General features: G+C 56.6%; 5 protein-coding genes across 6 annotated transcripts in view; all 5 read right to left on the bottom strand.

The window, feature by feature from the left end:
• Positions 1-12235, bottom strand: part of PLXNA3 (plexin A3) — a 14947-nt gene extending 2712 nt beyond the window's left edge. Inside the window, exons 1-31 of the mRNA XM_049644502.1 lie at positions 11615-12235; positions 10681-11220; positions 10014-10196; positions 9057-9185; positions 8886-8986; positions 8403-8526; positions 8149-8305; positions 7970-8069; positions 7682-7796; positions 7315-7515; positions 7082-7178; positions 6751-6941; positions 6526-6671; positions 6334-6454; positions 6091-6227; positions 5812-5982; positions 5433-5526; positions 5110-5349; positions 4891-5034; positions 4587-4821; positions 4355-4497; positions 4019-4275; positions 3828-3894; positions 3588-3734; positions 3344-3503; positions 3086-3189; positions 2815-2911; positions 2339-2529; positions 1914-2083; positions 1214-1426; positions 925-1075 (exon numbers count right to left, since the gene is read on the bottom strand). Of these exons, the coding sequence (XP_049500459.1) occupies positions 925-1075; positions 1214-1426; positions 1914-2083; positions 2339-2529; positions 2815-2911; positions 3086-3189; positions 3344-3503; positions 3588-3734; positions 3828-3894; positions 4019-4275; positions 4355-4497; positions 4587-4821; positions 4891-5034; positions 5110-5349; positions 5433-5526; positions 5812-5982; positions 6091-6227; positions 6334-6454; positions 6526-6671; positions 6751-6941; positions 7082-7178; positions 7315-7515; positions 7682-7796; positions 7970-8069; positions 8149-8305; positions 8403-8526; positions 8886-8986; positions 9057-9185; positions 10014-10196; positions 10681-11220; positions 11615-12211 (5523 nt within the window). The 5' untranslated portion in view covers positions 12212-12235. The remainder of the gene's footprint in view (positions 1-924; positions 1076-1213; positions 1427-1913; positions 2084-2338; positions 2530-2814; positions 2912-3085; positions 3190-3343; positions 3504-3587; positions 3735-3827; positions 3895-4018; positions 4276-4354; positions 4498-4586; positions 4822-4890; positions 5035-5109; positions 5350-5432; positions 5527-5811; positions 5983-6090; positions 6228-6333; positions 6455-6525; positions 6672-6750; positions 6942-7081; positions 7179-7314; positions 7516-7681; positions 7797-7969; positions 8070-8148; positions 8306-8402; positions 8527-8885; positions 8987-9056; positions 9186-10013; positions 10197-10680; positions 11221-11614) is intronic.
• A 12755-nt stretch (positions 12236-24990) lies between these two features.
• FAM50A (family with sequence similarity 50 member A) lies at positions 24991-31680 on the bottom strand. Of its 2 annotated transcripts, XM_049644498.1 has the most exons (13): positions 31461-31670; positions 30156-30240; positions 29957-30056; positions 29626-29771; positions 27108-27184; positions 26929-26995; positions 26726-26787; positions 26338-26414; positions 25901-25955; positions 25663-25711; positions 25493-25563; positions 25300-25410; positions 24991-25169 (listed from the first exon to the last, which is right to left on the bottom strand). In XM_049644498.1, exons 1-13 carry the CDS (start codon positions 31569-31571, stop codon positions 25161-25163), a joined length of 1020 nt encoding a protein of 339 aa, XP_049500455.1. In that variant the 5' UTR covers positions 31572-31670; the 3' UTR covers positions 24991-25160. The 2 variants fall into 2 exon arrangements, with proteins under 2 accessions (XP_049500455.1, XP_049500457.1); XM_049644500.1 differs by lacking the exons at positions 24991-25169; positions 25300-25410; positions 25663-25711 and having other exon boundaries at positions 25530-25610; positions 31461-31680.
• A 725-nt stretch (positions 31681-32405) lies between these two features.
• On the bottom strand, positions 32406-38613 carry GDI1 (GDP dissociation inhibitor 1). Its single transcript, XM_049644497.1, has 11 exons — positions 38292-38613; positions 36956-37063; positions 36717-36816; positions 36436-36570; positions 35775-35973; positions 35376-35507; positions 34689-34788; positions 34127-34298; positions 33684-33828; positions 33494-33548; positions 32406-33411 (listed from the first exon to the last, which is right to left on the bottom strand). The coding sequence occupies exons 1-11, from the start codon at positions 38334-38336 to the stop codon at positions 33259-33261; spliced, it is 1344 nt and encodes a 447-aa protein (XP_049500454.1). The 5' UTR covers positions 38337-38613; the 3' UTR covers positions 32406-33258.
• A 442-nt stretch (positions 38614-39055) lies between these two features.
• On the bottom strand, positions 39056-47039 carry ATP6AP1 (ATPase H+ transporting accessory protein 1). The gene is made up of 10 exons (XM_049644496.1): positions 46835-47039; positions 46471-46597; positions 44009-44083; positions 43537-43730; positions 42972-43012; positions 41810-41895; positions 41133-41371; positions 40459-40506; positions 40135-40366; positions 39056-39912 (listed from the first exon to the last, which is right to left on the bottom strand). Exons 1-10 carry the CDS (start codon positions 46981-46983, stop codon positions 39703-39705), a joined length of 1401 nt encoding a protein of 466 aa, XP_049500453.1. The 5' UTR covers positions 46984-47039; the 3' UTR covers positions 39056-39702.
• Positions 47040-55754: 8715 nt separating this feature from the next.
• The window catches only part of TAFAZZIN (tafazzin, phospholipid-lysophospholipid transacylase), an 11740-nt gene continuing 847 nt past the window's right edge, over positions 55755-66647 (bottom strand). The window contains exons 3-10 of the mRNA XM_049644495.1: positions 65677-65722; positions 65346-65431; positions 57915-57995; positions 57803-57844; positions 57516-57578; positions 57269-57321; positions 56770-56847; positions 55755-56616 (exon numbers count right to left, since the gene is read on the bottom strand). Of these exons, the coding sequence (XP_049500452.1) occupies positions 56515-56616; positions 56770-56847; positions 57269-57321; positions 57516-57578; positions 57803-57844; positions 57915-57995; positions 65346-65431; positions 65677-65722 (551 nt within the window). The 3' untranslated portion in view covers positions 55755-56514. The remainder of the gene's footprint in view (positions 56617-56769; positions 56848-57268; positions 57322-57515; positions 57579-57802; positions 57845-57914; positions 57996-65345; positions 65432-65676; positions 65723-66647) is intronic.

Here is a 66647-nt window from a genome sequence, read left to right as displayed (position 1 = left end):
CCTGATACCTACCTCCATCCTGCACCTGACTTCCTTGTCCCCTCTTGACCCCCATCTCAACCTGCACCCAACTTCCCCGTCCCCTCCTGACCCGCATCCAACCCTGTCTTTGCCGGTATCCAGGATCTCCTTGCCAAATGCGGCAACCTTCTAGGGCTTCATCGCCCTTGACTATCAGTAGCACCCCAGGAAGCCAATCATACCCTTCTCCCTCCTGACCACCCCCTTCCTGCCCCAGGTAGGTGTGTGTGTGTGTGTGTGTGTGTGTGTGTGTGTGTGTGTCCTGTTCCAGGAGGCCACCCTGCAGTCTTGGGGTCCCTCCCTCCGCTCCTCAGTCTCTGCTGCTGGCTCCCTGTCTTCTCTGCCACCTCTGAGTGTCCCAGGACCCCAGGACTCAGTGCGTGGGCCACTTGTACCCCTACACTGGCTCTCGGCTGCCCTTGGTGAGCTCATCCAGGCTCAGAGCTTTCTGGGCCATGTCCTGGCTGACGGGTTCTTACTTCCAGCAATAATACAATCTCAGATCCACACCTCTATGTTCCCTGTCTACTGAAGTGTGGGGTCACCAATCCCATGGGCCAGATAAGGTGCTGGCCCTGCCTACCTTCTGGCCCCACCCTAGCCCCTCAGCCCACCCCTTCCCTGGACCTTTACTTTTGCCCGAGCAGAATTTTGTTCTCTGGCCAGTGGCTTCTCTCCTAGCCCCCTCAAATCCCAGCATCTCTGGAAAGCATCACCTGTGCTAGCCTGGGGGCTGAATAGGGGAGGCGCTGCGAGCGATCTAAGAGATGGGCTCCGTGCCCCCTCTGTCCCCTCCACCACCCTCTAGTGCCCTTCACCCTCACGGGGCCCCCCCCCCCCGTGTTTGCCACTGACCGCACCATCAGGGCCTAACGACTAGGGGCCCGCGAGACTGGCACGCACCTCCTGGCGGTACTTGGTGACATAGAAATAGAGTTCACTGAGCGCACTTAAGATGTTGAAGTCACTGGCATGCAGACGGGACTGCTCCACCAGGTAGGCGTCCATGTCCTGGTCGCTGATGGATGCCATCTTTGCAATGTCCCGGTAGTACCTGTTGGGACCCTGAGTAGGTCACAAAGGCAGGTGCCACCAAAGCCCCTGCCCTGGCAGTCAGGCCAGTCTCTGGGGACTTTTTCCCCAAGCTGACCCGGCATGGGGCTGCCAGGCCTTGCTTCCCCTCCCAGCCCACCTCTCCACCCAGCTCTTGTAGTTGGGGATGTCCTTGGCGTAGAGCAGCTTGTTGGACGGCGAGTCCTTGCCCAGGCGATGTTCAGACGTGGAGCAGGAGTCCATGAAAGTCTGGGCCACCACTGACAGGCAGGCGTCCGTGATGCTGTTCTTGTGGATGTCGAACACGAACTGGGGGTTCTTGATCACGTTTACCCAGAAGCGCAGAGGCAGGCTGGACAGAGGGACAGGCACCTGAAGCCCATCCCGTCAGTGCTCCCTTCTACACTTCCTGCCTGGCCTGTGCACATCTTGCCCACAAGCAGCAAGTGTGACATATTTAGAGTTGGTGGCCTTTTCTTTAAGTTTCTGCCAGACTTCAAGCAGTTAGAAATGAGAGCAAACAGCCTTCCGTCCTCGCTGCATCTCGCCCCCCGCCACGGCCACCACATGGGCCTGGCCGTCAGCACCTCTGCTCTGTGCCGGCCCCACTCCCGGCCTCCCACATGGCCCAGCGGGGCCCGTATCCGGAATCAACCGAACTCCCCTTCTGTGCTTGAGGGGCGACTGAGGCAGGCCCTCTCCTGCCTGGATGGCCACTCCAGCCCCCGTCAGTCACCCACCCCCCTGGTCTCTGAGTGCCGGCACAGCCACAGGTGTCCTCCCTTCCTCTGTCCGCCCATCCCCAGGGGGGCCAGCAGTGGCCCAGCCCAAGGCAGTACCAGTTGCTCTTCCAGGTATGGCGCACGTCAGGGTCGCTGATCTGGCGCCGGTCGGCCTGTTCATCCAGGAAATCGAACATGTACTTGATGGCCAGGGGCAGGGCTGAACCTCGGTGAGCCGTGCTGAACACGGTCTCGAAGAGGTCATCCACAAACTTCTGCAGCGTGCCCTGCAGGGGTCAGCAAGAGCACAGGTCAGGTTGGGATGGCCCCACAGCAGAACAGGGGGACAGAGGGGCAAGGAGCTTCCCTGCAGGGACAGTGCCCCAGACGGGCCCCGCCCCAGCCTCAGGCCTTGAGCAAGGCGCACCAGATTTGAAGAACCCCGCGGCCTACCCCCAGGGCAGGCCGGACCAACCGCAGGGCCAAGGCTGGGCTAGAAGATGTCTGGGCTGAGGCCGGGGTGGCTCAGGGCAGGCCCACACCTTGGTGGCCAGGAGTCGAGTCAGGTAGATCTCTGAGACCATCTTGCTGCCGCGGTCCCCCTCGCGGTGGTCAGCATGGTCGTGGTTCTTCACCAGGTGCCACAGCTTGGTGCCAGTCTCCTGGTCAGGCGTGATCATGGGTGCCCGAGAACGGAGGCTGTCGGGGCTGCTGGCTGTGCGCAGCAAGCTCTCTGGGGCAGGGGACAGGCATGCCCTTTAGGCCAGTGGGGCCATGCCAGTCATCACCACGGCTCTTGCTCCCCTCTGTTCCAGGAGCCCAGCAGGCTAAGGGGGCTGCCTACTCTTACCGGCCCACCCCACCTCCAGGCTCTATGAAAGTGGACGTCTCCCAAGGGCAAGGCCCAGGGCGACCACCAGATGCATGGTGGCCACTCAGAGAGGGGGCTCCCCAGGATGGCTGACACAGCCTCAGAGGGCACAAGGCCAATCAAGGCCATCACCCTGGAGGCACCTACCGTAGCGGCTGAGCGAGCGGGTGAAGGTAAAGGAGCTGGCCATGTTATAGGCACACACTTGTTTGGGCACCAGTGCCACCAAGGAGCCATCTGTCACCTGGAAACCACAGAGACAGAGGGGGGCAGCACAGGAGGCTGGGGAGCCAACGGGCCTGAGCCACCACCCACCCAGACCCTGCAGTGTGCACGTCGGAGGTACCCGAGGCTCCCCGAGGAGGGACTGTGTCCTCGGGGCAGGGCCATGGCCCCCGGGTGGCTCCCAGCCCCTCACCTGATAGTGGGCCAATGAGTTGACCCTCTTCCAGTCACACTCAATCTTCGTGGTGACGTCTTCATCCTGGAGGATGATTCGGGCCATACGGCCCTGGCGCCATTCTGTAGGCCACAGACAGCCCTTGAGGTCCTGCCCAGAGTACCCCGGGCCCCGGGGCCCACCTCCCTCAGCGGACAGAGCCCAAGCAGGGAGCGGGAATGGCAGTCAATGTAATGTGGCCACAGGGTGGGGGCCGGGAGGAAGGGGCAAGGTCACCTAGGTCCATGTCTTCGGCTTTGGGGCGCTGCGAGTACGGGACGCCCTTGTACACAGCATCCAGCAGCTTATCTTTGGCTTGGGTGACACTGTCGCAGTTCAGAACCTTCACTGGGACCTGAGTGCTGCCCTCGCTCTCCGGGAACACGCAGTGCAGGGTCTGCAGGTGAGGGGAACCACAGGCTGGACCCGGACGAGGTGTGCCGTCATACCTGAGGCCCTGCCCACCCGACCGCCAACCCACCAGCGTCTTGTAGTCGATCTGCTGCCGGATGAGCTTGTCTTCGCTCAGGGAGTAGCGGGCCTCGCCCGTGATGGCATCGATGGGGCCCTTCTCCATCTGCTGCTTGATGGCGCAGTAGAGCAGAAACAGCGGCTCCCCAGCACACTCCTGCAGCCAGGGGCGGGCACACGTACGCTGCCCGCCCGCCCGCCAGCCGCTTCCCCGGGTCGCCCCGCCCACCCGCCCACCTGCCCAGCACACCTTCAGAAACTTGTGCAGCAGGAACGTGAACCAGTTGGTAAGCATCTTCTCAGCCACCGACTCGGTCCTAGGGCAAAAGGGGCGCTGGGCCAGACTGGAGAGGGGGCCCACCCACCTTGCTCCCCAGGCAGGAGCGGGCCTGGTGGGAGTGGGGCCGGCAGGAGGCGGGGCCGGGGCCCTGCAGCACCTACCTGCGCAGAAGCAGCTTGGGGTGGTTCTTGCTCTCCAGGTTCTTCTCTATGAGGTCCGCCAGCAGCTGCTTGAGCAGCCCTGTGGCGTAATCGAGGCGGCTGTGCAGGACCACCATGGTGAGCGAGGCCACGGTACCACGGTCGCGCATGGAAAAGCTGCTCTGGGCCTCCAGCGTGTGGATGAAGGTGAGCACGAAGGCGCGGCTGTGCAGCAGCTGTCCAAAGAGGCGCAGGGCCTTCTCGACGTTGGGGGGGGTCTGGGAGGGACAGGGTGTCTCAGAGAGTGGGGGAGGCGTGGCAGGGGATGAGGGCCAGGCAGGCGAGCTGGGGACTCACATCCAGCTCCTTGAGCACCGGATGGGCCTCAATGCCCGGGAAGAGCACGCGAACGGCATAGGTCCGGTAGTCCAGGAAAGGGATCTGCACCCCGTCCATGTGGTTGGTCAGCTCATTGATATCCGTCTGCAGCTCAGCAAAGGCTGGGGAGGGCGGGGAGGAAGAATGAGCGCAGCGGGAGGGGAGAGGCTCCCAGCCCACCCGCCCTGCACCACACCACCGTCCCAGGCACCTTCCTTGCATTCCAGAGCCACGCGGGACTCCAAGTTGTCCATCTGTAGCTGAAGCCGCTTGAGCGTGCGGTCTGCATCCTGAGTCTTGCGCTTATAGGCGACCAGCACAGCGGTGATGGCCAGCAGCAAGAGCCCGCCGCCCACCGCCAGGCCCACCATGGCCGGCAGAGTCAGCGCCCGCTCGGCCGTGATGTGCAGGGTGCCCAGCCAGAACTCCAGGCCACCTACCAGTACCTGCAGGGACAACCCCACTGTGAGCTGACCCCCACGCCCACCCGGTGGCCTCCCCCACCTCCCACGCACCATGACAGGCTGCCGGCCCGTCTGGCTAGGTGAGTCGCACAGGAGCTGCGTGTCGGAGACAGTGAGCGCACACGGCTGGCCCCCGATCAGCACCGTGTAGTTGAGGCGGGAGCTGCCAGCTGCTGCGGGGATCAGATTCTTGCCCTGTGGGTGGAGGGCGTGGTCAGCCAGGGCTCCCCACCTCCCGACCTCTCCTGGTCCACTGTGCCCCACTCGCACCTTCAACACTACGTGGGAGCCAGGCTTGACATCCAGGACACCGGAGGGCCCCAGTGGCTCGAAGCTGGGATCAGGGTAGTAGGTGAAGGAGGACCGGTTGAGGGAGCGGGCTGTCTGCACATGATCCAGCAGGAAGCCAAACTCATCAGGGTGTTCACCCTGGGCCTGTGGCTGGGGCCGTCCCAGGAAGATGCCGGGGGCCTTACACAGCATGGCGGTATCGTTGATCACCTGGCATGTCTGCAGGGACAAGGGAGGGCAGCCCGGCACATGAAGCCACAGGTGGCAGGGTTAGGGGCAGGGCGAGGACCGCTGGCACTCACGTTGGTGGTCTCGATGCCTCGGTACTTGGCCCGGACCCGGGGCTCCTGGACGGTCAGTAGGTGGGTCCCACTCACAGTGATGGCAGTGCTTCCACTGGGGGCAGTGGGAGAGGGGCCTCAGGCTCCCTCCGCCACTGCTCCCAGCCTGGCCTCCAGAGAGTTATCACGGCTGCCATGGAGCCCGTGGCCTCCCCCACCCCAGGCCACTGGGTGAATGCCAGGTGCCATGTTGTTGGGAGGACCCTGCCCCCCTCTGCCAATGAGGGCTCAGGCTTGGAGGACGCGTAACTTGATGCCCTGGGCCCCAGTCACCAAGCGAGGCCCCGGGACAGGAGCTCAGGGACACAGTCCCCGACCCACACTCCTCCTCAGGTCTTACTTGATGATGCTCCAGGTGGGCTCAAGGCGAGTGACCGTAGGGTCCTGGGTGTAGGTGTAGAAGACGCCGGGACTAGAAATGTTGGCATGGTCGATGGCCAGAGTGATGGGGGCCTGGCTGGGGCCCAGGGTGGACACGGGCGAGATACACACGATTGTCTCGGCGTCTCTCCTGTTGGTAAGTGGGGCGCTGAGAGCAGGTAGCCCGGGGCCATGACTCACCCTGCCCTTGTGGCCCCCTACCCAGTGCCCAGGCCAGAGCTGACGGGGCCCCGCCCACCTCACGAACTGGCACTCGCCATCTCTCACAGTCACTGTGACCCTGCTGCCGGCATCCAGAGAGCTCCCGGAGATGGTGAGCCGTGTGCCCCCGGAAGCTGGGCCCCGACCGGGACTTACGCGGTCAAACGCTGGCGTCTGTGGGAGAAGCGGCCCTGAGGAGAGGGAGGAGGTGGCCCGGTGCAGGTGGGGGGGGAGGGGCCTCAGGTGGGAGGGGAGGGGGAAGGACGGGCAGCCCACACACCACGAAACTGTAGAGCTGTTCGGACTGTGTGCGGAAGTCAGCGGAACAGTCGCCCACACAGAGCTCCGCGGGCCCCGGCGGTGGGCTGGGCACCAGCGACTCCCCCATCTCACACACGATCCTACGGGTGAGAGAAGGTCAGGGCTGGGGGCAGACAGCCCAGGGCTCGGGCGCCCGCACGGCCGCACTCACCTCTCGGCGCTGATGTACTCGGAGGGGATAGGGTTGCAGCGCACACCTGCGACCCGCAGGCCCACGTCCCGGTAGCTGAGGCCCAGGTTCTCACCCACGATGGTGACCCGAGTGCCTCCCTCCTTGGGCCCCATGAGCGGGTGGATCTGCAGAGCAGGACAATAGGCGAGGGTGAGCCCAGACTCGTGGGTACCTGGCAGACGGAAGGAGACCGGGGAGGCTGACCTGGGCGATGCGAGGGTGGCTGCAGCGGGCACCCTTCTGGCTCGGGTGCATCCAGTTGGTCTTGGGGGCCGGGCAGTGGGCCCGCAGCTGGCACCTGTGCTCCGAGACGCACCAGCCGCAGTTGAAGCGAGGGTCAGCCTTGAGGCAGAGGCCGCAGCTGGGCCGCCGTGCCCAGCACTTGTACAAGAGAGCTGCGGGCAGAGGGCACCGCTGGGGGCGGCCGCGGGGCGCCAGGGGCACCGAGGACCCCGATGCGGGGTCCCCCTGCCGCACCTGGCCCCAGTTCGCGCCCACCGTGCCCCAGGCCCTTCAGCCCCATGCTGCCCCGCACCTCGGAAGGTGGCAGGCTTGTCGATGGCGAAATCGCCATCCCAGACCACGGAGAAGTCCAGCTCGGTGTCACCGTACTCGTCGCCTTCGTAGGAGTACTGGGAGAGAGGGACCCGCGTCACCCCAGAGCAGAGGTGCTCAGAAGGTCCCCCGCCAGAGGCACGTCAGGCTCTCCGAGCAGCGAGCTGGGCGCAGACCCGCACGGCCAGCACGCCCCGCGGGAGGGGGCCTCACCGACGCGTTCTGGCACTGCACGCTGCTGCTGTTGAAGCGCACGGCCGGCACCCGTTGCTGCCGCCCCTGCACCCGGACCACGCACTCGTAGTTCTTCTGGCCCGACTGCGGCTGCGGCAGGTTCTTGGCCCGCAGGGTAAGGGGCTGCATGACACCGACTGGGATCAAGAGGTCCCCGCCGGGCAGGATCTCAGGGCAACCCTGCGGGGAGACCACCCGTCAGCCACACACCCACCGCTGCCATCTGGGCCCAGCTGGGCTGGCCCCAAACTGAAGAGGCTCCGGGATAGCAATGAGAACAAAGGCAGAAAAGCCAGAGGCCAGCCCACGTGGAGCCCAGCCCCCTCGCGCACGGCACCCGCCTCACCTCAGGGCTGTGGACCCTGCCCTCCTGGAAGGAGCACTCTTGGGGGTGGCTGGTGCACACGTGGCGGTACTTACACCAGTGGCAGGGGTATGGGCTGCCGACGCAGGACATGCACCTGCGGGGAGAGGCTTCGCGAATAACGCAGAAGACCAGGCCGCGCTCTCACCACTCGCCCACGGGGCACACGGGAAGCCCCAGGGAGGAGGGGCCGGGGCCCACCTGAGGCCCACACAACACAGCAGGGGACGGAGGGGTGTGGGGACAGAGGTCAGAGATGCCAGTACTCACGACCGGAGTACGCTGCAGTTGTAGAAGACGAAGTCGACCCCGGTGAACTTCACGCCAGTCTCCTTGGACAGCAGCTGCAGCCGCACAGTGTGCGTGGCCCCTGTGGCGAGCCCAGGGGTGGCCGTGAGCGGGCCCGGGACGCAGAGTGTCCCCATCCCGGAAAGCCCCAGCCTACTGACCGTGCCCCCTGGTGAGAGCCCGCAGCTCCCGGAGGGAGGGCGACAGGCACTGCAGCTCCCCGGAGGGCAGCAGGACGGCTTGACTCTCCGCCACCTCCTCAAAGGTACAGCTCACGCCGACGCTGAGGTCCGGCACGTTGCGCATGGCCACGGTCAGCTGGGGAAGGCGGAGGGGTCAGAGCGGGAGGCGTCCCCCCCCACCACCGACACACACACACGCGGGCCCACGCACCCCCACCCATCACAGCACTTACCTGCACCCCGGATGACGTCACTGAAACGTTGTTGGGCCGGACCCGCACCTGGACACACTTGCTCAGCTCCTCGGCGAAGCCATGGGGGGCGGAAGCACCCGGACAGGCTCCTTCACGGCAGCATCTGCGTGGGGTTAGGCCAGAGCCCGTTATACAGCTGTCCCGAGGGCCCTGGCCGGGCGGCGGGAGGGTACACATACGTCCGCAGGGAAGAGGGGATGGCCAGCCCAGCCCACAGTGCCAGGCAAGAGCATGCTTTGGCCTCGTCCCCTGGGCCCTGAGGGCTGTCACTCGGGATGGGGGCTCCGCTCATTAGCTGAAGTAGGAGGGGACGGAGGCAGAGGCCACAAGGGTATGACTGGGAGAAATGGGTACGTGGGCAAGGGCACGCCCTGCCCACCCCAATCAGCGGGCATCGCCGGCTCCTCCCAGGAGCAGGACCCCTGCAGACCCTTCCTCCCCACCCGGCCCTGTGGCCCTCACCTGTGCTGCAACACACACCAACCGCAGTGCGGGTCCCCCGAGCCGAGGCAGGCCGCGCAGCTCGTGTACTGCTCGCACGTCTCCACCGGGAGCTGGCTCACCTGGGGACGGCGGCGTCAGTACCCGCCCTGCCCCCACCCCGCCACCCGCTGCCGCCTGCCATGAGCCTACCTGCTTCTCACTCAGGAGGTAGATGTGCCGGTGGTCAGGGCTGAAGAGCAGGTCTCGAAGGATGGGGCTGCCATCCACCACGGGCACCGTCTCGTACAGGTGGGCATACTGGGAGCCGTCAACCCGGACCTGGGCCGTGAGACACGCTGGCCTGATGCCACAGGGTGCCACACACACCCAGAACATCCACTTGTCAAGCCAGGGACTTTCCAGGTCGTGGCCAAGCTGAAGCCAGGGCCTGGTGGGGCTCAGCTCTCAACCTGCCCACTCCCGAGATGGCCATAGGCAGGGGGAGAGCTTTCTGGAGGATGACAGACACCATTCCGGAATGAGCTCATGCTGACAGTTACACCCTCTGCAAACTTACTAAAACCACGGACTGTACGCTTTAAGTGGGAGAAGTGTATGCTTTGCGGGCGATGCCTCCGTGAAGTGATTAGAGATACAAACAAGGGCGCAGGAGGGGGAGCAGACCAGGCCCCCCAGAAGTCACTGGCTCCCTTCACAAACCCTCCCCAGCCAACCCCAGAACTCCTGGGGACAACTCCGTATTTGCCGGGTGAGCTGGACGAGCTCGTGGCGGCTCTCCTGACCGCTGTCCCTTCGGAGTGAGCACACTGGCGCTCCCAGAGTGCGTCTCCCCCTTTCATGCTACCCCGTCTCGGAACGGAAACAGCCCTAGTGCCCATGAGGGGACAAGAGGGCAAAAGGGGTTACATTCACATTTTTCTCCTTCGTTCAACTGAGGACCCAGCATGATGGCTCAGCCAGGGCCCCTGCACTCCCAGCAGAGAGGCCTCGAGACCTATCTGGTCCGTGTCACGGGAAGCCAGCAACTGAGGCCACAGTGGGCACTGGTGTTGGAGAGGGCGGGTGGCTGAGGAGCCGCCTGTGGAGCGTGGCCAGGTTCCTGGGGCCCAGCCCGGGAAGTCCCCCCTCCCCCGGCCCTCGCCCTACCTTCTTTAGACTGCCGGTACGAGTGCCAATGAAGACCACAGAGTGCCGGCGGTAGGTGTAGGCGGCCACACTGGCCATACCGTCGCTGCTGTCAGCCAGCAGGGGCAGCCCCTCGATCACGTGTAGGCCACCCAGTGGCTGGTTCAACACCAGCCCGCAGAAGTTTCCGTTTATCTGCATGGGCTGGTGAAACAGGATGGGTGCGGTGAGAATCCGAGCTTCGGGGCGCCAGCTGGACAGAGGGCAGAGACCCCATATTCCGGACGGGAACTGGATCTGGAACCGGCTCCCCCCACCAGCCAAGACCAGCGGCTTGCCCTAGGAGCCCACAGGAAGCCAGCGGCTCAGGAGGAGGAGGAGGAGGAGCGGGGGAGGGGGGGTGAGGCTGAGGCAGCGGGTGGCCCCCGGACACACCACACACCTCCGAGGCCTGCGGGACGGACGGCACAGGGCCGCCCAGGAGCAGGAGCGCGGAGCACCCGGAAGCCGGCAGCTCGTGAACAGAGAGCACCCGTCAACAGTGAGAAGGCGGCCGGGGAAGAAAGGGGAGCCGCAGAGGGCGGGGGCAACGAGGGCGGGAATCCCTGACAGGAAGACACGGCGTTCCAGGGTAGGGTGCGGGCACTGAGGCCGGGGCCCTGCGGCGCAGGCGCGGGCGCGAGCTCACAGTGTTGATGCAGGGCAGCTCCTTGTTCAGCAGCCAGGGCAGGGCCAGCGTGCCCTCCCCCCGGTAGCAGGACTGGATGCGGCGCCGGATGTGGGCGTTGATGTTGCTGAGGGTGAAGAGGCAGAGGACGGTCTGCCGCGGCGGGCTGGCCCGGTTCTTCTGGCCCTGAGAGAAGACCGTGAAGAGGACGTCCTCGTCGGGCGGCACGCCCAGGGCCTGGGCCAGCAGCAGGCCAGGCTTGGCCAGGTGGGCGCTCTGCACCAGGCGGTACTCCACGCCTCGCCAGGAGCAGCCGATGGGGAACTCCACGTACGAGTAGAACTCCGAGTCCCCAGCGCACATGCGCACGATCTTGGACGTGAAGAATTTCTCGCCCGCCGTGTCGAGCAGTGTCTGCTGGGTGTCCAGCTGCAGCGTCAGGAAGTACACGAAGGAGGCGCTCACAAAGCCGTAGATGTAGTAGATGTCAAAGGCGGGGTACAGGGACAGCGTGTCTGAGGGGATCTTGATCTGCGAGGAGACGAATTCGTCCTGGTACACCTGTGGAGGGGGTTCAGGAGAGAGCATGGGACGAGGCCCGTGTCCTTTGCCAACCTCCCAGACCCTGGCCTCTCGGCCCCCACAACCCCACTCCCGGCCCTGCTCCCAGGACACGATCGCCCCTGGGGCCTCCCTCATGATCCCACTCTGCCTGCAGAGTCATAGGAGCGCAGCTCGGAAAGGCCGCCGAGGGCGGGCTGAGCAGCACCCTCCTGGGCCCCAGCCTGGCCTCCCGGCCTCAGCGGCTGGCCTCCTCCTGGATCAGGGCTCTTCTGGTGGCAGAGCCAGGACAGGGTGCAGGAAGGAGGGAGACGAGAGGGGTAAGAAGAGGCAGCAGGGGAGGAGGGCCCGGCAGCCCGTCTGACAAGGTGAACAGGCGAGCGGGCTCACCCACCAGACTGAACATGTCAGCCCCGTCCTCGTCGCTGATGAGCTTGCGCGAGCTGAGGGTGGGGAAGTACTCAGACTTGCCGTCCACGGCCGTGCCCACGAACAGCTTGCTGGGCCCCCGAGCCTGCTCCACAATGACGCCGGCCATGGAGTCAGGCTCCTGGGCTCCCGACAGGTAGTGCTCCTTGCGGTGGTGCGGCTCACCCAGCTTGAAGAGGTCGTCCAGGCGCAAGAACTGGCAGATGCCTTGCCAGATGCTGCCACAGGCCACCAGGCGGCGGGCCGCATAGTCTATGAGCAGCAGCTTGTTCACGTTGTCGACAGGTGCTAGGCGGTGGGCACACACTCGCATGCTGGGAGGTGGGTAGCAGCGAGCATTGTCCTCAACAGGCCCCGTGACGTGCGCCCGGAGCTCAGTCAGATTGGGGGCCAGCTTGAAGACGCGGTTCACCGCACCCACGAACACCTCCCCGGTCACCCGGTGCACAGCCAGGTGGGTGAGCGTCGTGTCTGTCACCAAGAAGGAAGGGAAGGGCCTGCCGCTGCCCAGGGCCCCCCCCACGGCAAGGAGGACCAGCAGGAGGAGGCAGACAGCAGGCATGGCCGGCAGCTGCGCCCGAGGACAGGCCTGGGGAGAAGAAGCAAGCGCAAATCAGAGGCCCAGGCCCAAGCTGCCTGCCTTCCTTCTGCCCCACTGGCCTAGGGCCTCCAGCGGACCGAGCACCATGCCACAGAGGGTGGAGGCCACTCCTCCACCAGCGGACCACAGAGTCCCAGATGGTGCCAGTGGCTGGGAGACAAGGAGGGCCTCCACCAGGGCGCATGAGTGAGCAGCGAGCACAGGCAGGCTTGAGGGCCATCAATCATCCCCCACCCCCGCTGGAAAGGAGCCAGGAGGCCTCCCCACAACCGGGCCACACCCAAGGGGGCAGCAGAGCCAGATGCTGAAAAAGGAAGGGTGGGAGGCCCTCCCAGAATGAGACCCCAAACACCAGATCCTGGAGCTTAGGGTGGCCAGCCACACGCAAGAGCCACTACAGGCAAGTCCCAGGCCACAGAGACGCCCCACGCCCAAGTTGGGGGAAGGGGAAAGGCGGAGAGTGAACAATCCTAAGTGTGCGTGTGGGGGGAGGGGACACCACTCCAGAGTGGCATTGCCACCAGGAGACCCAGGTCAGAGGTCTGAGGCATCCAGATCTGAGACTGGACCCGGTGCCATCACACCCGGAGTCCTGGCCCCAGCTGCCTCCTCGCCCCAAGGGCCTCCCCTAGCTGGCTGTCCAGGAGCCTGCTGTCTGGCCTACCCACCGCAACACAAAGCCGAGTTGTGCCTGCCCCCACAGCCACGCGCCAAGACAGACATAAGTCAGGCTGTGCTCAGGCACAGCCAGACAGATGGCCCAGGGAGCCCTGTGCAGCTCTCCCTCCAAATCCAGAGGTTAGCTGGGGAACAGGAGGTGTCGGGGGGGGGGGTGCAAGGAGCCCTATGGAAAGGAAGCAATGTCCCTAAATCCAGCGAGGCCCTGGGGAGATGGGGTGGGGGCCAAGTGCCCAGCTTGGCTAGGTCTTCACCCCCAGGCCACACCCAGCTTTCTGGCCAGCTCTAGGCAGCAAAGACAGCAGAGCAGTGTCATGGCACCCAGTGGAGCAGGGCTCAGAGCTACCCTCTCTGTGCCCAAGCCCCAAGGGAAACACAAGGTACCCAGCTCGGGGGGCGGGGGTACAGGGGACCAAACTAAGAATGCATAGGAGATAGAAAAGAAAAAATGCATTTGATAGAACAAGGAACAGGCCCTTCTTGAAACTGAAGAGTTTCAGCTCAGACTGATCATCTCTCTGGGGCTCTTTTGTCAGGTCTGCATCCTGGACCCCTAATGCAACAGCCAGAGAAGAAAGGGAGGCGGAAGAGATGGGGGTGCCATATCCCACCCTCACCTCCTCCACAACCGGCAGGAATACAGGCCTAGGAATGGAGATGGGGGCAGGGGAGAGGTCAGGAGGGAGACCTGGAGAGGCAGGATGCGCCACCCAAGCCCCCACCCCAACCTCCACCTGTAAGTGGGAGCCTCAGGCATCACAGGCACACCCAGCTGTCTGCCCGAGGAGAGAGACAGCCCTACACAGAGATATGGCTCCAGGGTCCCACTCCCCGATGCCCCCCACCGTGCTGCTGGCCTGGCTCGCCCAGCCCCCACAGGGGGCACTCCTCAACGGACCCACGAGGACCCCGGTGGATGCAGGCGCCTCAGCAATCCTTGGACGGGCCGCTCCTCAGCCACAAAGGGTCCACATAGGGCAGGGGAGCTGGGTTCAGGCTGGCCGTCTTTGCAGGCGCTGGGCACGAAGGACCACTCAGGCCGGCGTCCAAGATGCAAGAGCAGAGGTAGGGCCCGACCCCCTCGAGGCCGAACCCAACCTCCGAGCTGCCCGAATCCCGGGCCACCGAGCAGTCCGTCCCCTCACGGGCGGCGGGGTATGGAGGCCACCTACCTACCTGTCCCTCCGCTGCCGCTGGCTCCGGGTGGCCGCCTGCCAGCCACGTGGACGCGCCCCCGAGCCCCACACCGGCCCCACTCGCGCGTCCCCGCCGCCGCGCCCCGCGCGCGCCCCCGCCGCCGCCCACACACTGGGCAGGCCCGCGGCCGCCGGGGCCTTTTAAACCCGGACCGTACCACCGCGCCGGGCAGGGGCGCTCAGGGAGGGCCGGGCGGCCGGGCGCGCGGGCGAGGGCCTCTCCTACCCCGGGGCCGGGGGGAGCCCAGCGCGCAGCCGGGGACCCCAGGAACCGCCTGGGTGTCCGCCCAGCGAGCCGACCCCCCCTCGCACAATGGCCGCGTCCGCGGCGCGTGCCTCTCCCTCTACTCCCCGCCCGCCGCCTGGGGCAACCCTGGGACCAGCGCGCGCCCGCGCCACACCCCCTCGGGCCCGGCGCGCCGCTGCGCCGGCGCGCACAGACCCCGCCCCGCCCAGGCGCTCCGAGGCGCGCCCCTCGCCACCTGCTGCCGGTGCGCCGGTGGCCGTGTGTCGACCTGCCAGGCGCGCACCAGCCGACGTCCGCGCGGTCCTTGCTCGGGACACCCTCCCCCTCAGGATCCATAGCCCGGAGGGCCCACAGCTAATACCGTGCAAGTGCCCAGCACGAGGACGGGAGGCTGTCAGCCATCTACACCCGGCCCCTTACCCAGCCCGCCACCGCCACCGCGGCCCGGAATCTGGAGGTTTCATTCCCTTGCTTTCTTTTTCCTTTTCTTTGTAAACAGCTTTATTAAGATAGAATGCGCCTATCACGTAAATCACCCATTTAAGGTGTAACACTCGGTGAGTTGTAGTATATTCACAAACTTGTGCAACCACCCCGTCAAATTATAGGACATTTCATCACCCCCAAAGGAAACCCCCATACTCATAAATAGTCCCCCCACCCAGTCCCCCCCTTCCCCAGCGGGCAACCACTGATCTACTTTCTGACTATGGATTTGCCTGTTCCGGACATTTCATATGAACGGACTCATCCAATATGCATGCGTCTTTCAGGTCTGGGTTCTCTCACTTTACCGTAACGTTTTCAAGGTTCATCCGTGTTGTAGCATGGATCAGGACTTCGTCTCCTTTTAGGGCTAAACAATATTCCATTACATGGATATATCACATTTCTCCATTCATCAATTGATGAGCATCTGGGCTTTTTATATCTTTTGGCTGTTGTGAATAATGCTGTTAAGAACATTCGTGTACAAGTTTTTTGTATGAACACATTTTCCTTTCCCCTCCACCTAGGAGTGGGATTTCTGGGTCACATGATAACTATTTTTAACATTTTGAGAAAAATGGCCAAAGAGCTTTCCAAAGTAGCTGCACCATTTTACATTCCCATCAGCAGTGTATGAGGGTTCCAATTTCTCCACATTCTGACAAACCCTTATTATCTGATTGTTTCTAGCCATCCCAGTGGGTGTGAAATGGTATCTTGTTTTGATTTGCATTTCCCTGATGACGAATGATGTTGAGCATCTTTTCATGAGTTCCTTGGTCATTTGCATGTCTTCTGTGATATACAAAGCAATCTGAAACATCTATTCAAGCTCTGCCCATTTTTTAAATGTTTTGTTTATTCTTGAGAGAGAGACAGAGCATGAGCAGGAGAGGAGCAGAGCAAGAGAGGGACACAGAATCTAAAGCAGGCTGGGCTCTGAGCTGTCTGCACAGAGCCTGATGTGGGGCTCGAACTCACAGGCCATGAGACCATGACCTGAGCCAAAGTCGGACGCTCAACCGACTGAGCCACCCAGGCGCCCCTAAGCTCTGCCCATTTTTAATTGAGTTTTTGCTTTGTTGTTGTCAAGTTGTAGGAGTTCTTTATATATTCTGGATATTAATCCCTTATATATGATTTGCAAATATTTTCTTTCATTCTGTGGTTTCTCTTTTCACTTTCTTGATAGAGTCCTCAGATGCACAAAAGTTTTAGATTTTGATGACAACTAATTTATCCTTCCTTTGCTGCTTGTCTTTTGTTGTTCTAAGGAACTATTCCTTAATCCAAGGTCACAAAAACTTACCCCTATGTTTTGTTCTAAGAGTTTTATAGTTTTTGCTCTTAAGTTTAGGTCTCTGATCCATTTTGGGGTTAGTTTTTGTATGTAATGTGAGGTTGTGGTCCCATTTCATTTTCTTCCATGTGACTGCTATTCATTTGTTGAAGAGGCTGTTCTTTCCCCCATTGAATGGTCTTGGCACCCTCATCAAAAATCAGTTGACAATAGATATATGGGTTTATTCCTGGACTCTTTCATTTCTATTCCACTGATCTATATGTCTATCTTTATACCAATATCACAGTGTTGATCACTGTAGTTTTGTAGTAAGTTTTGAAACTGGGAATTGTGAGTCCTCTGAATTTGTTCTTTTCCAAGAGTGTTTTGCCTGATACTCAATGTCCCTTGCATTTCCTTATGATTTTAGGGTAAGCTTGTCAGTTTCTGCAAAAAAAAAAAAAAAAAGCCAATGGGAGTTCGGTAGAGATGAAATTGACTCTGTCAGTAAACTTAGGGGGTGTTGCCATCTTAATAAGATTAAGTCTTTCCATCCATGAACATGGGATGTTGATCAATTTTATGTTTTTTAATTTCCGTTGGCTAGGCTATGGTCCCCAGTTATTTAATCAAACACTCATCTAGGTGTTGCTGTGGAGGTATTTTGTATATGTGGTCAATGTCTACAATTAGTCAACCTTAAGTACAGATGGCCCTCCATGATTTGTGTGGGTCTGGTCCACTCAATTGAAAGCCTTAAAAGCAAAAATTAAGGTTTCCTGGAGAAGTAGAAATCCTGCCTCAAGACTGTAACATAGAAATCCTGCCTGAGTCTCCAGCCTGCCAAATTGCCAGCCCCCACAATTGCATGAGCTAATTCCTCAAAATAAATCCTCTGTGTGTGTGTCCTGTTATGTTTCTCTGGAGAACTCTGACTGAACAGATGTTTTTCTGTTTATTTAGGTCCTTTTTAATATCTTTTGACGATATTTTGTAGCTTTCAGTGTACAAGCCTTGTACTTCTTTTGTTAAATTTATTCCTAAGTGTTTTATTCTTTCTGATCCTATTTGTAAATGGAATTCTTTTCTTAGTTTCAGTTTGGATTGTTTATTGCTAGGGTATATAGAAATACAATTGGTTTTCGTAATGACCTTTTGTCCTGAAACCTTGCTGACCTCGTTTATTACCTCTAATATGTTTTTAGGGGATCTCTTAGGCTTTTGCATATACAAGATTACGTCATCTGAAAATATAGTTTGACTTCTTCCCTTCTAACCTGGATGTCTTTTATTTTATTTTGTTGCCTAATTGCCATGGCTAAACCTTCCTGTCAAATGTTGGCTAGAAGTGGTTGATTTCCTTCTAACTTTATAATTTGCAATTGTTTTGGACTTACAGAAAAATTGTAAGAACAGCACAGAGAGCCCTCATGTGCCCTTAACCCAGACTCACCCATAGTTCATATTTTGCCCCATTTGCTTTCTCACTCACCCTCTCCGTCACCCCCACCTCTCTGATGTATGCACGTGTGTGTATATGTGTATACATATATATATATATATAGTGTAAAACATTTATTTTATGTAAAAAATTGATATTTTTCTGAACTATTCAATGTCATGTGCATACACCTTGCCCCTTTACCGCTAAATGTTTCAGCCTGCACTCCATAACCACAGTATAGTTATGATAGAATTATTTTAGCGACTTACATAACCACAGTACAACATGTCAACATCAGAAATGTTCACGTTGTTTTTTCTGATGCAGGGTCCAGCCTAGGACTGCACATTGCATTTGGTTGTCACTTCTCTTCAGTCCCCTTTCATTTGGAACATTCCTGTGCTTGCCTTGGCGTTTCATGACATGGACACTTTTGAGGAATGCAGGCCAGGTATTTGGTAGAATGTCCTTCAGTTTGGGTTTGTCTGATGTTTTCTCATGGTGAGATCCAGGCTGTGTCGTGTTGGGAAGACACCCACGCTCTCTCCCTGTGAGGCTAGGCCGTCTCTCTGTGTGTCTTTGCCTTGTCCCTTCCCTGTGACGTTCACTGTGAGCACTTTGTGAGTTCGAGCCCCACGTCGGGCTCTGTGCTGACAGCTTGGAGCCTGGGGCCGGCTTTGGATCCTGTGTCTCCTTCTCTCTCTGTTGCTCCCCCGCTTTCTCTCTCTCAAAAATAAATAAAGATTAAAAAAAAAAAACTAGTTTGTAGCTGAGCCCCTCGCTGGCTCAGTCAGTGGAGCGTGTGACTCTTGGTCTTGGGGTTCTGCGTTTGTGCCCCACGTTGGGTGTAGAGTGTACTTAACAAAAAAGTACTTTGTAGGAAGATACTTTAAAACTAGGTAAATATTCCGTTCCTCATCAAAACGTCACCCAATCATTGATAATCCTTGCCTGCATCATTGATTATTCTGACAGCTGAGAGAGGGGTTTTCTTCCTCAGTGACCCCTACTACATTTATTCGATGGCCTTCTGCCATCAGGAAGAGCTCCTCTGTTTATCTGTGTATTCATCATCAGTATGGGCTTGTGGACCGTCATTTTATTCAGTGGACTATAACCCATTATTGTTCATTATTCATGTTGATGCTCAAATTGTGTCAGATTTGGCCCCTTCAAGCTGACGACTCTGCCCTTCTGACATGTCCCCATCATTGTTAAAAAATTTTTTTAATGTTTATTTTTGAGAGAGAGAGAGACAGAGTGTGAGCGGGGGAGGGGCAGAGAGAGAGGGAGACACAGAATCCGAAGCAGGCTCCAGGCTCTGAGCTGTCAGCGCAGAGCCCGACGTGAGGCCCGAGCCCAAGAGCAGTGAGATCATGATCTGAGCTGAAATCAGACGCTTAACTGACTGAGCCACCCAGGCGTCCCGCCCCATAATTCTTTAGGTCCTTTATTACTTTTGGCACAAGAATTTCCACATGCTTCTTGTACTTTTGCTCACCCCAACCCTGGAATCAGCCATTCTTCCAAGGAGAATAATATTTAGAAACCAAGAAATGGGGCTGAGGTGTGCTCATCGCTACTGCGGTATCATGCTCTTAGGCACTCTCAGTGGGCAGAGCTAGGATATCTGCCCCGATAGATGGATACATAGATAGATAGACGGAGAGATAGATAGACAGACAGATTTATATATACAAATCCGGAGGACACACTACTGATACCTTCCCTTCCAATTCCACAATAAAAGTTCTTAGCCTTTCCCCAATCCATATTTATGTCTCCCTTCTCCAGTAGTGGGAGACAGAGACCTAGCTCCCAACATCGTCAATATGTTGACTCGTTTGCGTGATCCTCCTGTACATAGGCAGCACCCATAGCCCCAGGACAGACAAACCTACTGAGTGGGGTTTGGGATTTATTTGCAGGATTTTGTTGTTTGTGTCTTCCGTCGGCACTGAGGGTGTAAAGTAAGAATGCTATATTTAAAGATTGCTTGGGGGCGCCTGGGTGGCCCAGGCGGTTAAGCGTCCGACTTCAGCTCAGGTCATGATCTCACGGTTCGTGGGTTCGAGCCCCGCGTCGGGCTCTGTGCTGACGGCTCAGAGCCCAGAGCCTGCTTCGGATTCTGTGTCTCCCTGTCTCTCTGCCCCTTTCCTGCTCACGCTCTCTGCCTCCCTCTGTCTCTCTGTGTTTCTCTCTCAGAATAAGTAAGTAAACTTTAAAAAAAAAAAAAAGTTTGCATTTTTATGAAGTCCAACTTATTTTTTAAAATTTTTTAAATGTTTGTTTATTGTTGAGAGAGAGGCAGAGACAGAGACAGAGTGCAAGCAAGGGAGGGACAGAGAGAGAGAGGGAGACACAGAATCCGAAGCAGGCTCCAGGCTCCAAGCTGTCAGGACAGAGCCCGACGCGGGGCTCGAACCCACAAACCGTGAGATCATGACCTGAGCCGAAGTCAGACGCTTAACCGACTGAGCCATCCAGGCACCCCGAAGTCCAATTTATTCATTTTTCCTTTTATGATTAATGTCTTCTGTGTCCTGCCCAAGGTCACAAAGATTTTCTCTGTGTTTTACTTAGATGTTTTTCTCAGTCTGGGCTCTTACTTTTCGGCCTATAATCCATGTCTAGTTCATTTCTCCATGTGGTCAAACAAGGTGAGTGTCCTGGGGCTGCCGAAAGAAAGTGCCACATACTGTGGGGTTTAAAACAAGAGATGTTTATCCTCCCACAGCTCTGGAGGCCAGAGGGGGGAAAGCAGGGCCGAGCTCCCTCCGAAGGTTCTAGGGGGAGGCTCCGTCCTTGCCTCTTCCAGCCTCTGGTGTTGCTGGCAGTGCGTGGCCTTCCTTGGCCAGTAGACACACCACTGTAGTCTCTGTTGTCACATGACCTGCTCCCTGCATGTGTGTGTCCGACTCCTCTCTTCTTAGGATGCCAGTCATATTAGATTGGGGCCCATTCTCCAATACAAGCCCATCTTAACTTAGTTACATCTATAAAAACCCCGTCTCCAAATCAGGTCACATTCCAAGCTCCTGGGGGAGTACTGCAACATTTCTTTCTAGGGGACACAATTCAACCCATGACATCAGGGTTAAAATTCACTTTTTCCATACAGATATCTGAGTGCTCCAGCACCCATCCATCCTTCCTTCCTTCCTTTCTTTTTAAATGTTTATTTTTGAGAGAGAGAGAACAACTGGGGGAGGGGCAGAGAGAGAGGGGGGGCCAGAGGATCTGAAGCAGGCTCTGCAAGGACAGCACAGAGTCTGACATGGGGCTCGAACTCATGAACCGCGAGATCATGACCTGAGCCGAAGTCAGTTGCTTAACCGTCTGAGCCACCCAGGCGCCCTCCCAGCATCATTTCCCAACCGTAAATGTAAGGATTTATTTCTGGACTCCTGATGCTGTGCCATCCACCTGCACACCTATCCTTGTACTTATATGACATGCCTTGATTAGTGTGGCTTCATAGTAAGTTTTGAAATCAGAATTGTTTTTTGGATATTCTGGGTCCTTCGCATGTCTATATGCTTTGAGGATGAGGTTGTCAATTTCTACAAAAAAAGCATGCTGGGGTTTGGGGTAGGGATTGCATTGAATTCATAGATCACTTTGGGGAAAGTTGTCATCATGGGGCAAAATTCTAAGATGGCCCCAAGCTTTCTGCCTCCTAGCATATAAGCCTGTATGATCCCCTCCCCTTGAGGCAGAGCAGACCCTTCACACATGGTGGGACATCACTGCCATGGTCAGGTTACTAACCAGCTGACTTTGAGTTCATCAAAAAGGAGAGTATCTGGGTGGGCCAGACCTAATTAGGTGAGGCCTTAACCACAAAGGGGCCTTTCCTGAAGAGAGAGATTCCAAGCATGAACATGGCTATGGAGGGCTCTGGGGTGGCAGTGAATCTCAGGTGGCTTCTGGGAGCTGAGAGCATTCTCTGGCCCACAGCCAATGAGAGAACAGGGACCTAGTCCTGGAGTCACAGGGAACTGACCCCTACCAAGAACAATATGAGCTTGGGAGAGGACCCCAAGCCTCCAATGAGAATGCAGCCCAGCCAAGCTTCAGGGCGACCTCGTGAGGCCCTGAGCAGAGGCCCCGCTTATGTCATGCCTGGACTTCTGACCTACAGAAACGGTCAGGTAACGACTGGGTGTTGTTTTAAGCCACTGAGTTTTGCTTAATTTGTTACACAGTGATGGAAACCTAATAGAGACACCCTGATGGTATTGAGCCTTCCAATCCATGAAGATGAAGTGTCTTTCCATGTTCATAGATCTTTAATTGTATGATTCTGTTTATGTGAAATTTCCAGAAGACGCAAATCCATACAAACAGAGAGAAGGTTAGTGGTTGTCAGGAGCTGGGGGAAGGGGGTGAGGAGAGACTATTTAATGGGCACAGGGTCTCTTTTTGAGGTGATGGAAATGTTTTGGGACCAGGCAGAGGTCACAGTTGCACAATATTGTGAACAAAGTAAATGCCACTTTGAAACCTACATTTTTCAATGGTTAATGGTTGTTGTTATGTGAATTTTTCCTCAGTTGAAAAGAATTTTTTTGAGAGAGTGTGCAAGTGAGCGAGGGGCTGAGAGAGAGAGAAAGAGACAGAGAGGGAGAAGCGGGGCTCACCCGAGGCGGGGTTACAGGTCACACGATGTGGGACTTGAACTCACGAGCCGTGATCATGACCTGAGCCGAAGTCAGAAGCTTAATGACTGAGCCACCCAGGTGCCCTTCGGTTGAAAAGACTTTTTAAAAATTAAATAAAAGCCCCCACTGCGAGAACACACACTCCGTCTCGGGTTGCGTCTGTCCCCTGGCGAGGAGTGATGGACCGTCCCCTGTGGGCAAGGCTCAGGGGCGCCAGGACACTCTCACCTGCTGGTGGGGTTGCAAAATGGGCCAGGCCCTAGGGAGGGGAATTTGCCAACGTCGGGAAAATCAATTATACTCCTTTAAAACAGAAGCATGAGGAAGCTCTGCGTGTACAGACGCGGAGAGAGACACAGGACACTCAGATGTATTGGTTAGTGACAAAAGCAAGAGCTTCTGTGTTGGGGGCATTGAGGAGTGGGAAGGGAGGACCGGGCAGGAGGTGGGGCATCCCCGCGTCCCCCCTTTCTTGCTGATGTATGAACTGGGTGAAAACCTGGGCTTTGCAGAACCATTCAAGGTAAACGAAAAAGGATCAGCATCCACCCCTCCGGCTCATCTCCCGGACCCTAGGCTTCTGACCTGTCTCTCCCTTCCTTCTCCTTCCCGTCCGTCCTTCCCTCCATCCCGGCCCTGCTCACCTCCAGCCTGCCTGCCAGTGTCTTCACACTTGCTCTCCCCTCTGCCTGCGACACTCCCTCCTCCACTTTGAGACGGCTGACCTCTTGCCCCTCTCGCCAGCTTCAATGTCCTGACCTCAGAAAGTTCACTTTTGGTTTCCCTGTTTGTTGTTTACGTTCACACACGTGCACACTCAGCCTCCCACCCCACCCCCCACTAAACACATCAGGAATGAAGCCTCTCTCACTTGTGTCCTCAGGACCCAGCCCACCCCTGGCACAGGCTGGTCCCCGGAAACATCGGGGACTCACTGACCTTGGTGACGTCACTAGTTCCAGAGTCTCACACCTGTCCAGACAGTTTACCTACTTCTCCCTGCAGCCGCCCACCCTCTCTGAGCTCCACATTCCTGTGGGTCCAAGGTCCCAAGAGGAAGGCCGTGCAGTCCCCCTCCTCACAGGAACTCTGGCCTGTGCCAGCCAAGCGTGAGGCCAGATGCCCAGTGCCAGCAGCCAGGAAGAGCATCTGAGTAACGCCCTTAGGACAAGGGGCTCCTCCCGGAGACCCCGCCCCCAACTATGGCATAGCCTTTTCTGTCCCTTCATTGGCTATAAGGAAGTGGGTCTCCTTCCCTTACAGTCCCACTGGCCCGTCGATCTTGACCCCCAAAAGACTCCCTCCCTGCCCCACCCCCACCCAACCTCCAGGTCCTTTCCTGCCAGGACCCAAGATTGGGCCCAAGGAGTTTATTTTCCAGAAGCTATGGGCCCCCTGAAGGCGGTTCCCTTGGAAACCATTTCCATTGGGTAAGCTGGCTAACAGGGGCTCCCTTTCCTTTTCAGAGACAGCACGAAGGATTTGGTGCAGAGGCCGGACGATCCCCTGTCCAGGGTTCCCAGTGCCAAACAAAAGGCCCCGTTGACGTCCTCACACTTGTCCCCCACGTCCAGGACCTAGGGTCAGGCTTGGCCACCCACTCCCTGCTGTGCCCCGAGGTGCTCTGGCCCAGGCTGCCTTCTTCCCTCCTGCAAATGACCCCAGATGGCTCTGCTCCAGGACCCACCCCCCGCCGTGTTGCATCCGAACAGGACTCGGGGCCCAGCCCGTGGGAGGAGGGCACAGGAGCCTCTGTACCCCGGGAAGTCCTCCCACGGTCGGATCTGTGCATCTGCCAAGGAGGCGGGGCCAGACCCAGAGCCTGGATGCCCTCTACCAGCCCCGGGGCCGCCCGTTCCCTCTGCTCCGCCTCAGGCAAGGGGAAGAATGGAAGCTGGGACTAGTCAGATTGCCTTCCTCAGCCTCCCGGAATGGGACCGTCTGCCTCAGCTTACCCAAGGGGAACTGGGGGATCTGGCTGCCAAGGTGGGGGGGGAATAGGGGCACCCACCCCCAAACCAGATTTGTCCCCTTGGGACCATGACGGCGGTGCGAGCAGGGCTGGCTGAGCCCGCGTGTACAGCACCCACGGCCGCCTTCCCACGTGAGGACGGGAAGACATGCTGGGAAGGGAGCGGCACCAGGGGGCCGAGGGGTGTCTGCAGAGCCCTGGTAGGGACGGAGGGCGCTGGGAGCCACAGGCCGGTCATGTCCCCTATGGAACGGGGAGCTACGAGGCACAGAGGGGCCCACGCGCCTGGGGGGGACACCCTTCCCACCCACAATAAGGAACCACAATGCCATGTAGGTGCCCTGGGGAGTGCGGGTTGGCCGCAAGGACAGCTGGGTCCACCCAGGCCCCAGTGGGTTGCAGATGCCGCCTTCTCCCCCCAGACTCACATTCCTCTTCCACCTTCCCACCCCCACCCGCACCAGATACACACTTTCTCACCAGACACAAAGGCCAGAAATATTGTATGATTCCACTTATGTGAAACTTCCAGAAGAGGGAAACCCATGTGGACAGAAAGTAGACAAGGGGGTACCAGGGACTGGGGGAGGGACTGTGCATGGGCACGGGGTCTCCTCGAAGGATGACAGAAATGTTCTGGAAGCAGGCAGAGGTGATGGTTGCCCAACACTGTGAATGGACTAAATACCCCTGAATTGGACACCTTCAAATGGTCAAAATGGTGAATTTTCCTTCAGAAAATGTTTAAAACAAAACACAACGGAGGTGTTCCGACTCTGACACGTGTTTATTTACTGTAAAAGAAAAAGGCAGTAAATGACGACAGCAGGGGCAGGGGCCGGCCGGCCCTTCACGTCAGGGCCGGGACAGTGGGGGGCAGCGCCTGGAGTCCGGAGGCCCCGGGAAGGGGGCGGAGGGGGTCGGAGGCGCAGCGACATTCACCGGATCTGGTGTGAGCACAAGAGCACAGAAGAGGGAGGTGGAGCGGAGCAGGGGCCGGAAGGCCTTGGCCTTCCATCCTCTAGTGGCCCGCACAGCCCGACCCCCGCCCAGCCTTCCCGGCCCGGTGCCACTCACTGTGTACTTGTCCCACTTTTTCTCGGGGTCGTAGGGCTCCCAGCGGCTGGCAGGGAAGATGTGCTTGTTCTTTTCGTACCAGCTGCGCAGCACCACCTTGCCCGCGTGTGACTGAGGCGGGGAGAAGAGCCGTTCAAGGCTACTGGGGGGAGGGCGGGCACCCCATCCCTCCGCTCCCCCTCCCCCTCCACACCTCATCCTTCTCCACGGTCGCGTCACTGAGCAGCCGCACGTCATCGTGAACGTCGAAATTAAAGAGCGGCCCTGCAGGGAAGCAGCAGCCATCCCAAGGTCAGGGTCACGCTGCCGCCCTGCCACACAGGAGAGAACTCAAAGGCAGGGGGCCGGGCCAGGCACACTTACCACTCTTCCCTCGGGCCTTGGTGACAATGAAGTCATAGAAGCTGTGGTGCTGCGAAGGCAAGAGAGCCGTGGTTGACGAGCCCCCCTCCCCCCCCCCCCCCCCGCAGCCCACCCGCCGGCCCGAGCCAGAGGGCCAGGCTGGGGCAAGGTGCCCTCTCGAGAAGCCCCGAGGCACCCCACAGCCCACTGCCCCGCCCGGCCGCCCCACCCCCAGCTGCAGGGAAGAGAAGGGCCTCACGTGGGGGATGATCAGGTCCTCCTTGATGTACATGAGCTGCTCCACCCCCGCTGACCTGAGGGAGAAAGGCATGAGGCTGTGGGCGCCCGGGAGCAGCCACCCAAGGAAACCCCGGCACCGGAGCTGGGAGGCAGTGGTCCCGGTGGCAACCCAGAATGCTTCGTGGCAGGCTGCAAGGTCTGGCGGGCCCAGGATGGGCACCCACCACCCTACGCCTCGGGGCTAAAGAACCAAAACAGGTACCCCCACCTAAGCTGTCCCCGGTGACACGAACGGAAAAGAAACCTGACCCTCTGGCTCAGGAACACAGTGCCCAGCATGCCACCTTCCCACCCAAGGAGCAGCAGCCAGACTTTGGGGCTCCGGCACCTGGGACCCTGCGCTCCAGACGCGCAAGCATACACACGTGCTGCGCGTGCTCCTGAGCTCACACGCACCTGAGCTCGCTGAAGTCTTTGCGCAGGATTTCAAGCGCCTTCTGCAGGAATTGCTGCATCGTGTTGCCCTTTTTCATCTGGAGCAGCGGCCCGGGAACGAGCATCCACAAGAGCAAGGGGTTGGTAACACAAGACAGAAGCCTGGAGAAGAGCTCTTAAGAAGGCAGTGGCCCAGAGGTCCCTGCCGGGGACCTAGGAGCCCCAGGCTACCCCCCACGAGGGACAGGCCCTTTTCCCTGCCCCTCCAGGCTCCCCAGGGTCCTCCCACAGGAAAGGGCCTGTGAAATTCTGAAGTCGGGACTGAAAGCTCCTTTCCCACTGAACCCGAGGGAGGCTGGGCCCTGGGGGGGGCCCAGGGAGGGGGCTGTGCGTGCTCCCCACCACCCACCTTGACCGTCCGCCGGTGCCCGGAGCCATCCCAGTAACTGAAGGTGATTTCGATCTCCTCACCTACAAAGCAGAATTGCCTTTTGGCCTCCAGACGCAGACGTCCCTGCCCCCTGCAAGTTCCCGGGACCTGAGACCTCTGCCCAGACAACTGTCGGCAGGAGAGGCAGCCCACCCCCAGCACCCCACGCGGCAGGCACTCACTCTTGATCTTCTCCTGCTTGGCCTCCCACTCCTGCCGCAGCTCTTCCCGGAGCCGGTTCTCCTCTTCCTGGGAGAGGAGGGGGATGAAGGAGGGGGGCCCAGGGCTGTTCGGGGGGCGAGCGGGACCCCACTCCCTGAGAAAAAGCCCCTGCCCGAGCCAGGGGGCAGGCCACTCTTACCTCACGGTCTCGGTCGGGCAGGAAGCTCGTGTCCACATCTGGGTTCTTCCCCAATTTCCTCTTCTTTGCAGTGATCTCTGGAGCAAAAGGAAACAGGGCAGTCGGCTGCACGACGGGCCCCACTGACAGGGCACCCTGGCCCTCTGTCTCTGCAGCCTCGGCTCAAACACCACCTCCTTGGAGGCTTCCCGGAGCGCCCTGGCACCACCATGGGTTCCCAGTCACAGTGGCCGGCACTGTCTCGTCCACAGCACTACGGAGACCCAAAAAGCACCTTTGCCAAGAGGCCTTCGCCTCGCTCTCCACTGCCAGCAGCTGGACAGGAGTTCGGGGACTGTGTTCACATCCCATCAGCTGCGACCTCAGGCGCCTCAGGGGACCTCAGGCATCGGTGCCGGTGTGTGAGGGAGCAAAGGGCCCTCTGTACGGAGGGACGGGGCATCCTCAGAAGGGTGGATGCTTGCGGAGGACCCGCTCTGCACCCAGAGCCGTGCTCATCGTGGGCCCACACCCAATGTATCACCTAACCCTCACGACAGCCCCGAAGGGGTGTGGCACTCCTTGTTCCCAGACAAGGACACTGAAGCCCAAAGTCCCATGACTACTAACACTGGGGCCGGAGGGGAAGAGGGAAGAAGAAGCCCCGCTAGGGCTCAGGCCAGGCTCGTCAACATCTTGGACTCTGGGACTCAGTTTCCCTAATTCAGACACGAAGGAACTACAACTTGCTGGTGTCAGCACCCCGAACCCTCTTCCTTACAAGTTACCAAGGACCCCGGAGAGCTCTCACCTCCGGGGGCTGTAGCTCTGGGTAGTCACCGAATTTGTAATTAAGCCTGAGAAACAGTGAAGACCCGGAAATGGGAAAGCCCACGTTCTGTTAGCTGTTGGAGTGATGACATCATCACATGTCACGTGGCCTCTGCAAAGCTCCACACCACACGCTCAAGAGAGAAGGAGGATGAAAAAGGCCGAGCAGGCTTTGCCGCGCTTATGGAAGTGTTTTTGACCTCGCAGACCCCCCAAAAGGGTCTTACAGGCTCCTAGGAGCACGGTTCCGGAGCCCGGCTGCACGTCAGCATCACCCAGAGAAGAATCCCACACCAGTGCCTCATCGCCGGGCCCCCCAAACAAAACCACCGTGGGGAAGGAAGTGCTCACAAAGCCCCAGTGACACACACTGAGCTTCACGGCCTCCCCCCAGATCCGCGCCGTCCACCACAGTGCTCCCTGCCGCAAAGATGCACAGTTCCCGTGACAGTATCGAATGCTACTCAACACTTATATTATGAAACAGCACTGGGGCGCCCAGGGGGCTCAGTCGGTTGAGCATCCGGCACTTGACTTTGGCTCAGGTCATGATCTCACGGTTCGTGGGTTCAAGCCCCGTATCAGGCTCCGTGCTGGCGGCTCAGAGTCTGCTTGGGATTCTCTCTCTCCCCCGACCTCTCCGCCCCTCCCCTGCTCTCTCCCTCTGTCTCTCAAAATAAATAAATAAACAAACAAAATTACTAAACAGGACTGCAGTTATCTTCACTGGTTTCTCTTCAGCGTGTTTGACTGCGGCTCGTGAACACAGGGAAACCCAGGAGGCTCGGGCTCTCTCTCCTTACCGCGTCAGCCGGTCCTCTTGAAGCCACCATACGGGGCCGCGGCCACGCCGTGAGGTACCATCCCCCGCCTCAGATCCCTCACGCCGGGAAGCCCTGCCACGTCCTCAACTGTGTCCGTTCCCGCTGGCTCTACTGCCGGCCACACTCATTCTGGACGCAATACATCCCTCCACGCCTCACCTCTGGTTGCTCGTGGAAGTCCCCTTGCTCTAAAGGCCCGGCTCACCTGTTCCCACCGTGAGACGCTCTCCCCGCCCTGGGCTGGACCCGGGCCCTTCAGAGGGCGCGCGCTCACCCATGTGACTCCAAGGAGAGGAAAGGCGCCCTGCCTCTATCTATCTGCCTCGGCGCTGGCTCAGAACAGGTACGTGGCACACGGGCCCCCCATGCTGGTTTCATCCTTGCTCCCCAGCCTTCCCGAGTTGTCCCTGCCACCCCCTGGTCCCTCGGCTGAGACCTCTACTGAGGTCCTGAATGTCTGTGGCTGTATCAATTTACACTGAAATGAATCAAACAATGGACACTCGGCGTCCGTTACACAAGCCACGTGCTCAGTGGCCAGCTAGCAGCACAGAGCCGAACGTCTCCATCATCGCAGAAGGTTGTGCTGGGCTGCCCCAAGGCCATCCTCTCCCCTCCTCGGTCCATCCTTCACGGGCACTTACGAAGGGCAGCTTCTGAAGACTTCCTGATCAAGCATCGGCGTCTTGCACCAAAGAGCCCACAGCCCTGCCTAGCGGCCACACGCCAGGCCCTGACTCACTCTGCCCCTGGAGGCAAGCCCCACGGCCGCTCTCTCTCCCACCCGATGTGTGAGGTTCAGGACCGCGACGGAGCAGGCCGTCCAGACGGGGTAACGGATATGCTTCTTCTGCTATGGCCTGTCTTCCCAGAGCCAGCCTTACCTTCCCTCTCCAGCTCCTCCTCATACACAGCCACCTCCTCATCCTCGTCACCTGCCTCCTCCTCTTCCTCCAGAGTGAAGGACAGGCTGGAGATCTTCCGCTTGGCCTCCTTCTTGCGCTCCTTCTCTCGTAGCTTCTCCAGCTTCCTACCAAGGCACAGCACACCATGCGCGACGTCCCCACCCTGAGGCCCCTTCCCTAGCCCAGAGCTGCCCGCAGACAGGCAGGCCCACTCTCACGTGGCAGGAAGTGCCCGGCCCACCCCCAAGCACTAGCTATACGTTGGGGCGGGGGGGGGGGGAGGGCTGCCGGCTGAGATGTCAGGACCCACAATTGCAGCTCCTTCGACTGCTCTTTCTTGGCCAGCTGCTTCTCCCTCTCCTTCACCAGCGCCTCTTGCTTGGCCTTCATGTCATTCAGGGTCACGAGACCTACGAGGTGAGGAGAGGCGAGCATAAGGGTGGGTGGCCCAGCGTGGGGAAGCAGCAGGGCTCTGGATCCGGGGGGGGGGGGTTGTGCGCTTCGCTCACCGACGGTGCTGGACTTGAGCTCCGCCTCCACGGCGTCGTAGTGCGCAGAGAACTTCTTGTCGATGTTAGATTTCATTATGTTCTCCTGTGGCAGAGGGAGGACAGCAGTGAGGGCTCCCCACCGCCCCACCGGGGAAGCGGGGAGCTGGGCTCTAATCCCGGATCTGCCGCTGGGCTCACGATAATGTGACCCTGGGAAAGACATGTCCCCTTTCCTCGGTCAATGGGAGGTTCCACAGGGCTATGAAGGGCCCTTCCAGTGCTGAGGGAGCCAAATGAAGTGGCTCCCTGCGACCTGTGTGCTGATCTGGCCCCTCCGTGTCTCCTGCTGGGGACCAGAGTTCCCTCAGTGGCCCCGGGGTCACAGGCCCTACCTGCCTTGGGTGTTTTTCATACCCAACCTTTAAGCTGAAGGTCTGGAGACCCAAGCCGAGAGGTGACAGGAGAGAGTGAAGAGTGGCCAAGGGGCTCTAGATGTTGCCCACAGCTTCCCATGAGACCTCGCTCCAGGCCAGCCCCATCCCACTCGGTACCACACAGGTCCGTCTCTGGCTGGTGGCCTCCAACGCAGGTGGCCAGCAGAGAAATGTAACTCCACGGGCCGAAGAGCCCACACCAAGACCGCAGGGCTTGGGCGCCAGCGTGAAGCGAGGCCACGCCAGGCCCCGGCGCACAGCTGTCTCCCTGGGCCTGGCATCCACAGTACCCAACGTAGCCTGCTCTCCCCTCTCACCCCGGGTCCCTGCTCTGCAGACGAGTCTCCCCAAAAGGCCCAAGCAGAGGAATCCTTTTTCCTGCCAGCCCGCCGCCACCGACCACTCATTAAAGCCCTTAGTGAACCGCTAGCACCCCGGACGCGGGACTCTGCCTCTGTCGCGGTGCAAAGGGCTCTGGAATGAGCCTCAGTGGCCTGTGGATGCGCCACGGCCTGTGGGGCCTGACTTCCCTGGCATCCATGGGATCAGGGCGGAGGCCTCGTTCTCAGGGCCGAGGGGCCAGGGCGAGGACGCTCTGTGTACGCGAGGGGAGCCCTAATGCCACCAACGGAGCCACGACTACGGCTCCCTCCTGTTGGGAGCTTGTCACAAGCTAGCTCGTCTCCGCCTCCTGGGCCCATTTTACAGATGAGCAGGCTGTCGCCAAATCGTTTCTACATTTTGCTGGAGGTGCGCGAGCAAGGGGCCGGCCCCGGCTCGCCGCCTGCGCTCTGCATCCGCCGCCCAGGGTCTCGCGGGGCCCCAGAGGGCCGGGGCGGCGGGCGGCGGGCGGCGCGCGTGCTCTAAGAGGCCCCGGCCGGGCCCGCACCTCGGCAATCCGTTGCTTCATCTGCTCCATCTGCTCGCGCTGCTTCTCCCGCTTCTTCATCAGGTGCATGGCGCGGCCCGCCTCGCTCGCGGCGCCCTTGTACTGAGCCATGGCGGCGGCGGCGGCGGCGGCGGCGGCGGCGGCGGCGGCGGCGGCGACAGCGGCCTGCTGGAGCCTCAGCGGCTGCAGGGACGGCGGCGGCCGTGCAGTCAGCTGACGCCCGCGCGGTGACGTCAGGCACCAGGGGACGCGCAGTCGCCCCGCCCCTTCCCGCCGGCCTCCGGAGGCTGGACCCCAGTCGCTCGCTTCCTACATTCCCCGTCATTCCTTTGATGACGTTACCCCCTGGCCCGAGGCTGGGTCCCCCGTCTTGCTTCAGCCAGCTGACCTCAAGCCTGGGCCCCCAGACCCTCCTCTTCCTTAATGCTGAGGCCAGCCCAAGGCCAGACCCACACCGCTGCCCCGCGCCCTTGCTGCCTCCCTGAGGCCACCCCGGTTCCCACAGCTTCGATTTTGACCCCCCACCCCCACCCAAGACTGGGCCCCAGTCTCCTGTTTTAACCCAGGCCATGAAGCTGGGCCTGGGTGTCCTCCTCCTTGATCTGGAGACAGGGACCCTGCCCTCTCCACTTCCTCTACTTCCACCCCCCACCCCAGGCCGGACTCCTTTCTCCCTCTCCTCCCCTCCCCCCCCCACATTGACCCTAAGGGACTGTAGTCCTGATGCCAGCACCAATTCGCTGGGTGGCCTTGGTAAGCCGGTGTGACCGATTTCCTCCGGACGGGCCCTTTTGGTTTAGCAGCTAATTCCCTGATGAAGAAAGTCCCCTTTCACTCCCATTCGGAGCAAAGCTAAGCCAGAGCCTAAACTGCTACAACAAAACAGCCCCGGGAGCAGAGGCCCCACCATCACCCGTTTTTTGGAAATAAAGCGAAAGACCTGGGTTCGGGTTTCAACACAGTTTTATTGAGAGGTTTTCTGTGAAATACACTAGAGGTCGGGGAAGGGGACACATTCACTTTGCAGGATAAGGGTTTCCCACCACTAAGGGAAAGGTTGTGGGCTGGGGCAGGGCGCACTGGGGTTTGGATCCATTTTCCCACCTCCTTCTGCTTTGCTCACATTTCTTTTCTCTCTCGGCAAATGCCAGAGAACACAAACACAAAACTAGCAACAAAAATAGCAAGATCAACCTCCAACCGGGCTGCACGCAAGCCCTCCCCCCTCCCAGGCCACACCAGAAGGCTGCGGGCAGAGGCACTCTGCTCCCTTCCCAAATCAGGGGGGCCGAAGTTAATAAATTAGAATAAATTAACGAGGGCGGGGCGGGCGGGGGGAGGAATGCAACTTTGTGCTGGGAGGGCCCCTTCTCTCCAACACGCAAGAGAGCTGGTGGGGGGAGGCAGGGGGCATCTCCAAAGGCCACTACAAGTAGGGGTAAGAGCAGTGGGGGCAGAAGTCAGCTTTTCCTCCACGTTCTTCCCAAACAGAGCAGAAGAATTAGGAGTGGAGGGGGAAGAGACACACACAAGGGAAAGAACCCTCTTTTCCCAGAATAAGGAAGGGCCAAGAAAGAGGATACTATCCAACCCCCCGTCTCCCAAACCATCACTAAGGTTAAGGATTTGGTCAGTGAATCAATGAGGTGGGTGACAGGAATGTAGAATGTGGTGGGGGAAGCAGAGAATGCTGGAAACAGGGGTGCCCAGCCACGCCCATCTCCCCAGCCCTGGAGGAAAACCGACTCAGGTCAGGGGAGAGGGCACCAAGGGCTAGGCTGTGGGGGAGGGGCATCAATCACTGGTCAGCTTCTCCAAAAACGTCATTCTGTTTGCGCTTCATGTTCTCAAAGTCAAAAGCGGAGCCTGCCATGCGCTTGTAGATGTCTTTGATGTCATTGCAGGTTGTCTCGAAGTGTGTAGTGGCATCATAGGAACAGGAACAGAACACCTGGAAACACCCAGAGCCAGGGTGAGCTGGGCAGGGGCCCTGGGTAGGCAGCTAGGAGCTGGGGCCAAGACAGCCTGCTTACCTGGCTCTCGGAACCATCGTCAATGGGCTCATATAAGTCACTGATGGCCACAAACCTGAGGGGTACACGGAGGGGAGGGAGGAGACCTCGCGACAAGCCTTACTCCCTGTGGCCTCTGCCCCCCCCCCAGCTCCTCGGCTCCCTTCCTTCCCCCCCGCCCAGCCTCGGCCCCAGCCCCCCAGCCCCTCACTTCTGGTCAATGGGCTCCAGCAGCTCCAGGGCAGGCTCAACCTCCTTTTCCGGCTCTGCAGTCTCCACCGTGGTGCTGGCAATGGCGATGTACTTGCCCTGCGCAGCCACGTTGTGTGCGTAGGAGATCATGCACACGTAGATGTCTGCCCGCAAGAAGGGGCTCCGTTAACACGGGCACAGAGGGCCCCTGGAAGCTGGGCTCGATTCGGGCCTGCCTGCCCACTCCTCCCCAGTCCGGCACAGCAGGCAGCATCCAGACCGCCACCCTCACAGAGCACAGCCCAAGCCACCCAATCCCTAGGGCCCCAAGTCACAGGGACTGCTATGCGGGTCCCCATCCTTCCATGGAGGGATCAGGCAGAGAGCTCCAAGAATTACGGGGAGAGGCAGAGCCACCCCAAAGAGAACACACTAGAGGAAGTCACGTGGGGCTTAGCCTACCTGACTTCCTGTTAACTTGGTTCTGGGGGATGATGATTTGGCAGGAGTTGGCATCATTGGTGTTCTTGATGGGGTGGCTGAGGATACAGATGATGCGGATAACCTGGCCGGCTTTCCGCACCCGGTCTGGAATGTAGCTGGGGTCACAGATCAGCTGCTTGCAGCGGGCCACCTGTGAAAACACCAGGAGGCCTATCCAAACACTCCCCTAGGTGGTCGTGGGGTTGAGTCCACAGCGAGGGCTGGCACTGTGCTCCTCTGAGCGGTACAGCTTCATCTTGTACCTCGGGGAGGTGGGCCCCCGTATGCAGCGCTGGGAAACACCTTTTACCGAGACCCTGTGATCGGGAACACTCCCTGGACCCCTGACACGGCAAGCGGGTCTGAGAGCTACCTCTCACCAACAGAAGTGGCTATGTGGACTCCTTCTGGGGCCCTGGTCCGCAGCCCAAGGGGACCCAGGGAGAGACCCAGCAGAGGCCGAGTCACCGGGGAGAGTGCCTCTAAGGAGAAGGCCAAGCCCCACCCAGACCGCCATCCTTGCACCACAGAGAAGGCTTACCTCTCCCTCTGACTTCACACCCACCACCTTGCCATTCTCCATGATGATGTCATCCACGGGTTTGTTCAGCATATATGTCCCCCCATAGATGGCACTCAACCTGTGGTGGGGAGAGTGATGGTGGGAGTCTCCTTCCCAGGAGAAAACAGGGACTGGTGCCCCTGTGCTGTCCACTCCCTGCCTCCAAACCAGTCCTAGGGTACAAAGAAGGCTGCCCTAGGCAGGCAGAGCTCAGTAGACCTGGTGGTTCTTCCCACCTCTGTCACTGCCACAGACTCAGGACTGAATTCGGAGTACTCCTTCCTCTCCGGTTTCCACCCAAAATACTCTGCAAAGGGCTACCGTGAGAGAAGCCTAAGGGCATGGCTCCTCAAGGGAATGGTCTGGGGAGCAGAACAAAGGACTCTGGGGAAGCCCTCCGACTTGAGGTTCCAAGGCCCCAGGCCCAGCCGTGGTGCCGCCTGAACGTGGCTGGGAGCCAGGCAGGCCCTGTTGGTGAAGCCCTGGTCCTTCAACCCTGTACCTCCACGCCCTGCTGTGGCACACCGCCCCCGCCCCAGCACCCGAGCACGTGCAGTATAAAGCACACTAGACCACGATGGGAAGGCACGAATGCCACAAAAATCCTCAAGGCCATTTCCGTTCTTGGTCCTACTTAGTACTGCCAACAGAAAAAAGCCACCTCACCTTGCAAAGCCCTGGGGCAGCTCACCAAGGCCGTAGAGCGGATATAAATAAGGACTCTTTCCGTACCGAGCCAGGGACTCACTGTACAACTTGATGCGGTTGATGGTCTCGAGACAGGGCTGGTCCAGGTAACTGGGAGGATGGGGTCAAGAGAAGAAGCTCCAACAGCAGCACCCCAGCTCACCCCCACCCAAGCACCAGGCCAGCCGCCCCACCACCGTCTATGGCCTGGGGAAGGCTCCGGGTCAAATAAATGTGCAAAAAGAACAAAAAAGCTGACGGGTGAGCATGTGGCTGACTACGAGAAACGTGCAGGGCGGATGGAGGGAGCAGCGTGCAGGAGTGGGGAGGGCAGGGTGCAGCCAGACGAGGGGGTCTGCCACGCCAGCTTCCTCTCACTCATCAGTGCGGTAGAGCGCCAGGGCATGGCCAGTGAAGTCGATGACGTCCTGGCCCAGGTCAAACTTCCGGTAGACGTCGCGCATGCTGGTGCTCTGGGGGTCGACGCCCTCGAAGGTCTTGGGGTCGTTCTCATCAAAGTTTGCTACAAACACCAGGAATTTGCGGAAACGCCGTTTCTCAAACATGCCCATCAGATCTGTGGAGGCAGATGCGAGAAGCCTGTACCCCGCAGAACGTGAAGCCCTCCTTCCCAGCAGGCGGGCTAAGAAAGCAGGTGCCCTAGCTCCCAGCCAAGCTTTGCTGACGACCACCGTGTAAGCTTACGTGAGCCCCTTTGCCCTTCTTGGCCTCAGTTTCCCCATCTGTACAAAGAAGGGATTGGGCTGGACAGACTCTGCAGATCCTCCCAGCTCCAACACTTGGGGATGTTTCACGGGACAAGCGGAGCCCCGGTCAAGAGGCTGAAGTCTTTCCAGAAGGAGCAACCATCCACACATCCATTCTGCGTGTGGTCTTCCCTCCTGGCCTCCACTGTGAGGCTCAGGGCAGTTGAAGGAGGCCAGACCAAGGGGCTTCTGGCAGTGCGTGGGGAATGTGACCTTGGGCGCCCTGCTCTGCCCCTCGCCATAATTCTCTGGCTCAGGGAACCTGTACTCACTGGAAGCCAAGGCTTCGGTCTCAGTGGATGGCACTTTATAGATCTTTCCCCCCTTGTAGACAAAGCTGCCTTCCACCACCTTGAAGTCCAGGTAGCGCGTCACCTCTGTATATAGCAGCATCTTTACCAGCTGCCCTGTGGGGCGGTGGGGAAGAAACAACATTGGCACAGCTTCCCCCCTCCCGAAGCTCCCTAGCTGGTGTGGCCACCCCTCCTCCGGAGCCTGCCCCTCTTCAGCCGTCCTCATCACCTCCCACGACACCTCTTTTCATCTCTCTCACCATTGGCCATGAGGAATTTAGGGATCAGGTCAACGTTCCAGTCTCGGCCCCTGCCCATGGCCTCAGGGGGCCCCTCCAGCAACTGAAAACGCTTATACAGCTGCAAACAGGAGAAAGAAAGGCGCCTCAAGGACCACCCTGTCTGGTCCCTGCCCCCCTTTCCCAGAGAATCTATGGAGCTGCTCAGGCAGCTTCTGTGAGAGGGCAACGGGGGATGGGCCTGGGCCCAGGAGCCTCACCTCCTCCAGGGGCGTGATGGAGGAGCTCTCTCCCCCATAGTAGGGGTTCCTGTCCATGTGCAGCACTTTCTTCCCGTTCACGGACATGATGCCGGACAGGATACATTCCTGGAGAAGGGGGCAACACTCACTGCATTTCCCTCTGCCCACATTCCCAAAAGCCGCCCTGATTTGTTCCCTACCCTAAACCTGACGGGGGAGCAAACCTACAGAGACCCTGCCCCAGCGGAAGCTCCTTCCACCCCTGGCTGGCTGGCTCCCCTAAAAGCCGGGGTGACAGCTTCATCTGACCACAATCCCTTTTACAACTTTGCCGAGCAGAGTTGAACAAGGAAAAAGAAATAAGGACGGTGCCCAGAGAAAGAGTGCCCAGCAGACACAGGGATGGTCTTGGCCATGACAAGAAAGCCATCTATCTACGTAGGACCATGCTAAAAGGCAGAAAGCCCACAATGAGCCTCAGAGGAGATCCAGCTGAACAACGAAGGGCACCAGAAAGGGAAGTGAAGAGAGGCTCGACACTGGCCTGCAATCTCAGGCCCCACCCTGGGCTGCTCTTTCCTCAAAGGACAGGAGCGGCTGACCCTGTGTGTGTGTGCCCAGCCACAGGAGGGGCCTCTACACCCTGACTGAGAAAGAGGAGCCTCTCCAGGGGAGCAGTCCAACAGGGTCTGGGGGAAGAGGGAAGATAAACACCCTCACTCGTTTCTGTCACCATGCCAAGGACAAAGGCTGCAAATACTCCTCAGCCTGGAATCTCCATGGGAAACCGTGGTAGGGTAGCGGGAATGTGCTCCCTGGCCCCAATGCTGTTCCTTCTGGAACATTCCCTGGGCCCCGGACCGCATTGAGAAGCCAGGAACGCAGGATGAGGGCCCGCCCCGGTGAGGCCCCCTTACCCAGGAACCTTGTACTTCACCCGCACCAGAATTAGCACAAGATGTAGGAGGGATGCTGTGTGGGCGAGGGGTGCGGATGACGGCTGGGGGCCTGGTGGGCGGGGTCGGGGGCACGGCGGGGAGGGGGGACTCCGGCCGAGTGGGGGATGCATCTTCTGGCCCAGGAGGCCTGGATACAGAGCAAGGGGGGGATCGGAGGTCAAGCCCGGGGAGTCGAGGGGGCGGCTAGGTAGAGGGCCGCTTCTTGCAGACCGGGCGACGGGGGTGGAGAAAGACGATGGCGCGGACGGTGGTGGGATGGGCACGGGGCGGTCTTTTTTGGGGACCCGAGCGCCTCGGACGGCAATGACGGGAAGATGGGGTCGGCGGCCGGGGGCGGCAGCGCCGCAGGAAGGACGAGACGATACGGGACCCCGGGCGCCTGAAACCGCACTTACGGTGAGGCCGGTCCCCAGCACGATCACGTCGTATTCCTCGTCCATGGTCAGGCCTCGCTGCCAGCGCCCGTCGCTCCTCCTCCTCCTTCAGCACAGTCGTCGCCGCCACCGCCGCCGCCGCCGCCGCCGCCGCCGCCGCCGCCGCACTGGACCAAAGATGGCGGCAGTCGACGCCGCTTGACCCCTCCGCCGCGTCAAAGAGTCCCAGCCCCTCCCCGCGTCCCGCCGCGCCAGCTGGGGCCACCGCCTCCCTGGCTCGCCTCCCAGGAAGGCGGCCGGGGTCCGGGAGGCAGCACGAGCGCGGTTCCGCGGGCGGCGTCGCTCGCCGAGAGCCCTGAGGGGACTGGAGAGGGGCGGGGCGGGCGGGGCGGCCGGCGGCCGGTGCTGCGGCCCGCGAGGGATTCGTGCGCGGGAGCCGCGCGCGACCCGCCCGCCCGCCCCGCCCCCCAGGAGGCTGGGTGCGGCGGGCGCGCGCCGCTGCGGCAGCCGGGGGCGGCCCCCTCGGGACGCGAAGGCAGCTATTGTCACGACGGTCTCTCTCCCCCCCCCCCCCCCCCCCCCCCCCCGGCACGCACCGCCCCGCCCTCCCCGCCCGCGAGCCTCAGCCCCTCCGTACCCTCGCCGGTTAAGGGCTTGTTGAAGACCCTCCGGCCTTCCCTTTGGCCTGGCTCCGTTACAGCTACATCCGGGCGCCTCCTCCTGCAGCCCTCAGCCAAGCGCATCCCCTCGTGCCCGGTGCAGAAATGAGTGACAAGAGGCCTAAGCATGGCAACCTGTCTTTATTTTATTAGGAAGGAAACCACCCAGAACCCCAGGCTCCTGCCAGGCACTCCTGGCGGGTACATGCCAGAAAACCAATGATTACACCCAACCCAGCTGCTGTGGAGGTCTCTTCCTTCTCAGGCCACAGAAATAAACCCCAGTGTACTGCTTATTATTAGCACAACATCACCAAAAGACAATGACACCAGCCAAGCAGGACAATTAAATAGTACTTCCACACTGCCCCAAACTCAGGGAACCTTCAGCTTCTAGCTGCTGCAGGGAGCCCCGTAAAGTCTGGGGAGGGAGCATTTGATACACAAAAGCACTATAAACAGCAAAGGGTGAAGGTGGAGAGATGAGAATAAATAAGGGGGAAGAGGGGGTCCCAGAACTCATGTCCTCTCCCCCTACAATGACTGGACCTGGGAGATCTGTCTCCTATCTACGAAGAACTATGTACACCTTGCTGGTAGATGGAGGGTGGAGAGCCCCTCAGCGTGTTCAACGGGTAACAAGACAGGCCGAGGGGAACTGGGGGGTTCATGCTATGGTAGGAAGAGGGGAAGCCCTTCGGTCCAGCGTGCCTCGAAGTGGGAAAGCAACAACCTGGACACCATCGTGCCTGCAACCCCCCACGGGCATGGAGTCACACAATCTGGGTCAACGAGATGGTGGGGCCCTTGTGGTCGTCAAAGCGGTCCATGGTCTTGAGGCTGAGGATCATGTGTAAGCCATAGGTGAAGATGAACAGCATGAACAGGGAAGTGAGCAGCCCCATCCAGATGCCCGGGGAGAAGAAGCCGGCACAGTCACTGGCGTAGGAGAACTGCTCGCCTGTCACGTTGAAGGCTTGGATCTGGGAGGGGACAGAAAGGACCATGTGGCCCCACGTGAGGACCGGGGGTCCCAAGTTAGTGGGTTAGTCCAGATCCCACAGAATGGCAGCACTGTGGGCACAGGACCCTCAACTACGCGGCCAAGCCCAGGCCCAGAGATGCCGGGAGCCGTCAGGCCTCCGCTGCCCACCCGCCTCCCCCAGGTACGCTGCTCCCCACAGCCCGGGCCCCGTGCTCCCTACCTGGAAGTGCCGAAGGGTCATCTGCCAGAGAGAGGGCCGCACGCGGGGCACGAGGAGGTCGCCGTTCTTGCCCAGACAGCTGACGTACTCGCAATGAAAGGAGTAGATGCTAGGCCCTGTGACCTGGGAGGCATTGAAGTAGGTGACAGAGCCGTTGCTGTGGATTTCAAGGCGCTCCATGGTAAACCAGTGGCGGGCAGACACCGGGTAGAAGCGGTTGGCCAGAATGAACCTGAGGGAGAGGCCGTCCGGGGATTCGTCAGGCAGCCGGGAAGGCCGGAGCCACGCCAGCCTGCCCACATGTCAACTGCCCCTCGGACTCACCTGAATGTCACGGTGGTACCAAAGAGTTGTTCATAGGTCAGCGAAAGCCTGCGGGGCCAGAGTAAGAGGGGAGTTGTCAGGCTCTGGGGGGCCTTTAACATCTAGCAGTAGAGCAAGTTCCTCAAGTCCACTCTACCTATGCTGCCCCGGGTACTCACAGCACCTGAAGAGGCAGGGTCCCAACCTGACAAATGGGGAAACTAAGGCCCTATCACATCTAGGTCAGAAGCCAGCACCCAGGCCCCCCACCTCCAGCTAAAAGCACCTTCCTCTGGTTTCCCTGAGCCTACTGCCCCTCCTTTCAGGTCCCCTCGGGGTTGCTGAGATGCCCAGATTGGGCTTTGGGGATAAAGGTGGTCTCTCCAGCCACGCAGCGAGGGTACAGAAGCCCTAGAACTAACTCAGGCCTGGTATACGCCCTCGGGCAGTCACCCTGAGGCTGCTTAAGGCAAAGGGGGTGTGGGGAAGTGTCAGGTTCCCTGGTGACGGGGAAGTGTTAACAACCAAGGTTCTGGGCAAGGACTAGAAGGCATGGAGAGGCAAAACTCTGAGCAAGCCCCACTCCAAGAGCCCTCCACCTGCCCCACCCCACAATCTCACCTGCTTCCCACAGTGAACCTCCCCCCCCAACATACACATGCACCCACCTGCAGTGGCAGGAACTCTGCCCTTACCTGGCAACGGAGTCATTCCAGAAGGAGCCAGTGAGGTTAAGATCCTGGACCCCAAAGGTGAGGGAGGTCAGGTCCTCCCAGTGGTTCCCGTATGCCACTGAGAAGTTTTGGGCCCAGAACAGGATCCGGGGGGCAGTGTCATTGTAACTCACAGGGGGATGGACCACAGCTGACACTGTCTGTTTTTGCAGCAGCTGGCGACCTGGCCCCCCAGTCACCATGGCTACATCACGGGCCACCTGTACAAACAACCCACAAGCCTTGTCTCAGTGGAGCTGAGAGCATGGCCCAGAATCAAGTGGCCTTCCTCATTGTCCCCGCCGGGCACCCTCTCTAGTATCTGCAGTTGCACTGGTCATACTCGGAGGCCCTTCCTCCAGGAAGCTCTTCCCGGGCGGACCCCTAAGCCCCTGTGATCTTCCTAGTCCCTCCAGATTAGGAACACTTGGACATACTGTCCAAATATGCCAGCCTGTGAGGCCCACTGGGCCAGATAGAAGGCTGCAGCCCGGAAAGAGAAAGCATCACTTTCTGGTTCATCCCTGTCCCCCCACATAGGCCCAGGGGAGAAACCGGCCCCCGCAGGGCATTCCCCTTGGAGCCGCACACCTAGGCCCACTCAGCACTTGCCTCTGCCCCCGCCTCCCAGGGCCCCTGCAGAAGCACACACTACGTACCCGGGAAGGGCGGACCGCTGTGAGGGCCGCGGTGTACGGGACGTCTTCGGATTTGAGTGTGCTCAGCACCTGCCCGATGACCTCATCTGAGGAGCGAGGGGGAGAGCAGAGAACCAGGTCGCAGATAGCTACTTACGGTAACACCCCAACACCTGCCAGAAGCCGGCTGCCAGTCCCGCAGCAGAAGACAACAGAGACGGGGCTGTGCCCTTCCATGTGCCATGTGAGCGGCCTCTCTTGATGACATCCAGTGGCATTACCGTGTTGGGGTGGGGACCACCAGATGTCTGCACTGTGAAGCCTCCCATCCCTGGCAACTGACACACCCTGTGTGGTGGGACACCGAGATCCTCACAGAGCTGGCTCCTATCACCCTTCACTCACGTTTTCAGGGTCCCTCACGGGTCCCTAAGAGCAGCTGCTTCTTATCCCACGCACCCCCAGCCTCCCCCGGGGACACCTACGGCCTCAGCAGTTGGCTCCCTAATGCCAAGCCCTAACTAAATTAAATGAGAAAAGGGGCGCCTGGGTGGCTCAGGCGGTTAAGTGTCTGACTTCGGCTCAGGTCATGATCTCGTGGTCTGTGAATTCGAGCCCCACGTCGGGCTCTGTGCTGACAGCTCAGAGCCTGGAGCCTGCTTCGGATTCTGTGTGTGTGTCTCTCTCTCTGCCCTCCCCTGCTCACGCTCTGTCTCTCTGTCTGTCTCTCAAGACTAAATAAACATTAAAGTAATAAATAAATAGATGGATAAATAAATAAGAAAAGACAGAGATATAGAAAACTCCAGGTTCACTTAGACATTTTCAATGACCTTTTGGGGGGAACGATCATCCTTCATAGCAAAAGGGAAGTCCTCAGAACCGTTTTTTGAAACACTGCCGGTCTGTTAAACCCAAAACGCTAGGATTCACGCTTCTGGAGTGGAGACGGACTCCACGGGCCCCCCCACACGGAAGGCCCCTAGATGTCCCAACACCTCAAGCCGGCTGAAGAGGGGTGAGGCCTGGGGGCCGCATTTCTCTGCTCGGCCGCCAATCGTTCTGAGAAGTTGGGGGGGGGGCACCCTGGGAATGAAGAGGGCCTGGGGAACTTGGAGCCAGCTCTCTGCAGCCACGGGCTGAATGAGGCTGGCAAACGCATGCCCTCCCTGAGCCCACTCACCATTGCCCGTGAGGACTTCCCTCGGCGCCATCAGACCTGAGCTGTGGAAGAGAGGCAAAGCGTTAGAGCCCCTGCAACGCCAACAGCTCCCCACCGCCTGGGGACACCTGCCCCCTACTCCTCCAGTGTGTCCTCCACCCCATGCCACCATCCTCCCCCACTAGTCCCATTCACCCCGCACACTCCAGCCGGGGGCTCTGGAAGCCATGGTCACTCGTCCCCCTGCACCTTTGCTCGCTGCGTGGCCCTGCCCTTGCCCCCCTCCTCCAGCTTCACGGACCCGGGAGAGGCCCCGCCGGCTGCTCCGTGAACGTGTCCTGGCCAAGGGAGCTAGCTGCCACCAGCAGGGCCCAGATCTGCCTCGTCTCTAGAGGGCCTCACTGAGGGGCGGGCCGCTAACTCCTGAGTCACGACTGACCAGAGGCCCTTCCTGCCTCTTCTGGACATACGAGGCACCTTCTGATAGGGCTTCAAGGCACTGAACAGGAGGACTGATGTTTTGGCCGAGTTGTGCCACCACGGCCAAGAGCTTCGCTGCTCTCTGGGCCCCGGGGCTAGGACACACCTGGCTGTGTACGGCAGGCGGATGAGCAGCAAGGCTGGGAGGCTGGCATTGAGTCTCAGCTCCCGCAGGGTGGCCAAGTCCACGTGCAGGGGGCTGGCCCCAAGCTTCTCCTGCAGGTAAGTGGTCAGAGTGCTGACCGCATACCAATCGACGGCAGGAAGCACCAGAGACGAAGGAGCCAGATCCAGGGCATTCTGGGGGCCGGGGGGAGGCAAAAGGACAAGTCAGCAAGGGACCGGTGGGCCCGTGCCAGCCCCCAAACTTCCGTGGCAGCCCTCTTTAGCAAGGCACACCCACACCGGCATCTTATCCGAGGTCAGAAAAAAAACACCCCACATTCCCGGCCCCCGACACCTCAGGCTTTTCTACCCCCAAGCTGGCATGTCTGGTTCCTAAGGGGACGGTTTTTCCTGTGCTGTGGGGGAGAGTGCTGGACAGCCCCCGTGGCCCCTGGCTGGGAGGGGACACTTACCTCCAGGTTCGAAAAGGCGCTATCCTGCTTGTTTCCAAACACGCCACCATATGCTGTGAAGTCCTCAATGCTCAGCTAGGAGAGAAGCAGAGAGGATGCCTCCGAAGGTGGGGCCAGGGAAGGGGCACACAGCTTCCGTGTGCGTTTGCGGGGCCAGCCAAATCTCATTTACAGCCAGATACGGTCTGGTCAAAAGACTGAACAAAGGCACGCTTGGGGATAGGGAGTGGGGGAAAGGAAGGTTCTCTTTTTTTCGTTCGGCACCCTCCTGGCAGGGTGAGAAAACATGGGTGGTGGTCACGGGGTTGGGAGGAAATCTGTGGGCAGCTGACTTGTGGTAACCTCAGGATTAAGAGTCAGCCACCTACCTTCGGATGAGGAACTGGGTAGGGAATGGGGAAGCTGGGAGAGGGGTAGCGGGCAGCGAGGAGCATTTACTGCAGCGCCCCCCATCCCCGGGGCGGAAGTCAGAGAAAACGAGAAGCTGCATTCAGTCGCAACGGCTATAACGCCGCCTATGTCTGGTCTGGACGGGACCCTTCTCAGACAAGGGCAAGGACCTCCTTCCCTGCCTCGTTTTGGTGGGAGGAGAGAGGTGAAGACGACGGAATGTGCTTAAGAAGGCCCCGAAGTCTTCTGAGTCTTCTGAGCTCTCCGGACCACAGTAACCCCGACCCCTCCCTATTCCTCTCCAACCTACAGATGTCCTTCAACTCCTGCCCCTCCACCCCAACTCCCAGATTCCTCTGGCTTTTCCCAGTTAGGCCCAGAGGCGATCTTAATCAGTTTCCCTAACCTCGTTCTGTTTAGTACACACACTTGCCCAGCCTCCTCTCTCTTCTGGGCTGGGATCCTGACCCTGTTTGGCCGCCTGGGCTCTCATTCTGAAAGCCCAGTAACCACCACTGTGTCCTCCCGATAGTCTTCACTCCAAATTGCCCCCAAATGGCCCCAAAGCTTCCCGCCACCTTTAGAACTACAGCAAGCCTTTCCCCCTCATGTCCTGGCTACCTGGCTAACCATGTCCTACCTGCTTCTCTCCCTCACGACACTCCACTTGAGCCACACCAGCTCTTTCTGGGCTCACGGAGAGCACCCCTGGCCCAGGGCCTTTGCACCTGTTGTTCCCTCTGCCAGGAAGCCCTCCCACCCATACCCACATGGCTCTGTCCCTCCCTCCATTTAGGTATCTGCTCGGATATTGTCAGGGAGCCCTTGCCTGATCACCCTTAAACAGCATCACCAGTCATTCTTTCCCCTTGGCCTGCTTCCTTCTCTGAAAACTACAGCACTGACATTATATGATACACCAATTCAGCATTTACCTGTTGCCCTCACAAGAACGTCAGCTTCTGCCAGGTAGAGGCTTGGGTTATTCTGCTTACTGCTCTGTCCCCAACACTTGATACCTGGTACATACTAGGCAGTCCACGTTTGGCAAATGAATGAACGTGTGAATGCCATAAGGGGACCGCAGGGAGCTGTTTTACATAGATTATAAGTGTTGCTCCTCACAGCCCTCTGACAGAGGCGGTGTCTTCATTTTACAGATGAGGAAACGGGCATTCTCTGATTCTCTCGCACGTCCAGAGTCTGGTAAGTAGTAGAACTAGAACTGAGTTGCAGTCTAACTACATTATTTACCACCTCCTGACAGGACTACCGGCCAGCATGGCCATCGCTGTCTTCCCACAGGGCAACAGGGGGAGACCACAAGGGGAATGAGCCACACAGGCCGCCACCAAGGAAGGAATAAGCAGAGGCTTGGTAACCTCCCAAATACCAAGTCTCCACTGCCGTAGAATCTTCTTATGGTCCATCTGCCTGCTTTGGAGGCAGAGAGACCTGCATGGGAGGGAAAACTGTGTGCTAGAGCACAAGCCGTGGGGGGGGGGGGTCCTCTGGCAGACTCAGATGGGAACCAACTGTGGTGCGCATAAACTACGGACCACCAGCCAATCGTCGCACCTCTACCAGCCTCAGTTTCCCTGGCAGTAAAACCAAGAAAATGACATCAGCTTAGCACAGTGCCTACGAAGCAGTCAATAAGTGATCATTTTCGACCATCTCAATTATGATCATTAAAGTTAGGATCACAACTCTGTCACCCATCAGCTGTGTCATTTGCCATTGCCATCCTTGGACAGAAGTCTTGTCATCTGTAAACAGTGTCAATAATCCCCACCGCACAGAGTAGCTCAGGTAAGTACTTGGTACTCAGAAGACATCTGCCCTCTGACCCCCTGCTTCACCCAATCGAGGCAGTGCCATTTCAGGGCCCCCGTCCTTCCCACTGAACCTTCTCCTGCAGGCCTTCTTCCCAAGAGAGGAGTCCCACGTCCCTACAGTTGGCACAAGGTCACTGAAGCCTCCCTTGGGGAATGGGCCTCGGTGTTGGGGGGGGGGGGCAGGGCCTGACTTCTTCCTGACAACTGAGGGAGAGAGGGGTGGGGCGGGCGCACCTTGTCCTGGAGGAACAGCAGCACATTCCGGGGGCCCAGCTCCAGGGCGGGGTCTAAGTAGGTGGAGAGCTGCATGTCGCTGGTGATGTGGCCCTCGTGGGTGTTGGCCGCAGGACCCCACAAGTCCCTGGCAGGGGACAGAAGAGGTGCTGTCAAGGGGGGAGGGGGGGCGGCGCATGACTTAGGATCTGAAGCTCACGGGCTCCCATCTTGATGCGTGGGGCCCCGAGCTCTGATCTGGCTGGACAGTCCCCCTCTGCCCCCCTTGGCCACCGCTCGTGAGGACAGCCCCGGAGCCGGGCGAGGGCACCTCAGCCGCCGCGCGCGCAGCACAGCCTGCGCCGGCCCGGCCCGCCACGCTCACCGGTCACTCGACCACAGCACCAGCGGCACCTGCTGCTCCGCCTCCGCCTCCGCCACCGCCACCAGCACCAGCAGTAGCCACCGCATCTGCCAGAGCGCTGGGGCCTGCCGCGTCCCCCCCTGAAGCCAAGCCGCTGCGGTCGCCGCCATCACAGCCTCGGCCTCCGCTGCCTCGGCCGCCGCCGCCGCTGCAGATCAGGTGACCGTCGCCCCCCGCCTGAGCTCCGCCCCCCGTCGCCATTGGCTCGCGAGTAGGCCCGCTCCCCAGGACCGCAGACGATTGGACAAAGATCATGCCACTCACGGCCACTCCTTTTCACTGATTGGCTAGGCGTGTCTCCGGGCGCGCACGCTCCAAGTAGGAAAGGAGGCAGGGCCGAGCTCGGCCGGCTCCTGGTTCCCATCGCGAGTTAGGGCGGGGCTGGGGCGGCTCCGCTCGGTAGGTCTTCACACGCAGGGCTTCGCGTCTCTCGGTTTTAATATTCCTTCCGCTTAAAATTGCAAGAGTGCTTTCTTTTTCCTGCAGATGGATTCTGCTTGAGACAGATGAGGGGAGAAGAGGGCCCCGGATAACGTGCAGAGGAACCCCAGCACTTAAAATGGGCAGGGAGTAGGGGGGTCCAGAAGAGATCGGAGGAGTATCCAGGAGGAGGGGAAAACCCAGGGAGAAGCGTGGTTTCAAGGACACCAAGCTTAACAATGTCAGAGTTAACTGCTGCCAGGAAGCAGGTAAGATGAGGATAGAAAACTGTTTCTTGGACTTAGCAACAACTGGAAACTTTGGCAAGAGCGATGTCAATGGGAGGAAGGAGACACGGTCGTTAAGTTGTCTTTTCTCGAAGTTTCCTTTAAAGAGAGGAAAGAGACAAAGTGACAGCTAGAGTCAGAAGATGGGAGACACCGCCTAAAACGAATTGGAAGACTTTTATCTTTTTCTGTGCCATGTTCGGTTTCTCAGACTGGTGACTATTAGAAACAAGCGGACAAAAAAACCTGGTAGCTATAATCAGTGAAGTCCCGTTAGGGATATGTACACCGATTTATTTAGGAGGAAATGAATTGATGGCTGCAACTTAGTTTGAAATGCACCAAAAATAAAATGGAGGGAAGTGTGGCTACAGAGATAGGTTTGTGATAAAGCCAACAGTGGTAAAACGTTAATGGCACAACCTAGGGGTGGATCTACAGGTGGGCACTGTAAGCTTTTTTTGACCTTGCTGTATGTACTGGATGTAATGGTGACCCCTTGAAATTCATGTTCATCCAATGAACTTGTAATGTGACCTTATTTGGAAATAGGATCTTTGCAAATGTGATCAAGATAAGGTCATGGTGGATTCATGTGGGCTCTAAATCCAATGACTGGTATCTTTATAAGAAGAGGAAAATTTGGACACAGAGACAGACACACAGGGAAGAAGGCCACGTGACAATGGAGACAGATTAGAGTGTTACAGCCGTAAGCCAAGGAACCCCTGGACTGGCCACAAGCTGGAAAAGGCAGGAAGATTTCCTCCCTAGGGCTTTCAGAGGGAGCATGGACCTGCCTGTACCTTGATTTTGGACTTGGAACCTCCAGGACTGGGAGAGAAGTTTCTGTTGTCTTAAGTCTGCCAATTTATGGTGATCTGTTATGGCAGCCCTAGGAAACTAATACACTATATGTGTGACATTTTTCATAACAAGAATTGAGAAGAAAGTTTGATAATGCCTATTGTCAGCAAGGATGTTAGGAGATAGAGTCTCACCTACACAGTGGTAAGAGTGTCAGTTGGTAGAACCAATTTGGTGGATAATTTGGCAGCATCTAACAAGCTGAAAAATGTATATGACCCTCAACCAAGCAATTTTCCTCATACGGGTCCATTCAACAGAAACACTCACCTGAGCCAGGAGACGCACATGCAAAAAGGTCTGCTGAGGCACCATTTGTGGTTGCAATAAGCCGGGCACTCATGATTGGACAGCGAGACACTATGGCCAGATACCGCTGCCCTTCAAACACCCGGGCCAGCTCACTGATTACCTCTGCTTGTCAGAGAAACTGCTTAAGAGATTGTAGTCGTGGTTGTCACGAGCGTGGCTCTGACTAGGACAGTGGCAGTTGAGCCTAGAGAGAGGAGGTGGACTTGATAGGACATGGTTGAGGAAGACGGTGTCCGAAGGTGACTCTTGGGTCTCTCAGTTGAGGACTGAGAGACGGAGTCAACCAGGGACAGTTAAATTTGGGGCATTGTGGGGCCCCCAAGTGGCCATGTTCAGGCCAGCTGAGGGGAGACGTTTGCACTGGAGCTTTACTTTATCCCCAGAAGCCCCAGTGCCATGATTTGATTTTAATTTTTTTAAGGTTTATTTATTTTTGAGAGAGAGCTTGAGTGGGGGAGGAGCACAGAGAGGCGGAGGCACAGAATCCGAAGCAGCCTCCAGACTCTGAGCTGTCAGCACAGAGCCCGACGCGGGGCTCGAACTCACAAACCATGAGATCATGACCTGAGCCGAAGTCGGACGCTCAACCGACTGAGCCACCCAGCGCCCCCATCTGATTTTTTGTTAAGCGGCTGATCTGGCTGTGGTAAGCAGAGCAGACTAGAGGGGATGAGAGCGCTAGCAGAGACCAAGAGGAGGCTGTCACGTCTCTGGGACGGAGAGGATGGGAGCTTGGCAAGAGTAATGGAGGGACAGAGAGAGAAGGCTAGACAGACCAGAGGCTGCTGCCTCAGCGTTGGTCTGGGACTGATGTTTTGACCAGGTGTCGTGATGCCAGCATGGGGGCAGGGGTCCTGGGAGCATTGGGACTGAGAAGTTGGAGCCAGAGCCAGGGCTGGGGCAGCCAGGGAGACGAGGGACCAGCACACAGCACGACCCTGGGACTCAGCTGCATTCCCTCGTTTGGTCACTCACGGAAGTCCTGGAGAGCCTGCCTGGGCTGGCACCCAGTGGTGAAAGAAACGAGGTCGAGGTCCCTAAATGGCATCGCAGTGTGCTGAAGTCCTCCAGGCTCAGGACAGACCCAGAAAGGGCCATATTTTGGGAGGAAAGTTCTAGAATGGTGCCACAGGAGCAGAAGGTATCAAGGGAAAGGGATGGATGCCTTGGGGACCAGGAGAATGGTGACACAGAGTGATAAGAGGAACCACTGGCCATGAGCAAACTGAAGAATACAAAAAGAGCTGTTTAAATAAATTTTGAAGGCAATGACTTTCTTGCAAATGCGACGTTGCCAGCCAGCAGTCTCTTGCTGAAATGCTTTCATCCTTAGGGGGGAAGGTTGCTTGTGGCTGCTTTTATTCCTCTGAGTTGTCAGGGGTCCTTGGAGTGGTGACCCTCGAGGCTTCCTAAAGCACTTGCTATGGGCCAGGCACTGAGTCAGATTTGGACCCCACCCCACCCCCCCAAGTTCCCAATCCAGTCTGGTCTAGAGAAGATGCAGGACAGCAGGACATGACACAGGCTGATGGATGTTCAAAACAGGGAGGGATGAGGCTGGGAGGGAGGCACAGAGAGGGGCACCTGCTTGAGGCTGCTCTGACCAGGAGGTGACATCTAAGCTGAGTCACTCACACTAAATGTTGACAGCACCAATGAGCATCTTCTCTCTGTGGGCTTCCTCCACCTTTACGGTAAAAACTTCAATAATTCGGGGCGCCTAGGTGGTTCAGTCGTTAGGCGTCCAACTTCGGCTCAGGTCAGGATCTCGCGGTTCGTGAGTTCGAGCCCTGCGTCGGGCTCTGTGCTGACAGCTTGGAGCCTGCAGCCTGCTTCGGATTCTGTGTCTCCGTCTCTCTGCCCTTCCCCTGCTCATATTCTCTCTCTCTCTCTCTCTCTCTCTCTCTCTCTCTCTCCCCTCAAAAGTAAATAAATGTTAAAAAAAAATAAAAAAAAATTTTTTTAACTTCAATAATTCATTAGAACCCTTCTGGGCCCTCATCATCCCTATGTCTTCTTAAATTGTTTTATTTTTTTAAATGTTTATTTATTTAGTTTGATAGAAGAGGGGGAGAGCATGAGCAGGGAAGGGGCAGAAGTAGAGGGAGACAGAAACTCCCAAGCAGGCTCCGTGCTGTCAGCACAGAGCCCGACGCGGGGCTCGAACTCCTGAGCTGTGAGATCATGACCTGAGCTGAAATCAAGCTTAAGTGACTGGGCCACCCAGGCGCCCCTTCTTAAATTGTTTAATAGAATATTGGACATGAAGCAAGACATGTGTAATATCTATATGCTACACAGGTTACATATGTGTTACATGTATATGTGTCACCTGTTATATGTTACCTGTATATGAAGCATACAATAAAAGGAATCCTCATAAACCCTGCCCCAGACTTCACAGGCCACTGCCAACTCCTTGGCAGGAATCTGGGTCCCCACATCCCATTTTCCTGCCTCCCCACAGAAGTCCTTGCTAGCCTGAATTTGGTATTTGCCGTTCTCTGCTTTTTCTTAGTAGGTTGACCACGCGTATATGTGCCCATGTGTCTAATGCCTGCACTCCTCTCTAATCACCTCCGTCTCATTTCTACTGAAGTGAGCCCGGACCTGACTTTTGTGGTCATCACTTTGGTCCTGATAATTTTACTAATTGCATTAACCTGTTCCAGCTGTTATGATAAAATACCACAGACCGGCGGCTTGTAAACAGCAGAGATTTATAGCTCACAGCTCTGGAGGCCAGGAGTCCGAGATCAGGGTTCCAGCAGGGTGGGGCGAGGGCCCTCTTCCAGGTTGCAGGCCTTGATTGTATCCTCACCTGGTGGAAAGGGCCGGGGAGCTCTCTGGGGCCCCTCGGGGGGCACTAATCCCAATCGTGAGGGTTCCACCCTAAAGACCTAAGCAACTCCTCGCGCCCTGCCTCTTAATACCATTAGGACACTAGGTTTCAACATATGAACTTGGTGTAGGATGACACAAACACTCAGACCATGGCACCAGTTAAGCATGCATCTCTAAATATGATGGCTTTGTTTTGCCTATTTGGGGACTTCATGTAAGTGAAATTATTCAGTATTATATTTTGCATCATGATCGCTCAAGAATGGGAGGTTAATGCGAATCATTGCATGATAGCAGTACTGCTGCGTGGCATTCCCCTGGATAAATATTCTGCCAGTGATTGAGGCCTTCCCCTGGTGACGGACATCTGAGTGGTTTCCCACCCTGGTCAGTATGGCTAACGGCGCTGCCTGCAGTTATGTATATGTCTCGTGGTGCACATGCATGTGCATTCCGGTGGGCACACACCTAGGTGGAGAATGGCCAGGTCATACGGTATATGTACCGGGTTGAATAACATCCCTCAAAATTCACGCCCACCTGGAACGTCAGAATGGGACCTTATCTGGAAATAGGGTCTTTATAAATGTAATTACTTAAGATGAGGTCATGCTGGATGAGTTAGAGCAAGCCCTAAGCCAATGGCTGGGCCTTTTTAAGAAGAGAAAAAGGGGCGCACAGACTCAGAGAAGGTCACGTGGAGGTGAAGGCAGAGATCGGGGTGACTTTTCTAGGAGCCAAGGGACACCAAGGACCGCTGGCCACCACCGGAGGCTAGGAGACGGGCGGGAACGGATTCGCCCTCAGAGCCCTCAGAAGGAAACAGCCCTGCCCACGCCTTGACCCCGGACTTCTGGCCTCCAGAACCGGCAGAGAATACATCTCTGTTGTTTTAAGCCCCCTCAGCTTGTGGTACTTTGTTACTGTGGCTACAGGAAACTCACGTAGTATATATATTTTCAGCCCTGCCTGTTGTGTTTCCTCTCCTGTGAAATGCCTGTTCTGTCCATCTTCCCATGTTTCTGTTGCATTGTTGATCTTTTTCTTGCTGATTTATGAGGATTTATGAGCTCTTTACATATTCTGCATAAGGCCCTGTGTTGCTTATGTGTGTTACAAATCGCTTCCCTTTTCACTCTCTTTTTAAAAAAAAAAATTTTTTTTTAAGTAGGCTCCAGGCCCAATGTGGGGCTCAAACCCACGACCCTGAAATCAAGAGTCAGGTGGTCCACCAACTGAGCCAGCCAGGTACCTCCCACCCCTTTTCACTCTCCTAATGATGTTTTCTGATGAACCAAACTTCTTAATTTTCAAAAGTCAAATTTACCATTTTTTCCTTTATGATTAATGTTTTTAATTTCCTGTTTAAGAAACCTTTCCCTGCCTCCAAGATTATGGAAATATTCTCCTACATTCTCTTCTAGAAGTTGTCTTGTTTTTCACACTTTTATGGATAGTGTGAAGGTAGGGGTCAACTTTCTTTTTTTCCATAAAGATGTCCAATTGTCCCAGTACTGTTTATTGAGACGAACGTCCTTTTACCCAGTGTCTTGAAAGAGTGCTTTTGGGCGATAAGAAGCGTCTATGCGGCTGTGGATCAGCTTCGGGGCTCTCCATGCCATGCCAGTGGTCCATCTGTCTATCCAACACCACAGTGTCTCAAGCACCATAGCTTCATACTAAACTCTGACACCTGCTCGTTCTTCTCTTTCAAGAGGCTCTTCTCGGGCCATTGTGCTTGCATATAAACTTTAGAATCAACTTGTTATATTGATCAGATTATTTCTAAAATCTTGATTATTTAGGGGCACCTGGGTGGCTCAGTCGGTTAAGCGTCCGACTCTTAATTTCGGCTCAGGTCATGATCTCGCGATTGGTGGGTTTGAGCCCCACATCGGGCTCCGCACTGCTGTGGCGGAGCCTGCTTGGGATTCTCTCTCTCCCTCTCTCTCTCTCTTTCTGTGCCTCCCTCTCTCCCTTTCTCTCTTCTCTCAAAATAAACAAATATACATTTAAAATCTTGAGTTTTAAAATTGTGGTAAGGGGCGCCTGGGTGGCTCAGTCGGTTAAGCATCCGACTCTTGATTTTGGCTCAGGTCATGATTTCATGGTTTGTGGGTTTGAGCCCCACATCAGGCTCTGAGCTCACAGTGCAGAGCCTGCTTGGGATTCTGTCTCTGCCCCTTCCCCACTTGCTTGTGCACACACAAGCTCTCTCAAAAGTAAACTTAAAAAAAAGGAAAGTTCCCTCCTATTTATAGTTTGCTAAATTTTTTTTAAACTATGAATACTCTATCAAGTACTCTTTCTGTATCTATTGAAATAACCACATGGGTTTTTTTCCTTTATTTGGTTAATACGGTGAATGGTATTTGTAGATTTCACAATCACATGACAAGCCAAATTAAAAAAAAAATTTTTTTTACATTTATTTTTGAGAGACAGAGTGAGACAGATCGCAACAGGGGAGGGGAAGAGAGAGGAGAAGACACAGAATCTGAAGCAGGCTCCAGGCTCCAAGCAAGAGTTCGGCACAGAGCCCGATGTGGGGCTCGAACCCACGAACCATGAGATCATGACCTGAGCCGCCCAGGCACCCTGCCAAATTTTGCCGTGAACCTAAAACTACTCTGAAAAATAATTTGTATGAAAAAACCTAATTGCAGAAACATCTATATGGTAAATATCTGTAGTTGTTTGTTCAAATGGACATATATGAAAAAGTGGTATTACATTTGGACCTGCAAATGGAAATTAGCCAACAGTATGTGTCCCTCCCCACAAGTAATTTTTTTCCTTTCTGGTTACTTTAAAAAAAAAACCTTTGGGGCGCCTGGGGCGACTTCATGATCTCGAGGTTTGTGAGTTCGAGCCCCGCGTCAGGCTCTTTGCTCATCGGCTGGGAGCCTGGAGCCTGCTTCGGATTCTGTGTCTCCCCCTCTCTGTCCCTCCCATGCTCATGCTCATGCTCTGTCTCTCAATGATAAATAAACGTTAAAAGAAATAAAAAATAAAAAAAAAAAACCTTTTGGCACTCCTTTTTAAAAAAAATGTTTATTTTGGGGTGCCTGGGCAGCTCAGTTAGTTAAGCGTCCGACTTCAGCTCAGGTCATGATTTCACAGTTCCTGAGTTTGAACCCCACGCCGGGCTCTGTGGTGACCGGTCAGAGCCTGGAGCCTGCTTCAGATTCTGTGTCTCCCTCTCTGTCCCTGCGTTGCTCGTGCTCTCGCTCTCCCCCTCTCTCAAAGAATAAACATTGAAAAATTATTTATTTTGAGAGAGTGCATGCAAGCGGGGGCAGGGCAGAGAGAGAACCCCAAGCAGGCTCTGCGCTGTCAGTGCAGAGCCAGATGCAGGGCTCAATCCCACAAACAGGGAGACCATGATCTGAACTGAAATTAAGAGACGCTTAACCGACTGAGCCACCCTGGTGCCCCCAAACCTCTTACTTTGAAATAAGTAGATTCACACACAATTGCCGTCCTGATCAGGTTCTACCTTTTTTTTCTTCCACATTTCTATTATTTTGCATATTGTTTGACCCTGTCAATTTCAGAAGTTCCCACAGGTTTCAACCTGTTCTTGTTTCTGCTGACGTAAGTACAATGCTTCATTTCCCTCTATGTTTGGTGACCTTTGTGAAGTCTTCTGGGTTGAGTTTAACTTGTGGATGAACTGGAGACCTAAACCGAGCTCACTTTCCTGCAGAGGATTTGCTTTTGCTTGTACAGAGAGCACCTCCACCCGTCTTTGCTCCTTTCAAGGGTCTCCGGCTCCATCAAGGTGTCCCGCTTCCCACCTCCCCTCAAAGCACTTGTGGCTCGTGGAGGCTTGCTGGGCCCTTTGGAGACCTCCTCCCGCCTGGAAACAAGCCCGGGGAGGATTCTATTGCTATCTGCTGCTTCTTACCTTACTCGATTCGGCTTTGGAAGCAAGTCCATTAGCTTCGCTCTGCCTCCTTTGCAAAATGAGATTAATCCCTACTTTTGCAAGGTTGTTATGCGGATTACAGGTAACGACTGAAGTTTTACGTGACTGGTGCACACTGAGAGCTTGACGCCCATCTGCTCAAGGGCCCTGGTTGCTCTAAGGGTCCAGCCTTCCAGCAGGTCACCTCCCCCCATCCCCACCCTTATGACGAGGCCAGAGGTAAAACACGACACAGATGCTTTATTGGCTACAAAACATGAAAACCCAGGCCCCAGGGGTCTCTGGTGATGCCAGGGAGGTGGAAAAGACAGAGCAGTTGCTGGGCCCCGGCACACGGGTGAGTGGTTGGGTCTCAGGCCCTTGCCGCAGGCTCCATCCAGCTCGATTTCACTTCCGGCAAAAGGCTGCCCTTCTGCTCGCGGCGTGGAGCTGGGCCCTGCCTGAGGACCCCACGCCTGTGGGAAGTGTGGGCGGAAGGAAGAGGTGGCCAACGGCCGTCTCTGAGGACGTGCTGAGGCAGCTCCTGGATCGGGCCTATCGAGTGGATGCCAAGCCAAGGGCCTCATGAAGTCCTGTGCGGACTTCTGGTCTGGCCACCTGCCCCCACTCAAGTACCCTCCGTCCTGACGCCAGCTCTGGGAGAGGAAGGAGGTCCCTGCCGAAATTGTATCCTCCTCTCGTGGCCAAGTGGGAGGAGTAGCTGAAACCCTTCCTTCAACCGAAGCAGCTCAGAGCAGAGGGAATGCTCACCAGCTGGGACATGATCCCTGTTTGGGGTTGTGCACAAATCTGTCTAAAAGAACATATCTGCTCAAAACATCAGTCCGTCCCCCAGTTCAGCTCTGTGCAGGGCAAGAGCCCGGAGACAGCGCCGGTGGCTGGTGGCCGGCGGCCGGTGGCCAGCTCCCCTGGGTGGGAGCTGCCTCTGTCCCGGGCCTGGGGGCCAGCCGCCCCCTTGCAGGAGGAAGTGAGGGCACCGTCTATCTCCCAGGCTGCAGGTGGTCGTGCAGCTGCTCCGCCTGGACCTTCAGGCGCTGGAATTCTTCCTGGATGAAGTCCGTCAGAGCTTTGCGCATCTCCACCTGAGGGGAAGGACTCAGGCTGGCCTGCGGCCCTCAGGGAGCTCTGCCCAGGAGCCCTGGGAGGCTGAGGGTGCCAGGAGAGGCTAAGACAGCTGCCGGGTGGCAAAGGGAAGCGGTGGGGGGGTGGGGGGGCAGGGCAGAGAGACAACTCACGGCCGACTTGTTCTCTGCCCGGAGCCGTTCAAGTACAGGCATGGCGCTGAAGGGCTTCCCGATCAGCACGGTGATTTTCTGCCGGGAGACCAGCCACCAGTGGGTGACAGAAACAGGGAGAGTGCCCACAGCCATGGCCCAACCACCCCAGATAGCCAGGAGCCAAGTCCTGCCCCTAACTTGCTGCATGCTCCCTCACGGCCACTCTCCCTCTTTAAGACAAAGTGGCCAGGCTCAGTGCTGTTCAAATCCTGCGGTCCATGCTCTGAATGTCCTGTCTTATCCAAACCCCAGGGCTCGCCGCCTCCACCCACCCTGATTTCTTTTGCTCTCCTTCTACTGGCCTTGGTGCCAGGAAGTCCCTCTCTCTCTGTTCCACTCGGTCCCCCTGCTGCAGCTTCAAGCTCAGCTCCTGAATCTGGCCTCAGCAGTGCTGAGTGGGAGACACGACGCACACAGTAGACAGACAGACACACGAAGGTCAACAGCCCCTACACACCTGTCCAAAGCGGGGGAAGTAAGGCGGGCTGTTAGGAAGGACATCATTCATTCCTGCAGCACAGTGGACAGAGGCCAGGAAGCGGGCATGGGGTAGAGCATGGTGACCTGGGAACAGATGGAGCCCCGGCCCCCTACCCCAGAGGCCCTCTCCCTGCCAGCCAGGGGAAACCCCCAAGACCTAGGGAAGCCCCTCCTCTCCCGCCCCCACACCCAGGCCACAGCCTTGGCCCAAGACAGGTGCTCACCGACATGCCACAGTGGCAGGATGACAGGGTTGAGATGACACTCGGCGATCAGACGTCCGATTCCTGCCCCGGGGAGAGGCGGGAACATCAGCAAGAGCACAGCTTCAGCGCCAGCCTACAGCCAGGCCACCCCTGCCGTCTTCCGGTTAAAACCACCTCCCCTGGTCTAGCTCCTCTGCCAGTCGAGCCCTCGTCTCAGCACCTGCCCCCTTCCCACTACAACCAACACACCCATCTGCCCCATCTGCCACCGTCCGACCCAGCCACACGAGGCCAGCAGTGCCTACCCCACTTAAAGCGCAGGAACTCAGAGCTCATGTTCACTTTCCCTGTGGAGAGAGAGGACAGAGATGAGGCTTGGCAGCTGGGGTGGTGTGCAACCCCGCCAACTGTACTGACCTTCTGGGAAGATGTGCACCCAGTCCCCATGGTTGAGCTTCTCCAAAATGAAGTCCATTCCCTTCTGGTAGACACCGTCTCCTGCCAAGAGAAGGCATGCGCCATCAGTCCCCGTTCTCTCGGGGCTCCCTCCTTCCCCTGGGAATGAAGCAGCAGCTCAAGGACTTCCTCATCCTCCACCACACCATCCACGTGGACATCCTCCGAGAACTCTCTGGGGACTCAGCTCCGGTTGCGCTGTGCCCTCGACAACATCCTTTGTTCAGAATATTCTCTAAACTAAGTACCTGTCATGTGCGAGGCAGCATCGTTGTCTCAGTCTCCAACTGAAATCCTTAACTGGCGATTCCCTCACCAGTCTGCACCCCGCCTTCTACCTGTTGGCCCCGCCACAGCCTCGGGCACTGAGCCACAGACACCCACAGAATGCGTCCGCGTGGGCTCCTGGATCTGCTCAGCATTCTCCTGGCCCTCCCTCCCTCTCCAGCTCCTGCAGCCTTCTTTCTCCTTGGGACACACCAGCCTTATGGCGAGCCTCCCATCTGCTGCCCCCAGCCCGGAGGGCACCGCTCGAGCAAACCAAGTCTACTCACGATCTCCAGCCTCGCTTGGGCCCAGGATCCTGGACAGCAACCCTTTCCTGGGGTCTTGGCTAGGCTTGTGCCCACAGCCATCCCTCCTGGGCCTCCCTGCCCTGCCTGAGCCCTCGGCCACTGCCATCCCTCCCTTCTGCTGACCGCTTCACTCCTCACAGGGCTCTGCTCCCTCTGAAACTAGTCTCTCAGTTATCGAGATCTCTTGGAAAAGGGAGAACATTCAATGGAACACAGTGTCACTGAGGGTTGGGAAAAACTCAGACTTGCTAGGCTGAGAGAAGGGGAGTGGAGCTGCCCTAAGGCTAGTAACACTCACCTTGGAGACACCTGGGGACCATGATACTAGACCCAGGTGGCCTGGCATTTGCAGCAACACAGACACACATACCTAATGCTATATACTGGCTTTCAACTGGGAGTCCCTCGGAGACCACTGTGACCACGCGTACTAAGAATCTCCTCGATCTTGTCCATATAGTGGACAGTGACAGACAGACTTATTGAGTAGGGAAAGCCATATCATATAGAGGAGGAGACACACATTGGGACTATGTCAGGCCAGTTCACCAAGAAATGGACTTTTAACCTGTTCTCTGCAAAGCCGAGTCTTTAGAAGGTGCTAGTGGGGCATCCAGGGGTCTCCACCCAACCCAATTGGGACCTGGCCTGGCAGCTTCTTCACGGGCTGGAGTTGCGGAGCAATCACCCACCACAGCTTCTCAGGGCATTGTGAGAGCACTGGTTCCCCTACTTTGGGTAGCATTAACTGGTAGGGGGTGGGCTTCAGAGGTGTCATCTCCTTCTGAGCCACTGGTGCAACTGCACCCAGCTTGAAATAAAAATTCATACTAAGCTACAATGCTCCCAAATCTTTGAGATACAGCAAAAGCAGTTCTAAGAAGGAAATGTATAGTGATACAGGCCTACCTGAAGAAACATGAAAAATCTCAAATAAACACTCTAATTTTATACCTAAGAGAACTAGAAGAAGAAGAACAAAGCCCAAACTTAGAAGAAAATAATAAAGACCAGAGTGGGGGGGCGCCTGGGTGGCTTGGTCAGTTGGGTATCCGACTTCGGCTCAGGTCATGATCTCATGGTTCATGGGTTCAAGCCCTGTGTTGTACTCTGTGCTGACAGCTCGGAGCCTGGAGCCTGCTTCGGATTCTGTGTCTCCCTCTCTCTCTGCCCCTCTCCTGTTCCTGCTTTGTCTCTCTCTCTCTCAAAATAAATAAACATTAAAAAAAAAAAGACAGAGAGGACCCAAATAAATAAAATCAGAAATGAAAGACGAGAAATAACAACTGATACCACAGATACACAAAGTATTCTAAGAAGGGCGCCTGAGTGGCTCAGTCAGTTAAGCATCCAATTGCTGATTTCAGCTCAGGTCGTGGTCCCAGGGTTGTGAGATCGAGCCTCACATCAAGCTCCACGCTGCTGGTGTGGAGCCTGCTTCAGATGCTTTATCTCTCTTTCTCTCTGCCCCTCCCCTGCTTGTGTGCCCTCCCTCTCTTTCAAAATAAATAAATTTAAAAAATTTTTAAATATATTTAACAAAGGATTATAAGAGACTACTATGAAAAATCATATGCCAACAAATTGGACAACCTAGAAGAAATGGATACATGCCTAGACACACAGTCTTTCAAAACAGAATCAGGAACAAATAGAAAAGCTGAACAGGCCGACTACTAGTGACTGATTATTTGAATCTATAATCCAAAAACTCCCAACAAACAAAAGTCCAAGACCAGATGGATTCACAGGTGAATTCTGTCAAACGTTTAAAGAAGAGCTGATACCTATTCTTCTCAAACAATTCCAAAAAATATAAGAGGAAGGAAAGCTTCCAAATACATTCTACAAGGCCAGCATGACCCTGATACCCAAACCAGACAAAGACATTACAAAAAAAAGAGAAAACTATAGGCCGATATCCCTGATGATGGTAAATGCAAAAATCCTCAACAAAATATCAGGAAACCAAAATTCAACAACACATTCAAAGGATCATTCACCACAATTGAGTGGTATTTATTCCAGGGATGCAAAGATGGTTCAAATATGTGCAAATCAATCAATGTAATACACCACATTAACAAAATGAAGGATAAGAACCTCATGATCATCTCAATAGATGTAGAAAAAGCATTTGACAAAATGCAACATCTGTTCATGATAAAAACCTCAAGAAAAGTCGGTTCAGAGGGAACATACCTCAACATAATAAAGGCCTTCTATATGAAAATCCCCCAGCAAACATCGTCCTCAATGGGGAAAAACTGAGACCTTTTCTCTGAAGGCCAGGAACAAGACAACAATGTCACTCTCACCACTTTTATTCAACATAGTAGTGGGAGTCCTATCCACAAAAATCAGACAAGAAAAAGAAATAAGAGGCATCCACGTTGGTAAGGAAGAAATTAAGTTGTCTCTATTTGCAGATGACATGATACTACATGTAGAAAACTCTAAAGACTCCACCAAAAACTGTTAGAACTAATAAACGGAATTCAGTAAAGCTGCAGGATACAAAATTAACATATAGAATCCGTTGCATTTCTATACACTAATAACAAACTAGCAGAAAGAGAAATTAAGACAACAATTCTATTTACAGTTCTACCAAAAAGAACAAAATACCTAGGAATACACTTAACCATGGAGGTAAAAGACTTGTACTCCGAAAACTACAAAACACTGATGAAAGAAATTGATGATGACACAAACAAATCGGAAGATATTCCATGCTCATGGATTGAAAGAATTAATATTGTTCCAACATCTATATGACCCTAGTCTACAGATTCAGTGCAATCTATATCAAAATACCAACAGCATTTTTCACAAAACTAGAACAAATAATCCTAAAATTTGTATGAAACCACAAAAGACACCGAATAGCCAAAGCTATCTTGAAGCAGCACAATCCCAGATTTCAAGAGATACTGCAAACCTGTAGTAATCAGAGCGGTATGGCACAAAAACACATACAGATCAATAGAACAGATCGGAGAGCCCAGAAATAAATCCATGCTTATGTCATCAATTAATCTACAACAAAGGAGGCAAGAATACACAATGGGGAAAAGACAATCTCTTCAATAAATAGTGCTGGGAAAACTGGACAGCTACATGCGAAAGAACGAAACGGGACCACTTTCTATCACTATACACAAAAATAAACTCAAAATGGATTAAAGACCTGAATGTGAGACCTGAAACTATAAAACTCCTAGAAGAAAACATAGGCAGTAATCTCTTTGTCACTGGCCTTAGCGACCTTTTTCTAGATACATCTCCTCAGAGAAGGGAAATAAAAGCAAAAATAACTCTTGCAACTATGTCAAAGTAAAAGGCTTTTGTACAGCACAGCAAAGGAAACCATCAACGAAACGAAAAGGCAACCTACTGAATGGGAGAAGACATTTGCAAATGATATTTCCAATAACGGGTTAATATCCAAACATCCAAACTGTGTAAAGAACCTACACAACACCAAAAAAATCAAATAATCCAATTTACAAAGCTAGACATTTCTCTAAAGACGACATCCAGATGGCCAACAGACCCGTGGAAAGATGCTCAACATCACTCACCATCAGGGAATTACAACTCAAAACCACGATGAGAGATCACCTCACAGCTGTCAGAATGGCTTGTATCAAAAAGACAAGAAATAACAAGTGTTGGCAAGGACGTGGAGAAAAAGGAACCTTCATGCACTGTTGGCGGGAATGTAAATTGGTACAGCCACTGTGGAAAACAGTATGGAGCTTCCTCAAAAAAATAAAAATAAAAATAGGGGCACCAGGGTGGCTCAGTCTGTTAAGCATTTGACTCTTGCTTTTGGTTCAGGTTGTGATCTCATGGTTCTTGAGTTTGAGCCATATGTTGGGCTCTGTACTACAGTGAAGAGCCTGCTTGGGATTCTCTCTCTCTCTCTCTCTCTCTCTCTCTCTCTCTCTCTCTCCCTCCCTCCCTCCCTCCCTCTCTCCCTCTCTCCCTCTCTCTCTCTCTGTCCCTGTCTGTCACTGCCCCCCCTTCTCACTAACTTTCTCTCTCTCTCTCTCTCTCTCAAAAAACATTAAAAATAAAAATAGCATATGATCCAGTAATTCCACTCCTATTAACCAAAGAAAACAAAAACACTAATTTGAAAAGATATGCACCCCTGCTCATTGCAGCTTTCCAATAGGCAAGATAGGGAAACAATCCTTGTGTCTATCGACAGATGAATGAATAAAGATGCGGTGTATACGTAGACAGACACAGGCGCACACGCACACACACACACACACACACACACACACACACACACTCAGTGGAAAATTACTCAGCCATAAAAAAAGAATGAGATCTTGCCATCTGCAACAACACGGATAGACCTAGAGGGTATCATGCTAAGTGAAATAATTCAGAAAAAAATAAGTACCATATGATTTCACTTGTGTGGAATATCAAAATCAAAACAAATGGATAAACAAAGAAAAAGCAGAAACGGACCCATAAATACAGAGAACAAATTGAGGTTGCCAGAGGGGCAGGGGTGGAGGGATGGGCAAAATCGATGAAGGAGAGTGGGACATACAGCCTCCCAGCTATGGGCTGAATAGAAGTCATGTGGATGGAAGGCACAGCATAGGCAATATAGTCAATGGTGTTGTGATAGTGTTGTATGGTCACAAAATTCACACTTGTGAGTACAGCATAATGTACAGAGTTCCAATCACCGTGTTGTACACATGGAACTAATGTAACACGTGTCAACTATAGTTCAATGAAAAAAGAAAAAAGAAAAGCTTGTACAACACCACTTCCATACTTCATGTCATATCATAAGGCCTATGCTGGGGGGATGGAATGTTCTAGAATACAAAAGCCAAGCATGCCACATACTTCCTTTGCTTTACCACGTGAGCTCTTGGCTGCACATCGAATACGTTTAATAAATAACCTGTCCCTGCCCACCTTCTCTCACTGAAAGTGCTTAGCGCTAAGATTTTCTTTTCGGTTTTTAATAGTGCAATAGCACTTGGATGCAGACCAAAAGAAGAACAAGACAAGAATTGGACATGGAGGGGGCCTGACTGGCTCAGTCAGAAGAGCATGTGACTCTTGATCTTGGCGTCATGAGTTCGAGCCCCATGTTGGGTATAGAGATTCCTCAAAAAAGGATAAACTTTAAAAATAGCAAATGGGGGCGCCCGGGTGGCTGTCGCTTAAGCGTCCGACTTCGGCTCGGGTCACGGTGTCACGGCTTGTAAGAACTGGGTCGGGCTCTGCGCTGACAGCACAAAGCCCGCTTCAGATCCTCTGTCCCCCTCTCTCTGCCCCTCCCCAGCTTGTGCGTGCTCTCTCTCTCAAATAAACATTAAAAAGAACAAATAAATAAGTAAAACGTTTCAGAAACGTGCACACGGAAGACATCTGGGCGAGCTTGCAGAAGAGACGACCTGAGGCTCAGGGACGGGAGTCTCCGAGCAGAGTCCCCATGTCCGAGAGCGGGGTGTGGTAAACAAGGCCATGGTCGCTAGCCGCAACGCTGTAGCTTCCGCTTGTGTTTTAGAGAAACGAAGTCGCCTCCAAAGGCAGCAGCAAGAGCAAGCGCTCAAGGCAGCTGTGTGCCTACAGTAGCTCTCAGGGCCTGGAGGAGTGCGCGTTAAAAGCCCTCGACTGAGGTAACTTCATTGCATTTGACCACATTTCACTTTGACCACAAACAGGACACTTTGCTGCCTTGGTGGCTTGTCTCTCCCTCTGTGCTCTGAGGTGCCATCCGGGCCCCCGCTCTCTGTCTGCTCTCCCTCTCTGCCATCTCTCCTCTACTTCTGCCACTCTGTCGCTGATTGGGTCCCCAACATCTTCTCAAGTGCCCTTCTGCGTTCCAGAACCGCACGTCCCACTGCCTCCGGGACTGCTCCCCTCCTCGGGGTACGGCCTCCTCACGTGAAACACGTGCACAGCGGAACTCCCCTCCCCTCCCAACCCCCGCACTGCATTCCCTTCGTCCCCTCCTCCCAGTGGCTCAGCGTCAGATGTCACCAAGTGTCACCTGTGGACCGTCTTCTCCTCCCCCCCTCCACCATAGCCAATCTATCAACAAGTCCCGTCAACTTTGTGTCCAGAGTGCTGCCCTTGTCCAGCTGTCTGTAGTGGCCCCCAGAGGCCCGCTACCATGCTCTGCTGCCAGGATCACTGCGATAGCCCCCCATCCGGCTCCCTGCCTCTACCGGGCTCTGCTTGCAGCCACCAGCCATGCTGAAGCCAGGGTGCTCTCTGGGAAGAACAGATTTGGAAGCGCATCACTACCCAGATGACAGAACAGAGTCCAACATGCTTAACGTGATTGTTCTGGAACCTTCACATCTGTCACACCCTCACCTCGCAAGCCTGGTTGTTACCCCAAAGCCCGCAGCGCCCATCACAGACCGATGACGCTGCGGTGCCATCAGCGGGTCTCTTGGCAACACCCTTGAGGGAAGAGGCTGTGGCCAATGCCTCGTGACTTCTAACGCCAGAGTCCCGGCTTCACACAACCCTTAGGCAGTCCCAGGGTATGAGTGCTCCCCAAGAAGCCATCACTCCTCCGGCAGCCACTGCCACGTCTGCGGCAGCCATGCAATACAACTGGGACTCACACCAGTGGAGCAGCGGCTCCCGGCTCCCTTTGTTCCCAGGCTGTGTGTCCTGGCTGGGTCCCTCCACGCCCAGTGCTGCTAAGCCAGAAGCACTAGCCACAGTCCCCGTTGCAAATAAAGCCCAAAAAGGCCCCAGAAGTGCCTCCCTGCATCTACTCGCCCACGGACCCCTCCTTGGAGGCTCAGCTCACCTCGGCACACAGGCACACACTTGCCCAAGCTGAAGAAGCGGGAGTGTAGTTCTCTGGTGAAGCAGATGTCTGCAGCCGCGGGGGTCCTGAAGAAGGGACAGACGCAGTCATCCCTGGCTCCTGCACCCTAATGCCCTGCCGTCCCCCCCAGCATGGTGCCTGACATCAGTGGCGATGTGGAAACGCGGCACAGGAGGGCCTGTGGAACCCCTCCCCGTGCCCTGCCTGTACTGCTGGACGCCGCCTCCTGGGCAGAGCAGGAGGAGGGCAAATCTGGGCAGAGACGGGTGAGGCCTGCCAGGCCCACTGCGAGGGGCCCATTCCTCCTCACCAACGCATCAACTTCAGGTTCCAGATGTGGCGGAGTTTCAGGATCCCTAGAGAAGGAAAGGCTTCATGACCCAACCTGCCTTGTCCGCAGGGAGCATCTTGTTCGCTCCCAGTTTCAGGAAATGAGGAACAAGGGCAGCAGCTCTACCATTTATACGTGGCCCAAAGTGCCATGTTATAGACTCTTGGGCTGGACCCTCAGGTTGTCCCTGGCTCGTTCTTCTCTCCCACCCCAACCCGTATCTTAACAGTCACATCTGGCCTGCCTACCACACTGATATATTTTGACACTGTGTACTCTTGTACACTTGTCCCCCCACTGTTAGCGCCACCACCCGAGTGCAGGTTACTGAATGGCTCTAAAGCCTCCTTGTTGGCCTCCAGGGATCTGCCTGTGGCAACGTACAGGCCCTTCTCTGCCTGATGGCCAGGGTGAGCTCGGAAAGGCTGCAATTTGACCAACTGACTTCCCGTGACAGTCTGACCTGCAGTCATCCGTACAGGCCCTGGGCACCCCCTGAGCCAGCCATTTGGGTTACTGGAGACTATGAAGTCAGCAGAGCAGGAACTTCTAGGTGGCGAAGTGGGCTCCCAAATGAGGGCAGTTGAAAGGTACAAACTCAGCCTGGAACAAACCCGGAACCAGGACGCAGGTCTCCCAGCCTGTAGCCTAGACTCTCCTTGCCAGGACACCCTATGGTTCTCAGATGTATTCCACTACTCTGTGGGACCTTCAATGGTTTACAGAGGATAGAGGGTTCCACGGGCCTGATGCATCAAACTAAAGAGGCCGTCACATCTTGCCCTGCAGTCTCTCCCCCACTTGCTCATTCCCTCCAAATTTCTGAGGCCGTCTCCAAATCATGTTCGGAGAGGATACCGACCAGGCCAGAAATCATATTTTGATTCCTGGGGCAGGACACCCCAGAAACAGGAGTGCCAGAGCTATGTACAGAGCCCTGTGAGAAGGGA

This window comes from Panthera uncia, chromosome X (genome assembly GCF_023721935.1).
Source record: "Panthera uncia isolate 11264 chromosome X, Puncia_PCG_1.0, whole genome shotgun sequence".
NCBI classification, from domain to species: Eukaryota; Metazoa; Chordata; class Mammalia; order Carnivora; family Felidae; genus Panthera; species Panthera uncia.
The sequence above is the reverse complement of the archived record's forward strand: the minus strand, read 5'-3'. Positions and strand labels throughout refer to the sequence as shown.

Excerpts from the sequence above, each read along its gene's own strand:
- FAM50A (XM_049644498.1), bottom strand. The coding sequence starts at position 31,571 with ATGGCTCAGTACAAGGGCGCCGCGAGCGAGGCGGGCCGCGCCATGCAC. Across the intron at positions 29,772-29,956 it reads CAGTCGAAGGAGCTGCAATT|GAAGCTGGAGAAGCTACGAG; the intron begins GTGGGTCCTGAC and ends GTGCCTTGGTAG. Across the intron at positions 26,996-27,107 it reads TGCCCGACCGAGACCGTGAG|GAAGAGGAGAACCGGCTCCG; the intron begins GTAAGAGTGGCC and ends CTCCTCTCCCAG.
- GDI1 (XM_049644497.1), bottom strand. The coding sequence starts at position 38,336 with ATGGACGAGGAATACGACGTGATCGTGCTGGGGACCGGCCTCACC. Across the intron at positions 35,974-36,435 it reads GACCGAAGCCTTGGCTTCCA|ATCTGATGGGCATGTTTGAG; the intron begins GTGAGTACAGGT and ends CTGCCTCCACAG. Across the intron at positions 33,829-34,126 it reads CCAAGTTAACAGGAAGTCAG|ACATCTACGTGTGCATGATC; the intron begins GTAGGCTAAGCC and ends TCTTGCGGGCAG.
- ATP6AP1 (XM_049644496.1), bottom strand. The coding sequence starts at position 46,983 with ATGGCGGCGACCGCAGCGGCTTGGCTTCAGGGGGGGACGCGGCAGGCC. Across the intron at positions 44,084-46,470 it reads TGCTGTTCCTCCAGGACAAG|CTGAGCATTGAGGACTTCAC; the intron begins GTGCGCCCGCCC and ends CTTCTCTCCTAG. Across the intron at positions 40,367-40,458 it reads GGTACCACCGTGACATTCAG|GTTCATTCTGGCCAACCGCT; the intron begins GTGAGTCCGAGG and ends CCTCTCCCTCAG.